Genomic DNA, 72089 nt, shown 5'->3' on the forward strand with positions numbered 1-72089 from the left:
GCTCCAGGGGAAATTGTAGCATGGCTGCCCCTGTGCTCTGACCCCAGCTTTCTAGCATCGCTGGGATATGCCAGGATAGAATCTCTCTGTGCAGCTTAATGTACAGTATAATATACCCTTACCTTGATCTGCAGAGAGTATATTTTTTTCTGTCCTTTTCATCATACAATCTTTTTTTGGATATTTAAAAGCATATAAAAAGCTTATAAATTATTATTCAAAAGCATATAAAATGGATGCAGCTGAATATTTGAAGCGATGAAAGAGTATTGTGATGGAGGGACAGCTGTGGGTTGCTCAAGTTGGAGATTTAGGATGTTTCCTTGCTTAAGACCTCTGACCAGAAGGTCTGGATATGTGGACAACAAAATGATTTGGTGGTCCGGTAAGAAAAAGATAAAAATACATGTGTTAATCTACTAGATGTCAGGATCCCCCTGCCACGCCTCCCTCGGCCACTAAGGGATTTCCCTGCCACGCCTCCCTCGGCCGCTGTCAGAGATTCACCCTGCTACGCCCCCCTCGGTAGCTGTCACGCTGCCTCGTTATCCCATGCCTGCCATGATCACCGACAGCTGTGGCTCGTTATGGATTAGACTATATAAACTCACGTTCTCGAGTCACAGGCTGTCAGTTCTTGAACGTCATGCTGGTGATTTCCCGTGGCTGCTTTCCCCGCTGGTTCTTTCTCTGAACTCCGTTCCCGTGAGAACTATTCTATTTCGTGGGAGTTTACTTTCGTTTTCGGACTCTAGTTTTGTTGAGGAGTTCTCGTTCCGAGCGGATACTTTTGGTTTGTGGACATTTGCTTGATTTGTATTTGTGTTTAGAAAATAAAAGGACAATGATTGAGTTATTTCCGCGGATTCGCCCAACCGCGATGCCAATCGCGATGGATCGGCAGCCGAACCCGGTTTTGGATTTCCACCGGAAGCTCAGTGCCGCTCCTTGCGGTTTGGAACCACAGCCGCCGGACCATGAGAGCGTGGCTGCGCCACGGCCCTCCGCGAGCACGAGAGGATTTCCGGCTCGTTTCTCCGGGAAACGAGACGAATTGGGCGGGTTCCTGCGGAGCATCGGCGAGTATGTGGAGGAAAATGTTTCCCAGTTTCCCTCTGAACGAGCCAAGATCGCCTTCTGTGTTTCCCTTCTGTCTGTTGACGCCCTCTCCAAAACCAGCAGATTATGAAGTGCCAAAGGGGGCAATTTTGGCTCACTCGCTGAATTCAGCAAGCTTCTTCTGGGGATGTGTGGGATGGAGGTGGCGGATCTCCATGACAGTCCCCTAAAGGATGAAAATGCTTCGTTCCAGGGTTCTTCAGAGCATGTGACTCCGTTCCAAGGTTCTTCAGAGCACGTGACTCTGTCTCAACGTCCTCCAAGGCAAGCAACTCTGGTTCAGGTTTTTCCAGGGTTTTCCCTGTCCCAAAGTTCTTCAGAGCACGTGACTCAGTCCCAGGGTTCTCCGGAGTTCCCGGCTCTGGTTCAGGATTCTCCACGGTGCTCGGCTGCAGTCCAAGGTGCTTCAGAGCGCGCAGCTCCGTTCCAGGATTCTCCCAGGTTCTCGGTTCCATCCCTGTGCATCCAAGAACGTGAGGCTCAGTTCCAGTCCATCCACGTGCACGCGGCTCTGCCCCTGGGTCTTTACAAGCGCGCTGCTGTGTTCCGGGGTTCTCGTGGATGCACCGCGCCATCTCCAAGCATCTGCGAGCGCACCAGGGCGTCTCAAAGTGGCCACGAGCTGGCCGTGCCGCCACAGAGCATCTACAAGCGCACTGCTCTGTTCCGAGGTTCCCGTGGGTGCGCCTTCCCGACACAGAGCCGCCACAGACCCTTCACGAGCGCCGAGCCGCCACAGACCCTTCACGAGCGTGCCGAGCCGCCACAGACCCTTTACGAGCGCGCCGAACCGCCACGGACCCTTCACGGGAGCGCCGCCACAGAGTTCCGCCGAGGGTGCCGCTCAGCCTCAGAGTTCCGCCGAGGGTGCCGCTCATCTTTAGAGTTCCGCCGAGGGTGCCGCTCAGCCTCAGAGTTCTGCAGAGGGGGCCGCTCAGCCTCAGAGTTCCGCCGGGGGTCAGCCTCTTTCCAGAGTCCCCAAGAGAGCTTAGCCCCGTTCCAGAGTCCCCAAGAGAGCTTAGCCCCGTTCCAGAGTCCCCAAGAGAGCTCAGCCCCGTTCCAGAGTCCCCAAGAAAGCTCAGCCCCGTTCCAGAGTCCCCAGGAGCACTCAGTCCCGTTTAAAGGCCGCGAGAAGGACGTTGTACTGCCGCCTGGCCGCGAAGAGGACGTCGTACCGCTGCCCGGCAGCGAAGAGGATGTCGTACCGCCGCCTGGCCGCGAAGAGGATGTCGTACCGCCGCCTGGCCGTGAAGAGGACATCGTACCGCCGCCTGGCCGTGAAGAGGACGTCGTACCGCTGCCTGGCCGCGAAGAGGACGTCGTACCGCCACCTGGTCGCAAAGAGGTCGTTGTACCGCCTCCTGGTCGGCAGAAGGACGTCCAACCGCCGCCCCCGAGCTCCACAGAAGGTGACATCTCGCCCCCAAGCTCCACAGAAGGCGAAGGCTCGCCCCTGAGCTCCACAGAAGGCGAAGGCTCGCCCCTGAGCTCCACAGAAGGTGAAGGCTCGCCCCCAAGTTCTCCTCAGTGCGAAGGCTCACCCCCCAGTTCTCCTCAGGGCGAAGGCTCACCTCCCGGCTCCCCGCACGGCGACGGCTCGCCTCCAGGCTCCCCGCACGCCGAAGGCTCGCCCCCAAGTCTCCCTCAGGGCGAAGGCTCGCCCCCAAGTTTCCCTCAGGGCGAAGGCTCGCCCCCAATTTCTCCTCAGGGCGAAGGTTTACCCCCAAGTTCTCCTCAGGGTGAAGGCTCGCCTCCCGGCTCCCCGCAGGGCGACAGCTTGCCTCCAGGCTCACCGCAGGGCGAAGGCTTGCCCCCATGTGCTCCTCAGGGTGAAGGCTCGCCCCCAAGTTCCCCCTCAGGGCGAAGGCTCGCCCCCAAGTTCCCCTTAGGGCGAAGGCTCACCCCCAAGTTCTCCTTAGGGCGAAGGCTCGCCCCCCAGTTCTCCTCAGGGCGAAGGCTCGCCCCCAAGTTTTCCTCAGGGCGAAGGCTCGCCCCCAAGTTCTCCTCAGGGCGAAGGCTCGCCCCCAAGTTCTCCTCAGGGTGAAGGCTCGCCTTCCGGTTTTTGAGGGCCATTGTCCCGTTCCTGATCCTGACCGAGGACGCCGCTTCGCCTTGTGCCCCTTCCGGTCTTCCCCTGTTCCGCGGCGATGCTCACGGGGCCTTCTTTGACCCTGGTTGGTTGGAGAGGCCTTCCTCAGAGTACCTTGGCCCGCCTGGCGTTATTGGGTTTTGAGGCGTCAGGTGCCGCCCCTGGGGTACTGTCAGGGATCCCCCTGCTACGCCTCCCTCAGCCACTGTCAGGGATTCCCCTGCCACGCCTCCCTCGGCCGCTGTCAGAGATTCCCCCTGCCACGCCCCCCTCGGTAGCTGTCATGCTGCCTCGTTATCCCGTGCCTGCCATGATCACCGACAGCTGTGGGTCGTTATGGATTAGACTATATGAACTCACGTTCTCGAGTCACAGGCTGTCGGTTCTTGAACGTCATGCTGGTGATTTCCCGTGGCTGCTTTCCCCGCTGGTTCTTTCTCTGAACTCCGTTCCCGTGAGGACTATTCTATGTCGTGGGAGTTTACTTTCGTTTTCGGACTCTAGTTTTGTTGAGGAGTTCTCGTCCCGAGCGGATACTTTTGGTTTGTGGACATTTGCTTGATTTGTATTTGTGTTTAGAAAATAAAAGGACAATGATTGAGTTATTTCCGCTTCCGCGTCATGGTCGTCAGCCTGACACTAGAATATTATAGAATAACATATAATGTAATGTATTTAGAATTGTTTGATGAACACCAAGCTGAAATTTTACTTACTTTTTTTTTTTTAGAACAAGAGGAAGAAGAAGAAGAAGAAGAAGAAGAAGAAGAAGAAGAAGAAGAAGAAAGAAGCAGCATCTATCTATTGCATACTTATTCAGAGAGCTTAGTTGTGTAACTCAATCAGCATAAGCATTTCCAGAAGTATAAACTAGTTTAATTTCAAATTAAAGAAGTAAAATTTTATTTATTTTTTAAAATTTTATAAGGGTATTTGTACAGTTTCTTGCTCCACCTTCTTTGCATTTCTCAATCAGGTATATCATTTGTGTGTGTGTGTGTGTGTGTGTGTGTGTGTGTGTGTGTGTGTGTGTGTGTGTGTGTGTGTGTGTGTGTGTAAACAAGTTAATTAAGTAGTCTTCGGTGGTTTTGCCTGTCTCTTTAAGAACTGATATAAATGTCTATATTTATAATAATATAATATGAACATATTATTTTTGTGGTTACCGCTATTAGGTGTAGGTGGGCATTACGTAGTATTGATGATAAAATAATGCACAAAATTCTTTAACTTGTTTAAAAGATAACCACTGGACTGAAGTATATTATAGGAATAAAAAAATTACTTGCTAGAGAATGTCATATATATATATATATATATATATATATATATATATATATATGCGCCAGTTATGTGCTTAATCAGTAGTTTGGAGATGCAGAGCAAGTGTGTGTGTGTGTGTGTGTGTGTGTGTGTGTGTGTGTGTGTGTGTGTGTGTGTGCGCGTGTGTGTGTGTGTGTGTGTGTGTGCGTGTGTGTGCGTGTGTGTGCGTGTGGTTTTGGAGTTTGAGTTTGCGGCTTCCATATTTGGAGGCCGCAGTGGTGGTGAAATCTGGAACTTGGTGAAAACTGGCTGTGATCTGACAGGTAAATATACTTATATTGTTCATAGGAATAATCCTCAAGGCTCTGTTTACTAAGAAACTGTTTTCAGTGCATGACCAGAATTGAGAAAAATGATCTACGGAATGTTGGTAGAGTTTACATTTTTTCACAATTGTTTAAACCCATACAGTAAAGATGTGGTGATAAAGTAAATCTGTAAAATCCTATATTATATAAATTCAACTTGTGGTTAGATATGACACCCCCACCCTCTATCGAGTTAAACACACTACTGGGGTACCAGCGATCCTGTTACTTTTGGAAAACCACTTGCTGCAGCTGAAGTTTCCCATGAACAGTCTATAGATCAATTCAGTTACTGTGGAGGATTAAACTCAAGAACCTTGCAGGGTGGATTTGGACTGTAATGAATATAATCTGCTGCAATGGTTCAGGACTACAGTTTCCATTAGCTGTTTTTGCACTCAAGTGTCCACTTGTTAACACCTCAACAGTGATGAACTGTAATGAATGGACATTCGGTGTCAGCCAGATGAGGATGGGTTCCCTTCTCAGTCTGGTTCCTCTAAGGGTTTCCTCCTCATACCATCTCATTCATGTTTTCCTTGCCAATGTTGCCACTATTTAAAAGTTATATTTATAATATGTTTAATTCTGTATAGCAATTTTGCGACAATGTCCACTGTTAAAAGTGCTATACAAATAAACTTTAATCAAATTTTACTGAATTACATTATTATGCATGTATCAAAAAGTATAAACTCGCATTGACTCTGCAAATATTGTTCAGTTTAAACCTCTGTTGTGTTGATGTTTAACTTTTCTCCCACACAGCTTAGACCTCAATATGTCTGATGGACATCTTGCTATGGATGGGCGCTCAAATGAAATAAATCTTGGAAGCTGCTGCTAACTGAACTTGTATTATTTGTGAAGATCATTTCCCTCTTGGATCACAACTCCAGCACTCTAGCACACATCGCATGGGTTGTCTGGAACAACCACCAATTACACGGATCTAAACAAAGTATTCTGCAGACAAAAAGAGAAGATTTTTACCATGTTATATTTCTTGGGTCTTGTGGTTTAGGCTTCAGATCCACACAACCCTATAAAAATAAAGTTCTAACTGAAGATGAGTAAATGAAACATTTTATAACTAATACAACCATTTAAATCTACGTTTCCGATCTACATATGAGCAATATATTTTATTAGTGTGTACATATAGGTGCCGGAATACTCCTGAACTACTTACTTATACTGTACCTACTCACTTTTTTTTTGCAACACCCTGGAATTATTTGTTCCCATTCCCTCTAACATTTCCGAATATTTGATATTGCACAGAAGAAATGACAATACTATTAGTTTCCTTGCCTTTACCAGCCATACCAGGGTATTTGTATGTGTCTTTCCATGATATAGATCATAAAAAATGTCTCACCACACAGTACAAAGAGACTTTATTTGTCACATACACATTATAGGCCAGTAAAAATGATTTCCTTTTTTATGTCCTTGCTTGTAAGGAATCCAGGGTATAAGAGTACAAGGAGATACAGTGCTCCTGGAGAAGACAGAGTGAGGGGTTTTGCTCAAGGGCCCAACATCAACAGCTCCTTAGTACTAGAGCTTGAACTCGCAACCTTCTAATCAGTAATCTGAACTTAACTGTTTAGCTACTACTCCCCATAAAAGCCTAATTCCCATGTGCTGTTTCAACTTCTGACAGAAAAACTGGACAAAATTGAGAAATCATTTATTCTTGGAGCCACAGGAAAAAAAATAAAAATCATTGAAGAATGAGATCTTTCATCTGTAATTAAAAATAGGAATACTCCTGAACTACTTACTCATAATGTACTTCCTCACTTTTTCACAACGCCCTGCAATCTTTCTTTGTTCCCATTTCCTCTAACATTTCCACTAGAGCTTAAAGCTTTATAATTTGGTTGAAATGTCTGAAACAAAAGCAAAACTTATGGGTCTGGTTTGGCTTGTTGTTTGAGGAGTGACCCTGGCATGTGGTTGTTTGAGCTAGAGCAGAGAGAGGTGAGGTGGGAAATGGAATTCATGTGCATTTATTAAACATTTGAAAGAAGAAATCCCAGTCCCAACAAAACTGAAGGCGGTATTAACCAGCAGTTGATCTCAACTGGTTTATGCAGAGAAATGGAACAAAGTCAGTGATTTTTATTTATTTATTTATTTATTTATTTATTTATTTATTTATTTATTTATTTATTTATTTATTTATTTATTTATTTATACAACATCCCACATTTGACCTACTGTGCACCAACGATTAAAGTACTTATTTTAATAAAATTGGGTTAAGAAAACAAACTTATCTTAAGGGATCATGGATAGAGGTATATTAAAATAATCAAATTTAGAACAGTAATAGACTAGGGGTTACTTTCTAATGCCTTATGGTAACACTATGGTATTATTTCTTAATAAACCAGTAACTATTCAATAGAAAATCTACTGTAATAACTACTTAGGAATTTGTGTGTTTGGCTTTATTATGTTCTTTCCAACCCCATAGTTAAAATAAAATCTAAACAGTTTTACTAATTCGGGATGTGCTTGTTTTTAGTCTATGGTCATGAGGTCCTCGGGACAGACGGTTCCAGATTTTATTTAAAAAAGGATGTCAAACTATAATAATCCAGCCCAGTGTTTGTGTCTTGACCCACCCAATCCAGACATCATCTGATATTATGTCTGAAATATTACTGCCTGTTGGACCTGACAAACGACCTAAATTCTGTATCTGGCACCAAGAATTTAAATGTTGTTTTCATAGGCTGTGGATCATACGACTTCCATCAGATACAGAAGGATATTATTGAGAAGGTTTAATAAGTAAACTGCATCCATCTTGGTGTATCGTAGTTTATGGTTAGTACTTACATAATTGCTTAACCATGCTAGGAGGCATCAGTCAACTTGTGCAGTCTGGGACAAGAAACCAGCCTGGACTCAGTTACAATAAAGCGAAGGAAAATTGACTACCTGCATGTCTTCCCTCACCACAACCATAAACCTCCTCCTTGGCCTTCCTCTTTACCTCCATCCTGGTGGCTCCATCCTTAGCATTCTTCTACCAATGTACCATATGTCCCTCCTCTACACATGACCAAACCATCTCAATCTCGCCTCCCTCACCTTGTCTCCTAAATGTCCTACATGCGCTGTCCCTCTAATAAACTCGTTTCTAATCCTGTCCATCCTCGTCACTCCTAACGAAAACCTCAAGATCTTCAGCTCCGTTATAAAGTACTTCCTTATATGAATTAATAGATGTTAAAAAACAATCATTGTGTCTGATAATTAAAAAAGGTACTAAAAGAAAAAATGGCAAGAAAATAAGTCAATACCCTCATGCACTGGTATCTTTGCAATAGTTAAAAAATCTGATATTGCACAAAAGGAATGACAATACTATTAGTTTCCTTGCCATCACCAGCCATACCTGGGTATGTATCGTGCCATAGCTCATAAAAGAGACTTTATACACATACACATACACAATATAGCCTAGTAAAAATAATTTCCTTTTGCATGTCCTTGCCTGTTAAAAATCTGAGGTATAAGAGTACAGGGTGATACAGTGCTCCTGAAGAAGACAGAGTGAGGGGCCTTGCTCAGGGGCCCAACACTGGCAGATTCTTAGTACTAGGGATTAAACTCACAACCTTCTAATCAGTAATCTGAATTTAACTGTTTAGCTACTACTCCCCATAAAATTCTAATTCCCATGTGCTGTTTCCACTTCTGATAGAATAACTGGACTTATCATTTATTCTTGGAGCCACAGGAAAGAAAAAAAATCAGTCAGATCTTTTATCTGTAATTATGCCAGTTCAGTTTCATACCTTCCAAGCCAGTTATTAATATGATGCTGTCATTAATCAGTATGATGTGGTCATAATTCTTCTACTAATGCCACTAGTATTTATAGTAAAACTGTAATAAGGTAGCAGTAAACTTGAATGAGCAGCTACTTAAGCATGTAACAGCTTGACCTTTAGTGGTTTCTTGTCTGAATCAATTCACCTCTTCATATCATCATTATGACATCACGGCTACAGAAACATCAATAATATACAGAAATGCAGTATATCTGAGCGCGGCATCACTTACAGGTCTCTCATGCAGTGAGAATGAATGCCATTACTAAAGCAAGAAACCCAATGAACACAATTCAACAAGTCTCCTTTCACTGCAGCCACAGCTGCACCACACACATACACCATCTGAAGCAGAAGCATCACCTCATATTAACCTAATAAAAATAACTCCGGGTTTTCAATGCATTTTTTTCTGTGCATTACAGCTTTCCTGAGAATTTGAAATTTAGGCAAAGAAAAGAAAGAAAATGCAAAAGAATAAATGGTCCTTTATAGAGCATAAAACATTTTTGGCTGATCTTTCATGTCCAGCTTTTCTTGAAAAGTCAATTTTGTAAATATCCTTGTAAGTGTATCTGCAACCAAATCAATTTCTTCTTTTCTCTCAGTCACTGCCGAATAAAAAAAAAAACAGCTATTACCAAATTTGATTTCAACAATCCTTGAGTAACTTGGATCTTATTCTTCTTTCAGTCCTCACTCTCCTCCACTTCTTCTTCACCTCCAAAAACCATCCTACAGACCACCATCTGATGCTGTCTAGCTACACTGTCCCCTGCCAACACCTTACAGTCTCCAATCTCCTTCAGGTTGCATCTCCTACATAGAACATAGTCCACCTGTGTGCATCTTCCTCCACTCTTATACGTCACCCTATGATCCTCCTTCTTCTTAAAATAAGTGTTCACCACTGCCTTTTCCATCCTTTTAGCAAAATCTACCACCACCTGCCCTTCCACATTCCTCTCCTTAAAACCATACCTACCCATTACCTCCTCATCACCTCTATTCCCTTCACCTACATGCCCATTAAAGTCTGCCCCAATCACTAATCGTTCATTCCTCGGTACACCATCTACCACTTCATCTAACTCACTCCAGAATTTTTCCTTCTCCTCCATCTCACAGCCAACTTGTGGAGCATAGGCACTGATGATATTTATCATCACCCCTTTAACTTCCAGCTTCATGTTCATCACCCTATCAGAAACTCTCTTCACCTCCACTACACTCTTACTGTACTCTTCCTTCAGAATCACCCCTACACCATTTCTCTTTCCATCCACACCATTAAAGAACAGTTTAAACCCACCTCCAATGTTCCTGGCCTTACTCCCTTTCCACTTGGTCTCCTGAACACACAACATCTCTACCTTTCTCCACTCCATCATATCAGCTCTCTCTCTCTCTTTACCAGTCATAAAGTCACAAAGTACCAACCCGAACCTCCACTCTCCTACACTTCTCCTTTTCCGGCCGTCTCTGTAAACGTCTTCCCCCTCTCCTTCTCCACCTTCGGCCAACAGTAACCCAATTTCCACCAGTACCCTGTTGGCTAACGATACCTGTGGCGGTCGTTGGTAACCCGGGCGTCGACCGATCCGTTATGAAATTCTCTTTCATGATCCACATATTTAATTTGCCACGTAATATGCTGTATGACCTTCCTAACGCAACCCTCCCCATTTATCCTGGCTTGGGACCGGCACTAAGAGTGCACTGGCTTGTGCAACCCTAATGGCTGGGTTAAGCTATTTTGCATTACACTAATATATACTAATTAGAAGTAGGTCACTCATGTGCCTGGAATGTAACTAAAGTTTCTATTGTGGCTTTTTATTATATTTGTCATTTGTAACTGGACATGGCATTTTAACCAGCAGGTTGTTTAGGCTGCAGCATTTGGGGCAGAATCAGGATGTAAATCTTCCAGTCATGTGTGTTGTCGTCTATTTTCATCTTATGCAGATGCTTAAGTTGAGATTTACTGTTCTAAGTTGTTAGATTTTTTTTTTTTTATATATATTAATAGGAAAGAGGATTTTAAACATCATCTACAACATTGTGACACTCTATGTGGTGTACATGTGATTCTGTATGTTTATATAGCAAAAAAAGAAAGATGGCAGTATTTTATTGCAAATTTTTTTACAAATATTTGTGATGTCATTTGGACTTTGTCCAAGTAAATCACTGACCACCACAAAGTATAAGGACTCTCAGGTGGTGCTTAGCACCACCAAGCTAACTCTGCTGGGCCCTTGAGACAGGCTCTTTACCCTCAAATGCTCAGTTGTAAGTCTATCTGGATAGCTGCATCTGGCAAATGCTATAATGTAAATGTTTTACCAACTCTGTGGATTTTCATTATCTGTGTGGTTTTCCATTTTGATTTTCACATTTTTTGGCCTTGTCTGGTTCGCATTGTTTGTTCGTTGTCTGACCATTGCCTGTTTTTTATCTTGCGTTAGGCTAATTTTTTTCGACAAATCTGCTGCCTGACAGAATCTTTTGCCATTACTGTAAAAGAACCACCAGCCGCGCTTAACACTCCCGCTCAGCCTCTCCCTCCTACTAATCACCTACACCTGTTTCCCCTGATCGAGAATCCTTCAAAAGATCCCCTTCACTCGCTGTCCGATCTACAGTATGCATACCTCAGATTACTTGGACTTCTCACGGATCCCGCGTTCCCTGCTGTTTCCCGTATTTCTTGCTACCCTTCTCAAGAACCTCACTTCAGCTAAGTGGACTATTTCCAGTACTCCCTTCACTGATATTTCTTTGTTTGCTCTGTTAAGATCAATAGGTGTGTGCTTGTGAAGATTGGTGTTTATTAAGCCACTGTAGGTGAGGTGAGAAGGCCTGGGGTGCAGTAAGCGTTCCAATTATATTAGATTAGGTTAGATTAGATTAGATTACTTTATATATAATTTAAAAAGTTATAATAATATATTTTGTTATATTTTTATACTATCAAGTTATAATAACTTTACTGTCATTGTACAAGTACAGAGCTAATGAAATGCAATTTATCCCGATCATCCAGTAGGCTTGAGTTCCGAGTGCTATAGAAGGCCAGGTATGATCTTCTACACCAACCCATGTAAACCATATGTTTATACATTTACTTCATTCGGCAGGCGCTCTTATCCAGAGCGACTTACACTTATTTCATCCATACAACCGAGCAGCTATGGGGTTAAGGGCCTTACTCAGGGGCCCATGAGTGCCAGCTTTGTGTGGGTGGAATTTGAACTTATGACCTTTAGATGCAAAGTCCAATGACTTTAACACTAAGCTATTACCTTTCCTCACCTTTTTAAAGCTGGCTTCATGCACAGGGACATTGTCATACTGGAACAGGGTCATGTGAAGTGAAGTGAAGTGAAGTGAAGTGAAGTGAAGTGAAGTGAAGTGAAGTGAAAATTGAATGCTACTGCATCCAAAGGCATCCTATCAAAGTGTGTGCCTTCAACTTTGTGGTAACAGTTTGGAGAAGGACCACATATAGCTGAAAAAGTCAGGTTTCCCAATACCTTTGACAATACTTAGACTTGTCTTAATGCACCAGGGGTGCACTCTTTCATTACTATTCATTTTCTTATAACAGTCTTCCTTATATAAGAGAAAAGGCACATTTCCTATACTGTAAATAGCAGGCAAATCTACTACAACTAATAGCATTCACAGACCAAAATCTGGATATAATATCTGGATGCTGAAAAATAAACCATGAAACGAGGAACACCAGAATGCCCATTCTGAACAAATAGTAAAATCAAAATATGCTAAAATTTTTTTAAATGTATTTGTTTATTAATGTTAATGTCAATGATAAAGTAAGCTGAAAACATCTCTCAAATGATAAAATGTCAAGACACACATACAAACAATATCACAAATTGTATTAATACAATTAAAAATGAACATGATACATACTTCAGTTGTTTGCCGTTATGTCTAGAATTCGGAATTCCGAAGTGGAGGAAAGTGGTCCAATATTTTGAGACGTATGACACACAACTCATGGGAAAATGACTGGGTGTGTATTTACCACCTCAGACAAAACAAAACTATGACACAGCTAAATGTTTGTTTTTCAGACTAGGAAAATCAAAACTGTAGGTTTGGTGATGCCAGTAAAGTATAGAAGGATCTCACTGCTCACTGCTGAAATCTTCTTCTCATTTTTCACGTGTATTTATACCCATTTATACTACCAATAAAATATACTAATAAACCTTTTTCCTTAAACAAACACTTTATAAACACTATATATATATATATATATATATATATATATATATATATATATATATATATATATATATATATATATATATATATATATATATATGCTTCTTCTGGGTGAAATTATACATAAACATAGTTTCCATTGCTATGCTGATGATACACAGTTGTATGTTTCAGCAAAGCAAGATGAGAGAAATCAGCTTAAAAATGTTGAGGAGTGTGTAAAGAACATTAGACAGTGGATGCTTGATAACTTTCTTCTGCTCAACTTGGATAAGACGGAAGTACTTTTTCTAGGACCATATGCAGCTAGAAGCAACCTTTTCCCGATTACGTAGCATCTCTGGATGGTGTTTCTGTCTCACTGTGTTCAGCAGTCAAAGACCTTGGTGTGATTATTAACCCGAGTCTTTCCTTTAAAGCTCATGTTATATGATAATAACATTACCAGGATCGCCTTCTTTCACCTTAGAAATTTTGCTCAAATTAGAAATATGATGTCATTACAGGATGCTCACCACAGTATCTGAGTGAAATTCTGTACCAGTATGACCCCCCACACCTACTTAGATCAAAAGAGGCAGGTTATTTGTTAGTACCTCAAATAATGAAGACTACAGCAGGGGGCAGATCTTTCTGTTATAAACCCCACAGTTATGAAACAGCCTTCCAATTAGTGTTCAGGACTCAGACACAGTCTTAGTGTTCAAGTTAAGGATAAAAAATATTTATTTAGTCAAGCTTTTTATCTGTATGTTTTTCTTAGTTAAAGGAGCAAATCTGAAGGAATCATGTATATAGAGTGTTCGTAAACTAGGATGTTTGTATGCTGTCGTCCCCTCACTCACACGTTCACTCAGGTTTGTTGACGGTGGTGTGGTGGGTCGCCTCTTATCCCAGAGATCCATCATGTCTGTGTTACCTTCTGGTTCTCCTTTTTAGTTATGCAGCCATAGCGAGTCTTGGCAAAATCCCCAACTGCACAGTGTAAGTAACTTTTATATAACGATAAGGATACTTAATGATCTATATCTTACTCTCCCTGTCACCCCTCTCTCGTTCTCTCTCTCTCTTGATCGAGTTAAACATGCTCCTGAGGTCCCAGTGACCACTGTTTCTGCCCCTCTCCCCTCCTCGGATCTGCCCGCTTCATCCAGCCTGCCTATGTATGGTGTTTTCTTCGACTGGAGTCCACTCTGTGCAGCTGGGGATGGTTTCTCATCAACGGCCTGGGGATCAATGAAATTACGGAGTAAGAACGGGAGCTTTGAGGATTTGGATTTGGACTGTAGTTAATGTCAACTGTCTGCTGACTGGTGACACAGGACTAGATTTTGCATCTGATCACCATCACTGCACCTCAACATTGTTTATCTGTAATAAATAGACATTTGGTGCAACCCAGATGAGGATGGGTTTCCTCTGGAGTCTGGTTTCTCTCAAGGTTTCTCTTGAGTTTCTCTTGAGTCAGAATTTCTCCACAATTGCCACCGGCTCGCTTATCAGGGACAAACTTACACATAAAGAACGTCTTATTAATTTTTATCACCGCTTTATCGGTGTAAAGCTGCTTTGAGACAATGTTTATTGTTAAACACGCTATACAAATAAAAATGTATTGAATTTAATGATTTACTATTTAAAACTCTATGTACATAAAATTTTTGTTTCACCTCATATATCAAATAAACTGCACATTCTTCAGTATAACCTGCTATCATCTTGTCGACACCTTGTCAAAGTCAAACTAAATTTGTATAGACTTACAAATGTAAAATAATCGCCTCAGGGCAACAAAAAGTATCCTGCGAAATTACGGGGCACAATTGAGGGTTTTTTTCCCCCCGATTTAGCAGCTGCAAGGACATCCTAAGAAAGCCACTTGTTTTAATTATGACTTTTTTATAAGTGTGGGCTATAAATGTCCCAGTAAACCATGCCACAGTTCCTGAAGGATCTAGTGTGTACTTCTGCGTGGCTCTAGCTAGAACTGGTTGGAGTTGGTTAGCCTTGGAGCTGTAAGTTAAATAAATGTGGGCATCTGATTTGAAGATGCTGGGTAACACTCTCACTTTCAATTCCAGAAGCCTCTGGGAATCTTGTAATTGGGAGAGTGTGTGATGTGATAAGCGATGCCAAAAAAAGGACTAGCGTTGTGTGTGTCTGCCACCTGTTGGGCTGCTGTACAATTAGCACTCGGTTTTGTTTTTGTTTTTTGTTAATGTGGGTCAAACAAATGGAATAAATTGAAGAATTCTAATAGCAAATGATGCAAAAAAGTATGTCATTGCAAACATGTCAATCAGTAAAAGATTGTTTAAATCTAAATCAGACTGTGTTGAATTTGTGGGAATCTGAATCAGACCGGAAACACCATCCGATTGGCTCCTGCAGGCTAATTGCTGCTGTCTCCTGATTGGTGGTTGACACTTTAAAAGGCATCTTGTCTCTTTGTGCCATTTATTCAGCATATTCAGTAAGAATATGCATATTTAATATTCATATTTATTTTTGGTGTTAAGAAGGTTTTGGAGATTGTCAGAACTATTGTTTGTTTGTTTGAACAGGGGTTGTTTTCACCCCCTTAAACCCCCTTAAACCTTTTGTTTGGCACTGTAAATAACCATGTAAATACTAAAATTGGGGTAATCTGACGCCATTTCTTTTGGAACTTTTTTTTTTTGGGCTAGTTGGGTAGGATAGTAAATTGTATATTCTTTTTTCTATGCCTTAATCATTATGGATCTGTTGTGTTTGAAGAGAACATCGTTTTACATTAGACAACAATAAAAATATATCTCTGATTTAACAGATATTTTTAAGTTTTTAACTGATTAGTTAGAAATCCCTGACTCGCAAGTGTCCTATTCTTTTTCTATTACGTATTTGTCCTTCTGCAATATAAAATACACAACTGATTCAGTTAGGATATGCAGCATAGGCTGTTCCTTATTAGTTGCATTGGATAAATCTTGGCTCATCTTCCAAAAAAAATTATTCCACATGCATTCATGTAAAAAATCGACACTGCATCCACATTTAAATGCATTCACAAAAAGAGTGTTTCCTTGCCTTTAGGGATTAAATGTTTGAAAAGCATCCACAACAGGCTGTATGTTTTTCATGTATAAAAGTAGCAGTTTTGTGTTTAACATAATGAGAAACAATGGTTAGAAAAACCAGAAGAGAAATACTCTCGCATTTTTATTAAAAGAACTCACTTGTATCTTAAAACATGTGTTGCGGTGGGGGACAGGGGTTCTGGCCAGGAAAAAGCAGAGGGTGTTTGTGTGTGTGTGTGTGTGTGTGTGTGTGTGTGTGTGTGTGTGTGTGTGTGTGTGTGTGTGTGTGTGTGTGTGTGTGTGTGTGTGTGTGTGTGAGCACACGTGCGCAGACTGTGTGTGCCTACACTGTGCATATGAATGCACTTTGCCTGTGTGTGTGTCTAAGTGTGTGTGTGTGTGTGTGTGTGTGTGGGAGAGACTAGGATGACCCTATATAGTCTGTTAGCCCAGAACTGGGACCTTTTCCCAACCGACCCTGGAAAAGCTGGACTTTACACTCCCTCGTTCCCTCTCTCTCTCTCTTTTCACTCTCCTCTCCATCTTTCTTTTTTCACTACTCTCCACAGCCAAAAAACCCTCTTTCCTCCTGTGCTCTGACCACTACACACACTCACACACACACACACACGTATACGCCTACATACGCACGGCCAGACCACCACCTGGCCACAACATAGTATATCAACACACACACACACACACACACACACACACACACACACACACACACACACACACACACACACACACACATGCTTCCATTGGGTTTGCTGCCCTGCAATAATTCAGTGACAATTTGATTGCTCTTGTGGCAACTACCAGCAGCTCTTCACATAGCAGAATGGAGGAAAATTGGGCTCTACTTTACTCCACACATGCTCATGTTTCTCCTTGTTGGTTTTCACATTTTAATAGCTGAGGCGATTGTTTCTATTGTAAAATCTTTTTTACAAATTTTTGTCAAAACAACCTTCAATGTAAAATATACAGTAATGCATTAATTAAGCAAAAATCTTTGCTATCCTGTTAAATATTTGTATAACTTCAATTTGCAACTTTTAACCTAAACCATATGCAAAAGTGTATTCCCATGTGTTGGTAGACAGCATTTATGAGAAAACTGTGCTTTCTGGAATGCTTGCTCTCCATGGATGAGAAAAACCCCGCAGTATGAGCTATGTCGAGGGCATTATGCTTCTTCATTGAAGTGCTGGTCAGCAATGGTTTCGTCCCAACCACAGTGATGATTAACCAGCCATGGTTCAGACTAGTCCCTCCATCTGCTCAAATGAGCTAAGGCTGCTTGCCTCATGTCCCCCGACATTGAGAAAAGACAGTCTCGGTTCAGTGGCCCCCGCTGGCAGGGATGTGGTCGCACATAAGCTTTCTAAACCTCCTTTACCATATGCATTTTCCAGTGCAGAACTTAACTTGGTAATGCGAGTTTGCATAGCATACACTATAATGATCACGCTCAGTATGCAAACAACAGGATTGTGGAACTTGTGGACATTTTTTGGCATTTATGCATGTCTTAAATTGACCAGTGAGAAAAAACAGAGACCTTTTATTATTTGTGCAGACAACCAAGCCAAGTTACATGGAAAGTTTGATTTAGTAATGATTTGAAACAAACCAACTAAATTATGGTCAAATTGTAAGCCTGTGTAATAATTAAATTACTCATTTTTACCAGGACACTAATAGTGTGTGGGGAATTTGCGGTTTGAGTAGTTTATTTCGACTATAGATTACTGAGGTCAGGATATATATATAATTATTGGAAAACAACTTAAACATAACATTTGTTTTATTGATACATGTATAATGAAACGAATACTAGTTTACTGGAGTGTACAATTAGTGAATGAACATTCATTATCTCTACTAGTGAGCAGTCTTCCTGTGGATGGAGTCCTCTTCATTTGGGGCTGGGAATGGTTCCACATGAATAGCGTAAAGATCTATTAAATTACTGAGCAACTCTGTAATTAATTAATGAATCAATCACTCTGTAATTAATATCAACAGTCTACTAAAATGGCTCAGGACCACAGTTGCATTTAATCGCCTTTCACTGAACAGCTCAACAATGATGGAACTGTAATGAGTGGATAAGGACGGATTTCATTTGAGTCTGTTTCCTTTTAAAGTTTCTTCCTCTTGCCATCTCAGGGAGTTTTTTCTTGCCACAGTCACCACTGGTTCACTCATTAAAGATAAACTTAAATTATAAGGAATGAACTTATTTGGTTTAGAGAATGTGGCATTATGTAAAAGACAGGAGGTGGAGCTGGAGGTAGCAGAGCTGAAGATGTCGAGGTTTTTGTTGGGAGTGATGACGATGGACAAGATTAGAAGTTAATTAGAGGGACAGAGCATGTAAGACGTTTTGGAGACAAGGTGAGGAAGGCGAGATTGAGATGGTTTGGACATGTGCAGAGGAGGGACATGGGGTATATCGGTTGGAGAATGCTGAGAATGGAGCTACCAGGAAGGAGGAAAAGAGGAAGACTAAGGAGGAGGTTTATGTATGTGTTGAAGGAAGACATGCAGGTAGTTGATTTGAAAGAGGCAGATGTAGAGGACAGGTATGGAGACGGATGATCCGCTGTGTCGACCCCTAATGGGAGAAGAAGAAGAAGAAGAAGAAGAAACATACATTCTTTTAGAACTGCTTTATCTCTGTGCAGCTGCTTTGGGATAATTGTCTATTGTTAAAATCGCTATACAAGTACAACTGTATTAAATTAAATTCATACAGTAGCATCATAGCATCATGGCAATAGCATGAGTCCACCCGCTTTTAAAAAACTAGCTTACACCAAACACTTTATGGCCACAAATCAGGCATAAACTTATGACCACCTAATATTGTGTTGGGCTCCCTTTTGATGCCAAAACAGTCGTGACCTGTCGGAAATTAACTTCTTCAGCAGTTTGAGCTACAGGAGCTCGTCTGTTGGATTGGACTATATGAACCAGCTTTAGCTGCCCACATGCATCAATTATCCTTAGTCACCTTTGACCCTGTCGCCGGTTCACCACTGTTGCTTCCTTGGACCACTTTTGATATATACTGACCACTGCAGACCGGGAACATCCCACAAGAGCTGCAGTTTGGTAGATGCTCTGACCCAGTCGTCTAGACATCACAAATTGGCACTTGTCAAACTCACTCACATCCTTACACTTGCCCATTTTTCCTGCTTCTAACATGTCAACTTTTAGGGCAAAATGTTCACTTGCTGCCTAAAATATCCCACCGACTAACAAGTGCCATGATGAAGAGATCATCATTGTTATTGACTTCACCAGTTCTAATGTTATAATGTAATAATGTTATGTTTGTTTATTACTCCCAGTGTCTCAGTCTAATTCCCCAAAACAGATTCAGAAAAAACCTACATGAATTAATAATTGTTCCTGACCAGGATAAAAGTTGATTGATTGATTAATTGATTGATTAATTGGTTGATTAATGATTGGTTGATGTGTGAATGAATGAGAATTAATACAACACAATGACAAACATGAAAAGGAATTAACAGAGCCACGTCTCTATTTGTGTAAAAATAACTTGTGGACATATTGAGTAAAACCTTAAACAAATTTGTGAAAAAATGACTGATTTAGCTGTGAAGAATGAGGACATCAATACATTCAAGCAACAAGTAAAGAATTTAAGGTTGCTTATGTTTCGTAGATAATCTATAACATTACTGACTATCACAGACTATCAGAAGTCACATATCACATTTGTTTGCTTTCATTTTATCTGAACAATCCAATATATAAATTGTTGATAAAAACGGATTCCCAACTCATCTTTTTACTTCTCAAACAATTTCAAATCCAGCCCGTGTGGACTCTACTGATACGGTTTATGACATGCTGTTTAAATATGGTTATGTTACACTGCTTCGTGAATGTTTTATAGACAGTCTAAACTACATTATCAAAATAAAGGTTTAGCTATTATTATTATACTCTGTATTAGATTGTGGCATGCAAACATTTCGACAATTTTTAGAGTGCATAATTAAGGCTCAAAAATAGAAATCTACGTGAAAAATAGGTGCTGTCCATTTAAAACCAGAATTCAGAGACATAGATGTGAACGTTGATGATGTTCCGATAAGAGATGACTCCATTTGTGACGTAATTCATGGCGAGCTTCAGAACCGTTTTCAAAGGGCCAACCAGGGGCTTCACCTGTCTGACAACACCTGAGAAGAAATGTAAAATCAATAAAGGTAAATTCTTTGCAAATCAGTACCACAGTTTCATTACAGGTGATGTTTGGGGTATAATATTGGGGTATAATGTATTATTGCCCCGTTTAATAAGAAGACCTTTATGAGTGGATTTCCTTTTAAATATTATAACATTCATTTATTTATTATGTGTAACTGTTAAGTATATTATTGATGAATAATATAACAATGAATGAATGAATGAATGAATGAATGAATGGCTGAATAATGGAACGAATAAATAAATGAATAAATTTAATAGGGTGTGAATGTGAATAGTTTATGAAGACATTACATGAATCAGTTATCATATTATCATATCATTCGTAAGGTGGGGAGCGTCTGTATATATCTTTTGTCTAGTTTTTGCCATCTGGCAAATGAACACATAATCATATTGAAACAAACCCCAACCCCAATTTTTCCTCTTATTTTTCAAATACTATACAAGAAATTAGAACTTCAGGGGAAATTAAAGTTGCTCAGTAATCCTAAGATTTGCCACATTTGCAAAACCCCTTACAAAAAATAACTAAAATATTACGCATAGCATATCACTGCCAAGCTTGTTCTTTCTCTAAATTTGAGTACTACATGTACTATGAAAGAGTATATTCATTGCATTTGTATTACTTTATTGATATTATTAGATTGAGACAAAGTCTTTCTACCATATAGGTGGTCTACAGACACATCATCTTTAACCTTTTAGACCTAATTTATGCAAGACTTCTTCCCATCACCGGCTAAGTTAACTAACACAGCGTTTTGCCTGCAAAAGGTGAAATGAATGCTAAGATAAACCCTTCTGGATCTGATTCCCTTCTTACAAAATTCAAATAAAATGTGACAAGAAACATTGGCTGTGGATTTCTGACAACTTGGTATAGTTTACTAAAGTAACAGCAATTCCATGTCACGACATTCCATCTTTGGAACATCATCTTGCTGATACAGTTACTTAGTGCAATGTTTCAGTGTACAATAGACCATCATTTGAGCAGATTCCATACATTAAGGCCTCTATAAACCAAGCTTCATGACCTGAGCGTTTACAGAACAGACTACAGAGTTCTAGGTTTGCAGAGATGCACTAATTAGTGGTGAAATCACAAGTGGAAACTTAAAGTGGGGCAATAATCTAAAGGAGGCCTTCGGGGTGTCACCTCTGCATCTATTTAACTTAAGCATTCATTCCATTTACTATTCCCATGATAAATCTCCACTCCTTTTTAGAGCCACCAGGGAGTTACTATAAAGTGTTTACCACTATGATAAGAAGTACTTTCTGGGGAATTGATGTGAAATCTTGAGAAGTCTGGTTCTTATCTGGACCTGGGCTTTATATTTCTTTGCTCATTGTGCTGTAGTTGAGACCTCCATTGTCAAGTCTAAGACAAGAGTTTTAGGCTAAGTCAAGTTTAAGACCAAATAAAAATGAGACAGGGCCAGTATTATAACTAAAAATTAAAAACCAGTAGCTGCACATATCAGATTCAAAACACGGATGCTTGCCTACAAGCATCAGTGGACCAGCACCATCTTACCTCAGAGACCTCATCACACCTCACACTGCACCACATTGTCTAAGATCCTTCAGCACTACTCGACTGGTACCACCTTCTTTCAGAATGAGTGGTAAGTATACTTTAAGCCTCTTCTCTATTCTGGCACCGGTTGAAGACCTACCTCTTCCGGAAACACTCAAATTAAGCACTTTCCAAGTTTGCTTTGTAGAATTCAAGAATTATATTTATATTAAGTTTGTAATCTAGCGTACCAGTGTTGATTTATTAAATGCTAGAGACTCAAAGCACTTTTGTACGTCGCTCTGGACAAGGGCGTCTGCTAAATGCAAATGTAAATGTAAATGTAAAAAAACAAAACTTATGGTGATAGAGTTTGGTGATATCGTTGTTGGTCAATATATGCTGTACATAAGATTGTACAGCTTGTTTTACAATATTGTCAAACTTAGAAAGTACATAATACTTACAACAGAAAAGTTATGATATAATTAATTATATCTACGTATATTTAATACAATTATTATATTTATAAATAACTGAAAACAAAACTTATCATACATTTCCCTGATCAGAATCAATTGCCATAAATCATTTAAAAGTTTAAACGTTAATTAAATACAGTCTGAGTAGGACAGGAGGTTCACTGACCAGCTGGTTATTCATACAATCTGTTTCTGTTTATGGCAATATTGTAATAAGTTCCTGAGCAGATAAATGGCCCGCAAAGGAACATACTTCTTTGCTTATTCAAGTATTTCTTTTACAACAGCTGAATACTTCCTCTCAGCTGGAGGTAGGATATGGGCTGCAAATGCAAACACATGTCTAATACTGTCTAAGTTATACATGTACACCATTAAGTCTTGAGTATATGTAGAATAACTGGGCAGCTGGGGATCAGAAATAGCTCTAGCAACTAGTCTTATGTATCTAGACGCCTAATTTAGGCATCATTACCAGTTAGGATGTCACAATTGGGTAGGGGCTACTTGAAGAAGACAGACTCCATACTGGTAAACTCTCTCCAGATGTCCCGGAAGCATAGCAATGGGGGGTATACAGGCATGGCCTCGGAGTCCAGTCCAAGAGGAGCTGGGTAAATAAAGGAAAACCGGAGAGAACAGTGCAAAATCTCTCTAGTCACAAACAGGTTGTGCTCTGTAAAACTTCCTCCATATTTGCTTCACCACTTCAGGGTGGAGCCTCTATTCCCCAGGCCTTGGCTCTTGCCTCAAAAGGGCATCTGCTACCTGGTTTAGGCACCCTGGGATGTATACTGCCCACAGTGAGCAGCATCCTTTGGGCCTACAGGATGACCCCTCATGTCTGGGAGGAAATGCTTTAGCACTAGAAGCATGGCCAGCATCTCCAGGCAGTTGATGTGCCTCAAGAGAGGCCCTTTCCATAGACCTTGGGTGGAGTGGCCACCCAGCCCATGAGGGAGGCATCTGTCATTAATGTTATGTGACGACAAGGAGCTTCCAACATGGGGCCCTGTGACAGGAACCATGGTTTCTTTCACATGTCTAAAGCCTGAAGGTTTGCCGCATGACTTTGATCATGCGGCACGGGTTGCACCTCCTTGGAAAACCCTCCCGTTCTGAGCCACCACTGCAGGGGTCTCATGTGCAGAAGGGCAAACAGATATCACATTGGACGTAGTTGCCATCAAATCGAGCAGTCTTTGAAATTGCTTTACAGTGAGTGACTGGCCTTCTCTTACTCTCTTGACAGCCGTGAGGATTGACTCGATTCAAGCAGGAGACAAGTTCACCTGCATTGTGGTTGAATCCCATACTATGCCTAGATAGGTGGTCCTCTGTACTGGAGAAAGCACACTTTTATTGGCTTTTATTCTTAAGCCCAACGTCTTCATGTGGGCGAGAACAACATCTAAATGCAAAGTCAAACAATCGTCGATCTAATACAGTATGCGGTTTAGAGGAGCAAGAGCTGCATGTGCAAGAAAAACCTGATATTGTTAAGCTTCGCCCACAAAAGCAATTCTCAGGAACTTCCTGTGTGGAGGAAAATGGGTATATGGAAGTATGCGTCCCTCAGATCTATCGGAACGAACTAGTCCTTGGACCTGATTTAAGACATGACTTGTTAATTCCGTAAGCATATTAAACCTAAGCTTCATGAGTGAGATCTAAAATGGGACGCAGCCCCCCATCCTTTTTGGGAACTATGAAGTACCAGCTGTAGAACCCGAACTCTCTGTCAGGGGAAGGGACCACCTCGATGGCCACCTTTCTTATTAGAGTGTTTACTTCTTGTTGCATGACCAGAGTGGGAAACACCCTGTTGAACCGAGGTGGAAGAGACCTGAACCGAATCTTGTAGCCTCTATCTACGGTGTGCAGGGCCTATGGAGACACATTTGGCAGGATTTTCCAGGCTGCCAGATAGGCTACTAAGGGAATCAGTCTCTCGAGAATGTCCTATGGCATGCCTAGAGCAGCTAGAGAGCTAGAGTGTTCTAGAGGCCTCCTGGGATGCCGCGGGCCACCCAACACCGCTACGTTCCCAGGCAAAAGCTGAGGGCGGCACTCACTGGAGACCGCTGTGCCCTGAAACACCAAGAGTGGCAGCATTAACCAAACAATCTCCTGAGGGCACTGAGGAGAAGCGGGCACAGTGTATTAAGGTGTATGCCACCCCTCCCCAGCGGGGCCCCTCAGAGGTCCTGTATGGTCAGGAATTATTAACGATGTTATTAAAGATGATGGTCCTCAGATCCGTCACTTCCTAGACATAGAGTCCTTAGCGGGGGAGTGCAAGTGGCGACACTCTGTCTCTGGACCTCACAATGTAAACTCGCACCTGGCTAGGGTTGCGTCCACCTAGCAAACCAATGAAAGGGTTGGGGAATTAATCGCTTGAACGCCACCGACTGCTTTTTGGTCTACTGGAATCTGCAGGCCAGTTGGCACAACATCGAACGTCCAAGAGAAAAGCTCTGTCCCTGTCAATAAAATCAGAAACTGTTAAACACAAGTCCACAAGTCTCATTTTCTGAGAAGGGGGATTAGGACCGTGGACCGCTTCCTCTCCACGGGGCAGAAGAAACTGCCAAAGAGCGGGCTTCTGATCCCTGAAAAAAAGGCACTGGATCTAGCAAGTCCCTCTACCTGATCCATCTGCAAGCCCCACAAAGCTAACCACCACTCTGCCTTGGCAGAAGCAGGACTAGAACCGCGAGGAATGCTGGCAAGAGCTCCCACCTCAAAGAGCGCTCTCCGGGTGTGGAGCATACGCAAAGACTTGCGTACACAATGCAGGCAGTCAGCTCCCTCGAGAGCCGACCGAGCATGCTCCGCCCCTGACACGCGACACCCCCATGATTAAACGGGGGCAAGGAGTAAGAAACAGACTAAAGTATTGCATACATTTTACCATTACCTTCTTACCTTTTTGGCTTGCCATAGCGAAACCTAGCGAGACACACAGAACGCTTTCTGGAAAACAGAAGCTAGCAGGGTCTCCACTGCATGTGCTTTTGTAGCCAGCTTTTAAGCACCATCATAGCACAGAAACTGCTCTAGTTAAAATCACTAATGACCTGTTTTTAGCTTCAGACCAAGGCAACATCTATCTGTTAGTTCTGCTAAATCTTAGTGCTGCATTCGACACTATAGATCATGTTCTCCTACATTGCTTACAAAATTACATCGGCATTCAGGGACAGGCATTAAGCTGGTTTAAATCCTACCTGTCTGATCGTTACCATTTCGTAGATTTAAATAGAGAACTATCCAGGTTAATGCAAGTAAATGATGGGGTGCCACAAGGTTCAGTTCTAGAGCCCCTGCTTTTTACAATAAACATGTTTCCCTTGAGAAATATTATTAGAAGGCATGTGATTAACTCCACTGTTATGCTGATGATACCCAACTATATATCTCATCGAAACCAGACGATACAGGTCAATTGGCTTGATGAGGCTGTTCAGCTCATAGATTATCTGGTGCTGTATTGTCTAGCAGGCAGCCCCTTCCTTACACATTAAACTTTCTTTTTGAGTGTGTCAAACAATTAAAAGATTGGATGACTCATAACTCTCTATTATTAAATCTTGATAGGACTAAGATTTTGCTCGGCCTAAAAATCAGTACACAGAAGCTCCAGCATTTCAACCAACATTTAGATGGATTTTCTGTGACTACTAGTTCAACAGTAAAAGACCTGGGAGTTATTTTAGACAGCAACTTGTCTTTTAAAATTCATATCATATATATTACAAAAACAGCCTTTTTTCACCTTAGAAATATTGCTAAGCTAAGAAACATGTTATCTATATCTGATGCAGAAAAGATCGTCCATGCATTCATGATATCCAGACTGGACTATTGTAATGCATTACTAGTTGTCCTGCATCATCAATAAACAAGCTACAGTCCAGAATGCAGCAGCCAAAGTTCTCACAAGGTCGAGAAAATATGATAATTGAACCCTAATCTTATCATCCCTACACTGGTTACCTGTTAAGTTTCGAATCGACTACAAACAACTACTTCTTACCTACAAAACACTAAATGGTTTGGCTTCTATTTAACTTTATAGTCTTCTAACACGCTATAATCTGTCACGCTCCTTCAGATCTCAAAACTCCGGACTTCTAGTAGTTCCTAGAATAGCAAAGTCCACTAAAGGTGGTGGAACATTCTCACATTTAGCTCCTAAAATTTTTAGTTTTCCTGACAGTGTTCGGGGCTCAGACACACTCTCCCAGGTCAAGTGCAGATTAAAGACATATCTTTTTAGCAAGGCCTACACATAACACACATAACATAATAACCATCTGCTTCAGTACATCTGATCACATGCACATTATCAACTTGTGCCTGTTAATATCATGAACAGGAGCTACGCTAATTCCTCTCCACTGCTTCTCTCTCTCTACCCATCCCGAGGCATCCTGAGGTTGCTCCAGCTCCCGTCACGTCCGACCTCTTGAAGATTGTGGACCTTTAAAGAAGTAGATGCCGACCCCACAAACATCCTAAACCATCTAGAGAAGTACAAGCGCCATTTGGATTCCACTTCATGTGGAGTTTTGACATTGGATCTCTTTGAGTGTTTAAAGGCTCTGGCATGGAGAATCTGGTGTTGGATTTATGATGATCGCAAATGTTGAGCTATTTATGAATTGCTCAGTAGCTCCTGGTTCCATAAACTCAAATATCTGTGTGAAAAGCGCTATAGAAATAAACTTGACTTGACTTTTGTAGCTTTCTGGTCGCTACTTGACCCCGCCGGTGACGCCACATGCTTCCCAGATTACACAAGTGGTTCAGAATGTGGTCACGCAGAGGCGTTCCCAAAGCATTGTTGACGTAGCTCAAGTTCCTGAAAGGGAACAAAAAGATTGAGACTAGTTTTTGTAGCACACCCACAGATGGTAGCACAAGGCTGCATGCACAGTCACAGGAAGCAACAACCTTGTAAAGTCAATGTGCCAAAAGACATCATCCTTTGTACATCAGAAGCTATACAACTGATGCTATTCTGACCATGCTGCTCTCCCCACACGTGAGTTTTTTTGCCGGAAACAACTTGATCTCACTTCCACACCCATCCTACTCGCCAGATTTGGCTCCTGCGGACTTCGTCATCTTCCCGAAGATGAAGATCCAGCTTAAACATTGCCTTTGACACCATTGCACAGATCTAGTGGCAAAAACAAGTGGCAAAAACACTGGGAGAGCTGTGCTGTGAAGGTGATAATGTGTAAGGAAGGGGGGGTCCCTGGTGGTCTAGTGGTTAGGATGCTGTGCTCTCACCGCTGCAGCCCGGGTTCGATCCCCGGTCGAGGGGAACCAACCCCAGCCACTCTCAGTGCTGGTCCCAAGCCCGGATAAATGGGGAGGGTTGTGTTAGAAAGGGTATCCAGTGTAAAACATGTGCCAAATTAAATATGTGGATGATCCGCTGTAGCAACCCCTAATGGGAGAAGCCGAAAGAAAGTTTAATGTGTAAGGAAGCGGCTGTCTGCTAGACAATACAGCACCAGATAATCTATGAGCTGAACAGCCTTATCCAGAGTAGCCAGCTATTTGTCCCCAGAGCAATATGATAAAATGATCCTGCACCATTTGATCAATTACCCTACCACCCCTCACAGATAAACACAGTCAAAAGGCTTGATGAGCCTTTGCTACGCAAGCCCATGCTACAAAACCCAAAAGGCTTCTAGATCATTCTCTAATAGCATGCTACTTTCCAGCTGACCATTAGCTATAATGATAGAAGGATAGAATATTGATAGACAGGATAGAAGATAGGGAAAACACTGGAAGTGTCACCTAGCTTGTGCTATAGTCAGAATATTGTAAAACTTTGCCATAGGTATGCTGCAACCAAACGTTGTACTTTATACAGTATGTCTTTTTTTTTTCCTATTAAACATGTGTTGCTTTATTTATTTTATCAATACATTCTCATAAGTATGTAAAAGGTAGCATGGGGTTAAATTGAATACTTTTTGAATGGCTTTTAATGTCACTTGAAATTTAAGTCCAAGTTTACAATTTACAATTATATACCAAATTATATTTTAAGATAGAAAAGAGCATAATAGGAGACTAGAAGATATCAGTACCGCTGTACCGCTTTTTAGCAGCAAGAATAACAAGCCATGTGTAATGTGCAAAGACAATTTTTTATTTAATTTTGTATTTTTACTGCTGTTCAGCTAAACCTCAAAAACGGAATAAGTCCTACAGAGAAGCTGCGAAGCAAATAAAGATTGAACAGCCCATATTCTAGAATTTAGAGGTACATTACAAGAAAAGCAAGTGCACCACTATAAAATATAGATATCTTATGTGGATCTTGTAGTTTAAGTCAAATGCAATCATTTAAACATGTGAAATTCAAAGTAGCTACGATACTTGATGCTTTTCATGAAAATTGTGGTATTGAAATAGATTTATCATCTTAAATGCACCATCATAAGACTGCATACATGAAAATGTATTGTTGCTTATCGAGTTAACTGCATAAAATCAACAAATCTCATGACCAAATCTTTCCCCTACCAGCTAGTAGATTCACGATACGTGGACAAGGTAGCTTGTACTAACAAATCATTTGGAAAAGTATCGAGACACATTATGCCAGAAAAAAATCAGTTAAGACCCACATATAGGTTTCAAAAAGAATGTTGCTTGATGAAAACCTCAACAATAAATCAAACTGTGAGACTGAAAACATAATGTACATGCTTAATGTTCTGAAATGACCTCTTAGTGCTGGCAGAAAAGTCAGTTCTTAAGTGATTCTCTGCTCTACCATGCATCAATAACATGGTCACATTTCATTTTTCATTATTTCTCCACCACTAAATGGTAAAAGCATTATGGTCCATGTCCATGTGTTCATGCTAGAGCCTCATTAGCGAGAACGAGTAGTTCGACTTTGAGGGTTAAGGATGAATTATCATTGTAAAGAGAACATGATGTGCTCTGATTTTGAAATAGGTCCAAACAGGTTTGAGGGCAAAATGTCTAAAATGATTTGTCTTCGAAATAGCTTGCTTTATGCTTTAAATATATTTTAATATATTTTTTAATAGACATACAAAAAAAAAAAATGAAGCTCCCCAAAGTCCCTAAACTACAGCCACCCGGCCGAATACGGCCCGCCCTACGGCCCTCTGAACAATGCCAGAAACACATCTAGAAAATTTTCATTTAAATATATGTTTTACATATATCATGTCTGTATTTGATAATGAAAGTTGGCTTTTAAACTTAACTTTCCATTAGTTATTAATAGAGGCCTTAATACTGATAGTCAGCAAAAATTCATACTGATAGTTTTTCCGGCTTTCTGTCCGCTGTCATTACGGTAGCGGCCTCTAGAGGTGATTTACTGACCCCACGTGCTGATTGTTTTTACTGCACGGAGCCCGCTGTACTATTATAATTATTTTAAATGCATTATTTACATAATTATATTAATTAATGAATATATACATATTTTTTCCTTTAGCAAATGTTCATGTTTTTTTTGTTTTTTTTTTATAAAAAGAATAAAGTGTAAAATAAAGTTATTTTGCATGTAATAACATTTTACTATTTCACATGGAGTGTTATGTTTGATATTTTATCCAGTAACATTCGCTTGATTAATCGGAAAAGTACAATTAAATTAGCTATCTGTGTCTGTAAATTATTGGTTATTAACATAACCTAATTATTTGTTTAATTCACACACCAGCCCTATGCTTAAGTAAGTAAATGTTTTAATTTTAATAGCAGTGATCATGAAAAAAACATTTATTATGGACGTAATTATCCTCTTTTAATAGGCGATATATCTCCTGAAAAGTAAAGCTTTTAAGTCAATTTTTCTGTGCGCTGCAGAACAAAATAATAAACCAATCTAGCATTAGGAGGCATAATAAATACATTTCAAATCATCATAAAATTTACACAGGGATACTGGTAGTCACTCCGGCCCGTTACAAACCGACCCGGCCCCCCGTTAAAGAAAGGAAAAACGTCCCTGTTCTGGTCAACATGGTGCTGGCATCAAATGATATTGAGATGTCGTGCTTATAGCAATATTTAACATCTCTTTATGCTCAAATGATGACACGAGTTGAGTCACATATTGATATTATGCATAATTATGAGGTTTTTACCAACATTAAGACCAATTAACTCAAATTCCAGATGTTCTATCTTTTTTAAAACAGCTTTTTCATCTCAATCCATAGAAGCAATGAAAAAGTCAATAAAAAAAAACAAATCAAATCAGGTGAATTGCAGTAAACATTTATCAATCCTGATGTCTATAAAGGATTCTCTAGTGAAGGTTTACATGTAAACAGTACAATTTATGGTTTTATGGTTACACCAGCTTGGGAAAGAAGCATATGACATCGCATCTGTAATGAGCAGGTTCAACACTAGGAACAAATGCAAAGTATGAGTTGCCTGAACCACAGAATTGGATAATCACATGCTAGCCAACAAGTGATCCACTAAAAGGAATTGGAAATAGACCAAATAGCAATGCTCAGTCTACAATGGAAAGCCCAGTAAGCTTTTCCCCAATGGGCCACCAAAGAGGGCACAAAATGCCTGGCTAGGCATGCTCTGGGCAGTCTTATACAAACACCCTCCAGCATCTTTAATATAAGAAAGTCTTTTTTCTGACCGGTTTCATCTAGAATATGCCTCGCATGGTCTAATTTCTTTTTTTAAGTTTAAACTACACATGCTCTACTGATTAGGATGAAAGCATGAATGGAAAATAAATTTTGTCAGTGAGCTGATACTCTAGTTTTTAGGGAGTCCCTTTCTCATGTTGCTGTATAACCCAGTGGTCCCCAAAGACCGGTCTGTGGGTCAATCGGTCAAAACAGAAAGAATACATAACTTACATTATTTCCGTTTTATTTATTATCTGATTCTAAACATTGTTTTATTTTGGAAAATTGCCGGATTCTCTCCACCACATCTGTCTATGACTCACTCCTGATGCATGTCATGATGCCTCGGTCACATGTCTTACCTACACCCGCTACCTTCTTAAAGGGGCTGCTCCGGCTGCTAACACAATACATTACCCAAAAGAATTAAACCCCCAAGCTAGAAAATGAACAAAAAACAACAGAGTGGTTTATTATTATATTTAGAAAATACCAGTTTTTATGCCAGTTGTATCATTTTATTTTGTTCACCTGTCCGTGAAAATATCCCTTAATTAAGAAGATAAATTAATCCCTGAAATTAATCCGAAAAGTTTGGGGACCACTTGTATAACCCATAATCCTAATACCCAATTTCTGTCAATTATAAAAAACTTTTTTTTTTCATACATAAACCTGTAAAATCCGTCTGAACGGATGCCGAACGGATTATCCTGTGACATGGATGTCCTGGCTCCCTGAGTGATGTTATTCAGTGTATAATACAACATTCAGTGTGTAAAACACCCTGAAGATCCATGAAGTTACTGAGAACTTTGGGGATGGATTTGGACTGTAATTAATATCAACCATCTACTACAATGTCTCAGAACCACAGGTTGTATGAACAGCTTGGCATTTAGCACTCATCACTGAACCCCTCAACACTAATAGAACGGTAATTCATGGACATTCTGTGACACCCACATGAGGACGGAGTCCCTTTTAAGTCTGGTTCCTCTTAAGTTTTTTTTCCTCATGCCATCTCAGAGAGTTTTATCTGTTCTGCAGTCACCACTGGTTTACTCATTAGGAAAAAACGTACAACTTATAGGCACTAAACTTATACTTACACTCTACTTGCACTTATACTTTTATACAGTGCGTCATTCTTTAAAGACTTCAGTTTTTAGCAGGGTCTTTCTTAGCCTTGGTTATCATGTGAACACATTTTTGGAATATGCAAAAACAAATCTGCTTTTCTTAGTGAGTTTCCACTAGAAGTCAGCGAAAGACAAACTGGCTATTTGTATGGCATTAACAACAACATTTTTCTTTACAAATTCTTAGGTTTTAAATCTCAAACAATGTCTTGATCATATCTTGTGACAGGTATGAACTTTTGTGAATTCTTTAAATTGCTCTTAAAGGTTGTTGTTTCTTTCAGTTCTGTGTTATTGTGATGATTTCAGGGTAGCAGTCAAAGATAGACGAAAGGATCATATTTTCAAACTCACACACACTCATACTCACACACACGTGCACACACCGTCCATTCAGAAAGCCTAACACGGTTCCATTAAATTCCATTGGTTTGTGTGAAGGACAGGAGCCACTGCCAGTGGCACATACCTAAACACAGACAACCTGTCTATTGAGTCACTTCCCACCATGATGCCATTCCGATACAAGTTAGTTCATTATTTAAAGCCGAATCATACCACAGGTGCATAATCCCTATCCAATGTTCTGAATTATTTTCCAAATCACATTTTTCCAATTGTTTTATTAATCAACCCTTGTTGTTAGTCCGAATCTGTATCTCTTTAAATGAAAAGGCAACTCCTTAAATTTTTTCAACAAGCGTTCTTTCCGTTGTTGGCAGTCGGAGGAATCCGAAATGCGCGGTTTTCTTTAGGCTTGAATTTTGGCTTTGCTTATGTCATTAGTGGATCGAGTCCAAATGAGCATATGTGCAGAAAGATCTGATGTAACAGTACTTTAGAAGATAATATGAAAGAGGGGACTGTTGCACAAAGGTGTGCATGGAAAATCTCGCACATCTCTACTACCTGCATCAGACAAACACAGGGTTATTCCAGTCTCGTTTAATACGGAAAACATTTTACTCATACAGGACGTACTGTAGCTTACAGGGTGTAACGTACTGACTGCTGAGAAACCGAATGGCCAGTAAAGGTGTTACAAACAGACATGACTGAAGGCATCATGTTTGCATTATTTCATCTCTCAACTTAAAAAGAGGCTTTGATTCCGATGCCTCAGCAAGATGTAGTTTTGCAGTTTGTTCTACTTTGTTCATGTCAGCAGGGTTTTCACTCAAGCGTGAGCCATGAGAAACTTTCCACACTTCAGACAGTGACAGATGCGAATGAAAAAAGTGGATGCTCTTTTTTTTTCCGTTGAAGTCGCTTGGCAAAAGAAAGCATCGCGCCAAAATTAAAAGTGTATGTCATGTCATATCTAGTTTTGAATTACGACAGTGTTTTAGTGTGACTTAAAAAAAAAAATCTATGATTTTAAGTCTTAATATTTTGGAAAAAAAAAAGTCAAAATATGTTGAGAATGAAGGCAAAGCAATATGAGATTAAAGTGGTAATATTTTGAGACAAATCACAGAATTGCGAAAAACATTTCGCTGTTTTGCATAAAAATGGGTGTGGAGGATTCGCCTAAATTCTACTTTAAGTTAGGATTTAGCAATAAGGTCGTAATATTTTGAGAAAAATGTCATATTTATGAGAATAAATTCGTAGCAGTACGAGAATAAGGTCAAAGTTACGAGAATAAAGTTGAAATTATGAGAATAAAATCGCAGCAATATAAGAATAAAGTCCATATGCCCCAACGCATTGAGACATCGGCGTCAGAAACATCAGGTCAATTTCTTTTATTACCATCCTTATAGTCTCTTAAGGAAAAAACATATCCACTTTTCGAAAGGCACGCAGTAACCATCGATATCCTTTTACTCGACCCACTGGCCGTCATTTCGGACTGCACAAATGAAGCAGTTTCCGATGTCTGTCGGATTGTTTTCATCGGAAAAAAATATGTTTCCCGCAGAACCGCTGCAGTGTCCGATTTTACGACTTATAATTCAGTGGAGTGAAACGTTTCTCGCAATTCTGTGATGTTTCATAAAATATTACTACTTTAAACTCATATTGCGACCAATTTATTCTCAAAATATTTTCACTTTGTTTTTATAATATTTACTTTCTTCTCAAAATATTTCGACCTTATTCTTTTATTGCTCCACATTATTCTCGAAATTTCAACTTTATTCTCGAAATATTTTGACTTATTTCGTAAAGTGCTACGACTTAATTCTCGTAATTTCGACCTTATTCTTAAAATATTTTGACTTTATTATCGTAATTACGACTTTATTCTCAAAATATTTCGACTTTATTCTTATACTGCTACGACTTAATTCCCGTAATTTCGACTTTATTCTTAAAATATTTGGACTTTATTATCGTAATTCTGACTTTATTCTTAAAATATTTCGACTTCATTATTGTATTGCTATGACTTTATTCTTATAATCTTCGATCGTTTCATATCTTTAACATGTCACCAAAACACCATCGTACTGAATAGACATTTCCAAACGGAAAATCCTAATTGATTCTAATGGATCACTAAAGAAACAAAAACTCTTAGAAAACCGAAGAGAATAATTTCTCTGTGTAAAAGGATAAGTAAAAGGATATGGGATGCACGATTATTGAGGCAAAATGGCCTAAAAGCATTTTTGTGAGCAAATTCGTTCCATATGCTTCCCCCCCCCCCACCCCATCATTTCCTTATTGTCAGCATAGTCACATAGACTTGTGATGCCTCTGTCTTTATCTACTTTGCCACTGTAGGTCCTTGTCATTAAATTCCTTTGCATTAAATGGTGAAACTTAAATGGTATGTGGGAAAAATATTCGCAATAAAGGCAGATGAGGTTTTTATATCGTGGCCAAATCTGTGGCTCACACGCCAAACCAGACACTACAGAGGACTGGAGGGAACAGCATGTAACAATGAGCAACTGCATGAATCACACATCATGACATGATATTAGCATTCCACAGAACCATGGCTGCCTGCTGTTTGAATGACTTGTGCAATGTTTGTTGTTTTCTTTTTTTGGACTCTCCCAACAGGATTTAGCTGAGAAACAAGACATTCACCTTCTGGTTTGGGACATTTAAATATGTTGGTTGGATAGTTGAAAAGGGCAAATCTGTTATTACTGGTTAAAAAAACCCTAACAAATGTACCTAGAGGTAAATGGGTTATGTTTTCCTTTTGTGCAATCTTCACCCAACAGTTTCTGGGTCAAATATTCCCCCATATAATAGTGTTAATGTCTCCCCCTCGACACACACCATTTTGTTAACCTTCCTATCACCCAGTTTACGCAGATTTTACAACAATAACCGTTTTGTCCCTGAAAACCATTTTGGGATCTTTCAAAACAGACATGAATAAACAAAGCTTGCAGAGTCAAGTGAAGTCAGCTTGGCCACAAGAGAAAAAAAAAGTGCCTCATTCATCTAAAAGGATGAACACAACATGAACAGCTTTTTCTCTAAAGGGGCCATGTAAAGGCTGAAGTGACCACAAAAGATGCAAGAGACTCTTAAGGCCTATCATCAAGTGAACCAGTGCTGGAAGAGTGGTGTCACGATCACCTAAGTGGAATAAGCATCTAAATGCTGTTTCCAGGCCTCTCGATCTTCTTGTCTCTCTCTTTCTCTCTCTTTTTCTCCCACACAGAGACACATATGCAATTGGTTTGTTTAGTTTTTTTTTTTTTTTTTAAAGCAGGAGAATTTTTTTTTTGTGATGCAAAATTAGGTCAGAAAACCACTTGAGACAAATTAAATTTCCAGAGAACTGGGCCCCAGGGTTCAGTCTGTGATCATTGGGCATTGTTAAACAGATGCCAGAGTGCCACTTACCCACAATCATGCCATGCTCGAAACGTTTAATGATGTCAAACGAGTTCTGGATGTTTCCGCTTTGAATGTCATAGACGATCTCTGGGGAATCCATATGTGGATAGTGGGATGAGGTTATGGATCTCAGGAAAACGATTTCTGGCAAGAGAAAATAATAATAATTAAAAAGTCCTTGTGTCAGAGCATAATCTTTTTTAACATAATTTCACATAAAAGTGTTTGAAATAACTTACCTTCTGGTTTAGTGAATTCTCTAAACGTCGGCAGAGAGATGACCGTGTGTGAGATAGAGTGAACAGGATCCAACGCACAGGTGATATCATTGGGTTGGCAGGATTTTAAACAGCGCATAATGTCCGAGCGATCGATCCTTGGTCTGCTGTAAAGACAAAGAGTGTTAAAAGGCTGTTTAAAGGCTCTGTCATGGAGAAGCTAATGCTGGATCTGTGATGATCACAAATGTTAAGCTCATAAAACTAGGATACTACTAACCATATAGACTGTATAAGACTGCAGAAAGAACATTACTTATAATCTTATACTCCAGTACTCATGTTAGTTCTCACTCTCCAGTGTTCTGTATTGTTGAAAGATTTATGATCAAACTCTTGATGTCACCCAAATGAGGATGGGTTCCCCTTTTGAGTCTGGTTCCTCTCAAGGTTTCCTCCTCATAACATCTAAGGGAGTTTTTCCTTGTCACAGTCACAATGGCTGCTCATCAGGGATAAACACACACCATTCACCTTAACTGTTGATTTCTGTTAAGCTGCTTTGAGACAATGTCTGTTGTGAAAAGCGCTATACAAATAAACTTGACTTGACTTGACAAAGAGATTGTCTTTTAAAGCGATGCTTAAACCAAGTTTGGAACTATTGTTTGTGGCAATCAGGAAGGAATACTGTTGCTTTAAATTGATGATCAAATGAATATCGATGGGATGCCTTCCATGAACATCACACCACAAATCCCGATGCCCAGCAGGCAAGTGAAATGTCTACTATCCAAATATTATCAAAACAAATACAATGGGCATTTCTTAAAATGGAACTCGCATTTCAGCCAATCGTTTTTTCGGAGTTGGGATAGAATAAAAATAGAATCAGAAAAGAAGCCAAAAATCACACCAGAAAAGAAACATGGTGGTCAAGTTTCCTGTTCGCAACTTGTTGAATTTCTCCTGTTTCTCCAGGATGAAGCTCCGACACAAAACCTAAAGCCTGTTGGTAAAAACATTTGGGTTTTGTGAAGCAGATTTAACTTTATATCCAATAGTATCCGTGTAGAATTTATGGGGAAGTGAGTTGAGTCTTTGGAGACTCCGACTAGACGACTCTCAAGTTTCAGCAAGGCTGTGCAATGAATTAATTTTGTTTGTGTCACAGGATAATCAGAAGCAGATTTGGTCATAAGAAGAGTTTTGATTTAGGACCATTTTCCCAATGACCCATTTTTCCAAGTTACCCGTTTGGCTCATTAAGCAATTCGGAGGAAATTTCTTTATTATTGCATTTTCTATGTAACCATGTTTTAAACATGTGTATAGTGAGAAGGTTTTATTTATGTGTGAGGCGTCAAACCGGGACTTTTAAATGTATAAAATAAAAAACTAATTTCAAAGAGTGGAAACTGCATTTATTTTTAGACATTCTTCCCTGCTACATTTAGAAACTTATGCCAGCGTTTAACCAATGTCTAGAAAGACTCAGCATAGACAGATTTGTCAAAACGCCTGAACCATCCTAGGACAGTCAGCTTTACTTCGTCATCAGGGAAGCACAATGGGATCGTCACTGACATACGTATGGCCATCTTTAAAACGTTTACACCATTCAAATGTCTTCCTTCCATCACCATCACCTTCAGCTTCCTCAGCAAGGCAGTTGTCAGCTTGGCATTGTGTTTGGGGTTGTTATTATTTTGGAAAACTGCGGTTTGGCCCAGTTTCTGAAGGGAGGCATCATGTTCTGCTTCATAATGTCACAGAACATGTTGAAATCCATGTGTCCCTCAATGAACCGCAGCTCCACAGTACCAGCAGCACTCATGCAGCCACAGACCATAATGCTACCACCACCATGCTTGACTGTAGGCAAGACATAATTTCCTTGGTCCTCCCCACCAGGGCATCACCGCACATGCTGAACACCATCTGAGCCAATCAGGTTTATCTGAGTCTCATCATACCACAGGTCATAGTTTCAGTAATTCATGCTCTTGCACAGGTTGTCTTCAGTAAACTGTTTGCTGGCTTTCTTGTGATCCAGCTTCAGAAGAGGCTCCTTCTGGGACGACGGCCATGTAAACCGACAAGAGGACCTTGCGCTTCTGCAACCGCTAAAGCAATGCTGCAACACTCATGTGTCTGTTTCTGCACCTGACGCAGGTCTGTTCCCAGTGGAACCCATCTTGTAAAACCTCTGTATGACCCTGGCCACTGTACCGTAACTCAGTTTCAGGGTGTTACTGATCTTCTTTTAGCCTCGGCGTCTTCGTGGAGAGCAGCAATTGTCATTCTTAAATCTTTAGACAGTCTTTGCCATGAGGTGCCATGTTGAACAACCAGTGGTCTTTATGAGACAAGTGTACTCAAAGAACCAAATTGTAACTGCTTTAATACAAGATATACAAATTTGTATGGTCCTGTCAAGCAGACAAAAACATGAACATGATGAAAAGGGCATTTTTTGCCCGGTTAAACGACGTACAGCTGGTTTTACTTGATGTGTACTCACTTTGTTGCCAAAGATTTTGACAATAATGGTTGCATGCTTCTTTTCAGAGGACAGTAAATCCGTTCTGCTATCCAAACTGCACATTGACTACTCTAAAATATATCCAAAATTCATTTTCTATTGTATTATTCCTTGAGAAGATATACTAAAACAGTTGAAATGTGAGGGGTGTACTGACTTTTGTGAAATACTGTGTGTGTATATATATATATACATATATATATATATATATATATATATATATATATATATATATATATATATATATAAAACCCAGCCATTAGGGTTGCACAAGCCAGTGCACTCTTAGTGCCGGTCCCAAGCCCGGATAAAGGGGAGGGTTGCGTTAGGAAGAGCATCCAGCATAAAACATGTGCCAAATCAAAAATGCTGATCACGAAAGAGAATTTCATACCGGATCGGTCGAGGCCCGGGTTACCAACGACCGCCACAGATATCGTTAGCCAACTGGGTACCGGTGGAAATTTGGCTACTGTTGGCCAAATAAGGAGAAGGAGAGGAGGAAGACGACTACAGAGACAGCAACAAAATGAGAAGTGGAGGAGAGTGGAGGTTAGGGTTGTTTTTATATGGATGTGGTGAGAGAAGACATGCAGGTAGTTGAGTTCAAAGAGGCAGATGTACAGGACAAGGGGGGTATGGAGACGGATGATCCACTGTGGCAACCCCTAATGGAAGAAGCCAAAAGAAGAAGAAGAAGAAGAAGAGGAAGAAAATATATATCTATATATATAGGTGGTGTCAAAATGTTTAGAGACTAATGGTTTTAACTGGTGCTATTCTCACCACATGCGTTATCACATTTGCGATTTCATCAAGGATAGAACAAAGATTAAACGTAAAATTCTGCATGAAACGTGGGAAATCTGCCACAAAGGCATTTAAAACAACATATGTTTGACAAACGGTGATGCTGGAATTAGTCATTCGAGGTGTTCTGAGTGGCATCCGTGCTTCAAGAGCGTAAGAACATCACTGGAAGACGACGAGAGATCAGGAAGACCTTTAACGAGCTCAACCCTCTGAAGAGTTCTTACAAACATCTGGTAAAAATCGATTTCAATAGCACCTTTAGAATTATATTTACTAAGAAATATGGTGACGTGTTTAATACTTATTTTAACCACTCTATAAATATATATATATATATATATATATATATATATATATATATATATATATATATATATATATATATATATATATATATATCAGTGCTGTCAATCGATTCAAATATATATATATATATATATATATATATATATATATATATATATATATATATATATATATATATATATATATATATATATATATATATATATATATGGTTTAATACCAGCTAATCTAATGTTTGAGTATGATTACGAGAAAAATACTTTCTCAGTTGATTTGATTTAAGAACAATAGTAAGACAATTATGGCCTCCAACTGAAACACAAAAGAATGCGCAGCGGTGTCAGGGCTGAGATTAGTTAACCGTCCATCGATGTGTTCTTTCATCGGGATGCAGAAGCTGCAGCGAAACCTCAAGGCCTGGATCGGGTTACAAGCGTTCTTTCATGCTGAGAGGGGAGAAGCCCCTGACAGAAAAAGTCAAGCCACCACCGAGCATTGACTTGTAATTAGCAATTAGCGGGTGGGTCCACGTTTTGCTTAGATCCAAGCCAAAACCACAAAATGTTCTCCTCACCCATAATAACTCGCCTTGTGCATGGCACGCACAGAAGACAACTCGTGCAACTCGTGGCAACAGTAACGATTGACCATAGACTGGATTTACAAGGACATAAAGACCCAAACTGAACTCTTACTTTTAAGTTAACAGCTTGGATAACATCAAAGCTGGACATGAGTCTAATTATGCCTCATAATCATACAGGAGGTGGTCTGAAGATACACTTGGAAGGAAATTATCTTTCTTTAATATGTCAAGAACCTAGAACCCTAACCCTATGGTCAAACACAAGTTCCTTTTTTCTCTGATAATTGTTATTTATAGTCAGCATGTTGATAAAGCCCCAACACAAACTCTGAATCCCATCATTCTTGGTGCACAGTGGTGATGCTTCTGCACCACAAATTGTGCAGACCACCATCCAGAGCCCAGTCCCATAACTCAGTGTCAGAAACTAAGTAGCACACATCCACGCTTGTTTTTTTTTTTATCAGTATTTTAAGAACATGCTCTGCCTGAGCGGCTGAACATCCTCTTGCGGTAGGCGAACCCCGTTCTCAAATGTAACTGTATGTTAACTGAATTTACAGTATTAAAAATACTGCAATATTCAAAAGAGAAATGTGAATCAGACGGCTATAAAAAAAAACAAAAGGAGCTATTCCAGGAACACTTGTGTGAATGTCTTTGAAACAAATTAAAGTAGGAAAACATATCAATTACATTTTTTTTTTCAATTTTATTGTGCTAAAAGAAAACAGACACATTGCTCTTATGAATGGATGACACCAGATAGCTTTGGTTTCTCCAAAAGCTCCATCTAGTGGCTTCAAATTATAAACACAGCAAAAAAATTATTAAAATTGGACAACATTGGCCACATTAGAAACACTCGCCAGACCAAGACATTCTCATCTGTTCAAAAAACTCTCTAATGTTCCCCCTAATGCACGTGTGGGGATACGACTGGTTGCCAAATAATTCGTAAAATTGGGGAGATTTCTATTATTCTCATGTTTTATTCTTAAAAGAAATAAAGGAAAAGCACCTAAACTAAAGGATCAAGATTCCAAACATGACATAAAGGTACTAAAAGTACACAATAAACATTACAAATGTTCCAAGTATTTCATACAGCCATATGAAACTGATATTATTTGAGAATATTATTCAAGTAAGCCCAATCTCATTCATTTCTCCTCACCAATTCTCATCAATTCTCATACAGTATTTTCGATGTATCTGATCCTGAGAAGAATTATATAATAGGGTTGAAACCTAGACTAATTCATTTACCTAATAACAATACCATCGAATGTTTACTTGCGAATTATACCAATCATCTATTCATACACTATGGATCTTTCAACACATGAGTAAGTGTTTCATTTCTAATTAAAATCAATGCAAATTTCTAAGGATTACTAATCAGTTTATCGTCATGTAAAAAGACTGAATTGCTAAGATCTTCATCAGTTACAAACACCCGAATTTTGGAGAGGTATGTGCTCATTCTCATCCAACGCCACATTGTCATTTTCACAGAAATTTCAAAGTCCTGCGGCACAGCAATCGGCTTCTGGACAATAATGACCGCTCCGTTATCTATGTACTTTGTCTCAAAGTAGCCTGCCTGGTTTCCATCCACTATGTCCACCTGCAAGTTGTCCCCACCCTCCATGTTGGAAGGGGCCATTCGGAAGATGTTGGTGGGTACGGGGATGTTGGTGGGAAAAGTGAGGTGGTAGTAGGTTATTCTCACAGGCAAGGCCAGGCATTCTCTATTCTCAGAGCAAGGCAAGCGTTCACAGCGACTGCAAAATGGGACAGAGAGAGAGAGAGATGGAGAGGAGGGAGATGAAAGAGGAAAATGTTAGGGTGATGCAGTGCTGGACATGCAGCGAAGGTAAGTAACGGCACACTTTTTGGTGGAAACAGAGCCATACTAATAAAACCTGATTTTCATAAAAACGTTTTAATCGATGTATATTTATATATACTGTAGTGAAACTAAAACGCATTTATCTGGGATAGTATACATTTTTCATCTCCATACTTTTCCAGACTAAAAAAAAAAAGATTTTCCGTAAAGATTTTGAAGACCATATTTACCATCTGAAATAATAATTTTAAATTCCAACTATAACATTCGTTACGTTACATTCTTGCTGATGTATGTCAGACTCAGAATCTCTGAGGTTTTCCATGTGTTTAGTCGCACAGTCGGGGGGCGCTGTACTTTCTTGGCAACTACTGCCACACAGCGTGGCAACCGGTCACAGTTGTGCAGACCCAGAGTCGGCGCCTAACTCATCGAAAAAACACCTTTTAGCCATGTCCACGCTAATACACTTTTATTTGAAAACGCTTAATTTTTTCTCTGTTTTGGCATTTTGTCCACATTAATAATAGGTAGATTGGATAATTTTTTTGACTTGGTTCTTTGAATCTTTAAAATGAACGAATCTTTTTTGATTCATTCAGTTCATTTCGTACCTTTGGTCGGAAATAAAAACAAATTTTGCCCCCCATCACTTTGACTATAGTTCCACATATACATATATGAATATATGTATATATATATATACACAGTACAGGTAGTCGTCGACTTACAACTTATGCAACTTACGACCATTCGACTTTACGACCACAATTGCTAGCCGCGGCGTACGTAATTTTTTTACCAGCTTCCGGCATAATTTCACAGTACTGTACATATAGCCATATGTACATATAGCACATATAGCCTACTATGACATATAGTCCACTTATGACCAAATCGTGTTACGACTGTCGTACGCCGTGGCTACGACAGTGCGTACCAGCTTCCATCATCATTTCACAGTACTGTACATATAGCCTACTTTACTCGTCGAGAACTACCTGTATAACTACTTATCATCTATGGGAGTCACGTGGCAATAAAATGAACGACTCTAGAAAAGTGTAGAGAAGTGAACTAATTAGATTAAAGACTTATGAAAAACAAACAAATTGTTAATAAATGACACATCAATAGTCCACACTGAAAACGTCGCTTTTTGAAAACTCTCTCCAAAGCGAAACTATTTGAAATCGCTGTTTTCGGGGTCACAGTGTGGACTGTGAAAACAGAGGCTTTTTCCGAAAACCATGGCACATTTTATGTCATTGCTACTACGTAGTAGTACTACGTTTACTACTAAAGCGGCGGAAAGTAAATAAGCGGCAGGTGGAAATGATGCAGTACAGGGATGTAAGTGTTTTCAGACGTTTCAGTGTGGATGAGCAACTTTTGGGAAAGTTGGACACGGAGCATTTTTATACAAAAACTAATCCAGACCTGGAAATCACTCAAATCAAATTCCATACTTTATCATACTTTTCCAAAAAGTGTAAGAACCCCGTTCCCTGTTCTATAGAGCTTTCAAAAACACAAAACCTTCTACTTTCCAGCATCTATCTTTTAAATCTTGAAAAAAAAATACAGGCTACATTTGGCAAACAGGATTTAAGCAATTATTACTATATTGCATGCAGTGTTTCAGTGACAAAGATGCCCACAGAACTTTGCACTTTGGCCACCCATCTTACACATTTGTGATTTTCCTGACTTTTGCTCACGTGCAGTCGTCTGATGTCAAATCATAATCAACTTATTGTGCGTATATTTTGATAGAAATCGACTATTGTGTACTTACTTCTCACTTGAGCGCCTGTAGTTGTTAGGACAATCGAAATTCAGGCATCTGAATCCTCCTTGAATATTAAAGCAGCTCTCTGTCTCGGAGCAAGTGTGCGACCCGGTCACACACTCGTCGATGTCTAGGCATGAGATGAGAGGCAACAGACAATATTGTCAAGGTTGTAAGCAGAGTTGTTCACGATTGACTTTTATGGTTGTCCATGTTACATTTCAGGACACTGGAGTTGTGCGCTGAACGATGATAATAAAGTTGATTTGATTTGTTGTGATTTGATTTGGTTCGATTTAAATCTAGGGCAGTGGTGGTCCAGTGATTAAGGCTCTGGGTTACTGATCATAAGGTTGTTGTGCATGCCACTGTTGGGCCCTTAAGCAAGGCATTTAAACCCTTGGTGCTCTAGGGGGCAGCACACCATGGCTGACCCTGTCCCCTATTCCAGAAAACCTGGGTTTTAAAAGTGGTAGCTTAGTGGTTAAGGCTCTGGGTTATTGATCAGAAGGTTGAGGGTTTAAGCCTATTGCCAGGGTGCCACTATTGCGACCCTTGAGCAAGGCCCCTAAACCTCAGTGGTCCAGAAGTGCTGTATCATGGCTCACCCTGCACTCTAAACCCTCAGCATCCTAATTTCGCTATGCTATGTGAAGAAAGAATTTCACTGTACTGTGAAGAATTACATGTGACAAGCATAAAGTACCTTTCTTTTCTTTCCTTATTGTCTGGGCTAAGTACAGTCTCATAAAATTAGAGTTAAATTGACATTTATGACATTTGGCACACGCTCTTATCCTGAGCGACGAACTACAGTCTTATTTTTCTACAACTGTGCAGTTGAGGGTTAAGTGCCTTGCTCAAAGGCCCAGAAGTGGCAGCTTAGCGGTGCAGAGAATTTAACTCAAGACCTCCTAATCAAAAGTCCATCATCTTAACCACCAAGCTACCCCTTCCTTAAATGTGGTTTACAATTTGAAAAAAGACTTCAAAAAGACAATTTATAATTAATTTTTTTACCCTGACAGCTCCGTCCATTGGGGGCAAGTGTGTAACCCTGAACGGGGCACGTGCAGTGGAAGCTGCCTGGTGTGTTGTGGCAGCGGTAGGAACAGATGTGCCCTCCAGTGGGCAAAGCACACTCATCAATATCTGAGAAAAGAGAACGCATTACGTTTGAACATTGTGTATAATAAATATAGATAAAAAAACCGAACCTTCTGTTTTCTATCCACTACCTACCTTCACATGTAACTCCATCCACATCACTCAGCTGGTAGCCACGGCGACAGTAGCACTGGTAGGAGCCGTAAACGTTAGCGCACTCTTGACTGCAGGGATTGGTCTCACACTCATTGAGATCTAAATGTTAGTCAGCCAGGAAGAGAGTAAGTACAGTCACCATTTTTTGAATCAGTACAAACCCTCACAATTGGATTCGTTTGTAATAAATGTGTTTACAAAGCGGCATGATCATTTTCTCCAGTTCAGCTGAAACTGTTAAACTATTACACTGATAAAATTGATAATATCTATGTCTTTCCTTTATAACAGTGAATTTATCAAACATCATTTGTAATGCTCTAACTGCTGTCTTACCTTCGCAGTTCCTCTCGTCACTGGCTAACTTGAAGCCTGTGGTGCAGCTGCACTTGTAGGACCCCAGAATGTTGTCACATTTATGTGCACACAGACGACCAGGATAGTGCCGGCATTCGTTAACGTCTGAATTTAGAGTAAAATGAGATTAGACATGGTAATCTTTTAGAATCATATATAAACAATGAAGGGCCAGAAACTAAAGGATCCTTTATGTGTTGATAAAATGACACTAGCAGAAGATGAATGCCTCAGAAAAGATGTATATAAAGTCTCAGAACAACCAGTGTCCCAACTACCTAACACACACACACACACACACACACACACACACACACATATATACCACATGTCCAAACGATTGTGGACGCCCGACCATCATACCCATATGTGATATTTAAACATATTTTTCCAGCTTTTTTCAACCTATTTTTGCGTTTTGCTGTGTAGACATGGATGGAGGGTTTTTATTTGGATGGATGGATGGATGGATGGATGGATGGATGGATGGATGGATGGATGGATGGATGGATGGATGGATGGATGGATGGATGGATAAGTGGATGGTTGTATATGATTCTTGGCACTCCACTCTTCTGTGTAGGAATGGACAGACTGATGTTGGGATGGATCGGTGGGTTTAGGGATGGAAGGGTGGGCTGGTGGGAGGGTGGGTAAATGGATGGATGGATGGATGGATGGATGGATGGATGGATGGATGGATGGATGGATGGATGGATGGAGACATCGATGGGTGGGTGTAGCAACAGATGTGTGTTTGGGTTAGGATGAGTGGGAAGATGGATGAGTCGGGTAATTGGTTGGATGGATGGATGGATGGATGGATGGATGGATGGATGGATGGATATGATTCTTGGCACTCCACTCTTCTGTGTAGGAATAGACAGACTGATGTTGGGATGGATTGGTGGGTTTAGGGATGGATAAGTGGATGGAAGGGTGGGCTGGTGGGTGGGTGGGTAAATGGATGGATGGATGGATGGATGGATGGATGGATGGATGGATGGATGGATGGATGGATGGATGGATGGATGGATGGATGGATGGAGACATCAATTAGTGGGTGTAGCGACAGATGTGTGTTTGGGTTAGGATGAGTGGATAGATAGATGAGTCGGTTGATTTGTTGGATGGATGGATGGATGGATGGATGGATGGATGGATGGATGGATGGATGGATGGATGGATGAATGGATGGATGGATGGATGGATGGATGGATGGATGGATGGATGGATGGATGGATATGATTTTTGCACTCTACGATTCTGTGGATGAATAGACAGACTGATGTTGGGATGGATGAGTAAGGATGACTGTATGGATAAGTGGGTATTTGGTTGAATAGATAAAGTTGGATTTCAGTTTTGACTTTGGCAAATCATGTGTTCTTGGAGTTCTCTTTGCGCAGTGGGCATTGTTATACTGAAACATGTTTTGGCTTCATTGTTCCTGTAGAAGAAATTTATAATGCAGCTGAATACAACGTCATCTGATTCAATTGTGGGCCTTCAACTTTGTGGCTAAAGTTTGGAAAAGAACCACATACAGACTTCAGGTGCCAGGAAACTCAATTAGTGTTGCTTTGGAATGGAGCCAGAGATGATTTAAAATTGAATTTGTTGTTTCAACAGAATGACCAAAATGAATTAAGTTAGTTCATCCAACACTTTTTTGGCAATGTAAGTACTGAAAAAGGAATCTGAATGGAAATGTTATTGATAATATTTAAGAGTACACTTACCCTCACAGGATTTGCTGACACTATTAAAGTTATAACCAGACTTGCATTCGCAGCGGTAAGAGCCCACAACATTGACGCAGCTGTGACCACCACACACATCATCCAGAGAATTACATTCATCAATATCTGCACGGAATATAAACAATCTTACTTGAATGTGCAGTTTGTGTTTGGATAACACAGACAGACAGACAGACAGACAGACAGACAGACAGACAGACAGACAGACAGACAGACAGACAGACAGACAGACAGACAGACAGACAGACAGAGAGATAGATAGATAGATAGATAGATAGATAGATAGATAGATAGATAGATAGATAGATAGATAGATAGATAGATAGATAGATAGATAGATAGATAGATAGATAGATAGATAATTAAGATAAAACAGATTGATCTTACCTACACAGCGTGTACCCTCAGTATTTAAGTGGTAGCCACGGCCACAGTTCATTGTGTTCCTGTGACATGTGTATGAGCCGAGAGTGTTCAAACACGTCTGACCAGCTGGACATGGAGCTGCCACACTCAGACACTCATTAATATCTGAGGCACAACAAGGAATACATATAAGAAACATCATTTTGACAATTGTGGTTAAGAATTTGTCAACATGGAACATGTTTGAATCTCATTCTAGCTAGCGTGATTTAGCATAACTTAATCGCACATTTGTATTTGTTCTCAATATACCTTAAATTAATAAAAAAAATGATTACTCTAATCAACATAAGCATTGACAAATATTGATGCTTTATGCAAATGTTTATTATGTGTGAAACCAAACTTAACATAGAGTATAAAAACTAAATATCCTTGTAAATGTTTCAAAGTCATTATGGTGTTTTAAATAGAAGATTTTTTGGTGGAGCTTTTTATTTATATATTCAATTTTGTCTCTTTTATATGTATTTATTTATATTTTGAATAGAAATTGTCAAACAGAAATGCATTCATGTCGCAAAATTAGTGGCGTTTGAATTAATGAGCACTAATAAGCTATTAATGTGTTATTATTGACAGCCCCAATATATATATATATATATATATATATATATATATATATATATATATATATATATATATATATTGCAAAATGTGTTGTATTCACATGAATAGTATCTAAAAAATTTACATTCTCTCATTCAAACTCTTTTAGAATGAGTGTACTGCAGTTGCTAATCACCAATGCAGCTGCCCAGAGCATCCTGCGTGAATCCCACGTTGCATTTCACCTTGGGTCTGCAACGGAACGACCCCGGCGTGTTCTGGCACTCAAACTCCACAGGACAGTTATGAGTTCCTGTCTCACATTCATCAATATCTAAAAAAACACAAAAAGATCAAAGTGGTTCAAAGCATTTTTCTAGTCATTCTTTCTCTGGAAGATGCATAAAAAAAAAAAAAAAAGCTTGTTTTAACTTTCAAATCACTTTTCTTTAATCAACCTGAACACAAATCCAACAAGATGTAGCTTCTGACTGTTTGCTTAATCACCATTGCAGCTGTTATTGTCGGTGAGCTCATAGCCTGTGCCACAGCTGACCTCCCTCTGGCAGCGGTACGAGCCGCGGGTGTTAATACAGCGTTCACCAGGACGGCAGTGATGAGAGCCCATCAAACACTCGTTTATGTCTGCGAACAGGAAGAATGCGAGAGGTTGTATGTGAGTGGGTCGGGATATGAGAAGAGAAAGACGAGGACAGGTCAAGATCTGTGAAGATAAAAAAACTTTCATGTATTTTTTTCATATTCAAAATAACCTTAAGGCTGCGGCAGGCAGTCAGGGCCAGTAAAGCCTTATCTGCTGGCCTAAACACTATCAGAACCACTGACCAACTTTTACAACCTAAATTCTAATATTTGTTCCATGTAATTGTATTAATTTATTCCCAACCGTTTATTCTCTTCATTTCGTAGTGTTTTTCTTGGCTGCACTGCTTCCAGTGGATGTTAGATTGTTTGTCCAATCAGATTTCATCCATGTCAATCTAATCTGCCCAGAGCCTTCAAAGTCTGTACTGCTGGCCTTTTTTACCATAGTCTCTTTAAGAAATAGCTCTGTTTCTTTAACCAATCAGATTTCATATTCGCCTCACAGGGCAGTTAGCTGGCCCAGAATAGCGTCACCATTTTTCTGTCCTCTGATTGGTCGGTCAGAGGGAAACTGTTACAGCCAAGTTCGACTGGCAAAACATGTGTGTAGCTCTGCACACATTAATACATCTGAGTTAGACTTTTTATTATGCCTACAGAGGAATAGAAATTGATATGGTCTCGGACATACTTAAAAATCAATTTTCAAGAAAAGCTAGACATCATGAGGTGGTCGGTCAACCCCGAAGCTAGCTAGCGTGTCTCAGCCTGGGAAAGAGTTTGTTCACCACTTCCAGACCAGTGAATACGAGCAGTACCACTGGATTACAGCCTCTGAGGAGCAGTGCAAATTATGAGTCTGTATCTCTGGTGAGTAGGTTGTATTCTATTTACATTTTAATGTTTTTGTCATGTTATTAGATTAATATTGATTCTGAAGTGTAGGTGGCACAGTTGTGGTTGTAGTGTAGAGGTTTGGAGTCTTAACTGGGTTTCTTGCTTTAGTAAAATAGTATTCACCCTCCATATGTGAAAATGTCTCTCTCTCTGTAATGCCACGCCTTGTTATATTGCGTTTTTGTAAAGTATTGATGGTTTCTATAATTGCAACGTGATAGTGGTGGTATTAAGAGGTGGATTAAGTCGGGTAAGTCCCCACTGAAGGCCCAGGTATCAAACGCATGCCTTTAAGTATACATTATATAGACATAAGTTTGTGGACATGTGACAATTGCACACCATCTATCCCCTTAACTAAAGCCAGCTACATGAAGATATGCTGGATTGGAGTGGAAGATCTCCTGCTATAAAGCCCTGATCTCAACCCTATTGAACACCTTTGGGGATGAACTGGAACATCAGACCATTTCACCTCACCTACATCAGTACCTGACTTCACCAACAGCCTTTTGGCTGAATGAATACTCCATAACTACGCTCTGAAATCTTGTGCAACATCTTCCCAGAATAATTGAGATTATTATTAGAGCAAATGAGGATTAAATACGCACATATGCATTTTACGGTCAGGTACAAACTTTTGTCCATTCAACATGTAAATCCAATAAATGTGTGTATGATATTAAGGTAAGAAATCTTTTAAATTTTTTCTACCTTCACAGTTTTTCCCATCGGGTTTGAGCTTATAGCCTGTAAAGCAGGTGCATGTGCTGTTTTCAATACAGCTTTGAGCACAGTTCCCAGGTCCAACTGCAACACACACACACACACACAAACACACACACACACACACACACACACACACACACAAACACACACACACACACACACACACACACACACTCAATGTTAATATTTAATATAGTAAGAGCAAAATAATTGTGATAGAAGAGTATCTGCAAGAGTGAGCGGGAAAGTTTGAAGGATGGTGGTGAGACCTGCTGTGTTATATGGTTTAGTGACAGTGGCACTGACAAGAAGACAGGAGGTGGAGCTTTGATTTTCATTGGGAGTGACGACGATGGACAGGATTAGAAACAAGTTTATTAGAGGGAGATTGAGATGGTTTGGACATGTGCAGAGGACGGACATGGGGTATATCGGTAGGAGAATGTTAAGGATGGAGACACCAGGAAGGAGGAAAAGAAGAAGACCAAGGAGAAGGTTTATGGATGTGTTGAGGAAGGACATGCAGGTAGTTCATTTAAAGGAAGCAGATGTAGAGGACAGAGTGTCATGTAGACAGCGGAACCCTAATGAAAGCACCGGAAAGAAGAAGAAGAATAGCATCATGACTGTTCCAGAGAGTTTTAGACATACTGTACCTTTGCATTGTTCACTCTGGGTTGATTGCTGATCACCAATTCCACTGACTTCTAGATATATAAGTACACAGATCAACATGAACATACCTTTGAATATGCTAAACAGGGAGATCTCCCAGAGTGAAACATTGTTTTAATTTAAAAAATTCATAATAAACCTCATGTATAGTGCATACTGATGCCAGCCCACTAGAGGGTAGCAGAATCCTTACAGATAGAGCGCAGGTTAGTGTGGAAGTGAAGCTGCATCTCTACAAATCAGACCATCACCAATTTTTGGATTATCTATCAACTAAGGCTACTTTTAAGGACATTTACAAAATGTATTGCATTTTTATTACTTATTTTAAATGGCTAACTAGAGCAGATATTTCAGACTTTAGGTCACAATGCTGCAAAAACAATGAAGTAAAAGTGGACCATCAAATGTTCTGAATTTACAGCATTGGGCAGACGGTGTAATCCAGAGCAATTTATAATTATTCCTTATTTATACACCTGAGCAGTTGAGAGTTAAGAGCCTTGCACAAATGCCAAGGAGGAGAAGCTTAAATGGGCATGGATTTGAACTCAGAACCTTCTGATCAAGACTTGACCAATGAGTTAGCACTTAGCTTATTCTATATGCTCTATAAAATGCAGATTCTATCAATTCTATAATACTCTATCTATCTATCTATCTATCTATCTATCTATCTATCTATCTATCTATCTATCTATCTATCTATCTATCTATACTGTATTTTACGAAATTGTAGCTAATTGGTTAATGCATTGTATTTTGGTTTAAAAGGTCATGAATTTAAAACCCACGAGTAAAGCCCTTAACCACATAGCTGCTCAGGTGTGTGAATGAGATAAATATAAATCGCTCTGGATAAGGGCCTCTGCCAAATGCCATAAATGTAAGTGTGTGAGTGCAGTGCAGTGCAGTCTATGCTAACCTGAAGAGTTGTCTTTACTCTCTGGTGAATTACAGCAGGACTGAAACACAGAGCCACACTGGGAGCTGAGATTTAAGTCACAAGTCAGACCCTGCTTCTGAGCCTCCCGACCGAGTAAACAGCACTCGCAACACACCTGCGGAAAAGAGCACGCGATGAGCTTTAAAAATGCCGGGTAGAACTCGCCGGGGGATTTTTTTTGTCTGGTGATATTGCCCCAGGTTTTGTGCCAATATTCAATATTCAAATATTCATCTTCTTCTTCTTCTTCTTCTTCCTTCGGCTTCTCCCATTAGGGGTCGCCACAGCGGATCATCCTTCTCCATACCCCCTGTCGTCTACATCTGCCTCACCAACCACCCAACCACCCGCATTCTTCCCTCACCACATCCATAAACCTCCTCTTTAGCCTTCCTCTTTTCCTCTCTCCTGGTGGCTCCATCCTCAGAATTCTCCTACCCGATATATCCCATGTCCCTCCTCTGCACATGTCCAAACCATCTCAATCTCGCCTCCCTAACCAAAACATTGTTCAGCTTTCATGCAACATTTGCTTTCATCCCACAGGCCTTAACCGAGTTTGATTTTTGGCCCTTTTGCATTAAAACTTCTGGGCACCTCTGCTGTAGGACGTTCACATCGGAGCTGTGTTTAGCCTTTTTGGTGCCTTAGGAGAGATTCCTAATGACCCCCCAATGACTCTCCCCTCCCTCTCTAATAACCTGGAAAAGCCACTTTTTTAAGATCTAAAACACAAACTGAAACAGATTCCGCAGTCAGTCATCGCTATGAAAATAAAATGTCAGGGTTAAGCAAAGGACAACTGCAATAAAAAGCACTCATCTTTCACTACCAGCTGAGTCCATTAAAAACACACCCTGTAATAGTAGAATGTTAGTTATTAATCACTTAATGTCTTAACACATTACTCCTGACAGGAGTTTATTGGCCTGGTGACAACTGTTGAAAGCAGGCTGACAGATTTAAATAAATATTCTGAAAACCCGGCACCTGCTGAACATTTAATGGCCTTCAGGCATGCGTTTTTTTCCCCACCAATTGTCAAGTACAAAATTGGAGGATTAAAAAAATAGAATGATGCATTCCAATTTGACAAAGCTACTCATGCTTCTGTCTGAGAAAGTCTGAGAAAGAAGACACATGGAAAAAAAAAATCTCATTTAGTACCTTAGCTGTCTTAGTCTCACAGGTGTTTCCAGATAGCAGATCATCACAGCTGCCCAGTTTGGCCATAGTGATACCATTGTTACAAGTGATATCCTCCAGCACTGATGCACAACACTGTTCTTGGGCTATTCTGTAGAAATAATGTTAATATAAAAAAATATATAATATCACTATAATATGATTATAAAATCTAATAAAATATTTATATATTAAAAAAACAGATGCTGTTTATGTGGTGATGTAAAAATGTGTGCTAGGGACGTGATAGCTTTGTGTTTAAGGCATTGGACTTTGGATCTGAAAGTCATGAGTTAAAATCCCAGCCACACCAAGTTGCCACTCCTGGGCCCCTAAACAAGGCCCTTAACCTTCAACTGCTCAATTGTATAAATGAGATAAATGTCATAAATATGGCTCTCGATAAGGGCTACTGCCGAATGATGTAAATGTAAGAATTGTGCTGCTTCATTATGAGCCAGCAAACGCCTTTAATTATTCACTCCTTTCAGTATACCTTTTGAAAGTGCTGTTTGAAAAAGTGGAACCGTTTAAATTTCCAGCATTTGGCAGATGCCCTTATCCAGAGTGACTGACAATTATATCATTAATATCATCACTTCTACAATACCCTACAATACACTTTCAAACAATGGATCATTTGATATAACTGTGCATTTTCTTTGAGTTGGCCCAGGAATGGTGAGCATGCACCATTTAAATTATAGCATTAATCTATAATTATAGAATTAATTATATTATTTAAAGTAATTTTATATATTAAAGGTCACCCGGTTAATTAGCAGTTATAAACGATTGCTGGACCTATCGGCAATCAAAAAAAATCCATACAGATATTTTTTCCAGGTTCCAGTCCGATGTCATTACGTGAGCGACCTCTAGAGGCGACTCACTGACAACATGATGATTGGTTTTACAAATAAGACTGCACGCTGCACAGAGAGCGCTATTTTATATTTATCATTTATTAATAATATAATTATATTTGTTAATTAATATGTTCATATTGATTTCATTTAGCATATTTTCATGTTTTATGTTAAATAAAGTAAAATAAAGTTCAGTAGTATTTTATATGAGTGTTTTTTTGCTTTTATTTCCGGTATCCAATTTAAAAACATTATTAATTATTATTATAATTATTAATTAAAGATGCATAAATTAATCAGTTGACTAATCAGTTATCAGCAAGTTATATATATATATATATATATATGCACACACACACACACACACACACACACACACACACACACACTAATTTACACTTATTACAGTGTAAAAAAAAAAAAAGAAAAGTGTAATTGTCTTACATCATTTGCACTTCCCCCATCATTCACTGTTATAGTGCCTTTTAAGGACACAGACACTTTCCTGGATGTTTTATTTATTTATTTATTTTTTTTTATGTCTGAAATAATCCGCAGATTCCTGCCTGTTATTGCTCCCTGTGTTTCTCCATCACTTCTCAATTTTTTCACCTCAGTGGAATTTCCTGAATTTGGAAATACCCCCTTAACCACCCCCAAACCCAAAACCCCATCTCCCTTCTCACACTCTCAAATTTGAACAAATTCTTGATTCACTAGGTTGCCAAAACAAACGCATTTGCCTTCTGAAAGGCCAGACAGAGTAACCCTTTTGGTTTGGAAACGAGCTGAATATTTGGCAGAACGTCTCCTAGTTGCACTGCTGTTCGTCTTGCTGCCGATCCCACGATACATCTAGAGTTCAGAAGAAGAAGCCTTCGACAAGAATCACCGAAGACTGCTTTTATGATTATGCAATTCCCAGAAGGCTACATAATGAAATGCAATAAATGGATTCATTGCCGTAATTGTATTTCCATTTAGTTTCCCAAATATTACTGCGCAAGCATTGCTCAACAGATGATGAATGTAGAACAACCTATGAGGATGGATTTTAATTTATTTTTTCAAACCACCGGACATGCAGCACTGCCAAATCCTACTGAGTGCTTACAGCACAGGACCAGTATGTGGTTTACTATGTAAAGTGACTAAGCAGAGATCTGGGAGAAAGACAGCGACATTGTCCTGGCTATCAATACACATGATCATATACTCTCAAATATAACACTGCATTAAGAACCTCTATTTTAATAGAAATGATTAGCCATGGTATAGACATGCATGCTATTGTCTAAAAAGAGAACAAAACCCATTCGAACCTGCAGGTGGTAGATTCAGAAATGAGAGGGATGCGTGTGCAGTCCTGGGATTCTGTTGCTTTCTCTTTACCATCCTTACAGCAGTCATCCAGCGAGATTCGATCTGTGGTCTCTGTGGAACAGACAGGTACTCAGCTTTAAGTTATGCAAACAAAAAGCAGATTTTCTTTGGACCACTGTAGATCCACTGGACCGGATTTGCCACGACTTGCCCGGTATAAAGGATTTCAGAAGTATTACATATCATATAATCTGTGGTTCTTGTGCTAGATGATCGGGGCACGGTGAATTGTGTCTAGGTGGCTGATTTCCATGTGAAACTCAGGGACCAAATGCTTAAATATATAGGCTGAATCTAAGTAAATAATGCTATCTTCACTCTGCAGAATGACCCTTGGGTTTGTGCATGATGTCTTGTGTTGCAGGACAGTCTTAACTCACCTAATGTCAACTTGGGTTGTTATGAAGCATTTTTCTCATATTGTTTTTATTAGTTTGGAATGTGTCTAAAAGATTTCACAAATGATTTTCCCTCAATGTGCAACTAATTCATTCCCCAGTCCCTAATGTTTCCAAATATTTTCTTATTAGTTTTGTGGCTGTGCTTCTGTGTCAGTTAGTATATTGTGACTTATTCTTGTCTATTTATATCTCCAATCCCTCACATGCTGTTAAACGTAAAAATAAATTAAAGACGTATTGATTGTGTGGGCGGTCAACAATGCACTGTCCGTTCTGCTACATTAAAGATTAAAATATCTAAACAAGGTCTGGTCTTGTCATTTGGACAAATATATTCATTTCCCTGCGGTTTCCTTGATCAGCCAAACACCAAATACCTTTGGCATTCGAGTCATTTGGCCTCGCTTTTATTCTGGCTTTAGCAGGCAGCTCATTGCCAAGCTGGTTTTATGCACGATGATCCTTTTAAATAGAGAACGAATGCAACTTGTTTTTTTTTCCCAGGTTAGCTCAACGAAATATTTGCACAACACGGTTGAGGTACAAACAAGTCCTAGCTTTTCCAGAACTTTGGTTAATCCTTTCTTCATAGAATTAGTACGTTCTTTTGGTTTGCCAGTGTATTTTAAGTATCCATTGTGTATTTTAAGCCTCCAAAAACTGGCAGGTCACCCAGAAAAAACAATTTAGAGTACTCAAAAAAAAAGCAGATATCGAGAGAAAGGGATTGCTCAATACAGAAGATATACAAAGGACAATTCTGGCTGCTGCAAAACAATAGAGTAACTGAGTGAGCTTGTTCTTTCCTTCAGCTGATAAAAGTATTAAAACCCCACTTTCTACTAAGCCTTCGTTACTCAGCCTGTCAAAAACCGATTCCTCTTTACCTCTTACAACAATTCACACTTGCGTTCAGTTACAAAGTTGTAAAAAAAAATGTATATATATATATATATATATATATATATATATATATATATATATATATATATATATATATATATCTGTTGTTTTGTCAGTCTGGGCATTTCACCAAGCTACAACGGCTCTCGTAGAACTCCCTAATGCATTGTCGTCTTCTCTTAAACCCTGGATCACGTCTTGGAACACACTGGCACTTTAACACGGAACACAAAAACACACAGCAGGCTTAATGAGTCTTGCTCCACAAGAGCCCAGGACTCTGTATGGGTTCTCCGAATGATCAAAGAACACATGATATAGAAGGGATAGACCTAGATAAAGCGGTACATGATAGGGGTGCTAGATAAAGCCTCCTGTGTTTCGTTTACAGCATTGATTAAGACCTGACGTAAAACTGCATGCGCCTGATGAATTGAAGTCCGTCACCCATTCGTGTGAGGACAGATGATGTCCTTGAATAGGAAAGTCCCAAATATTATTGTTCATTTCTAAACAAAAACATTGATGACGAAAGAATGGACGTCTCACTTTCAAAGCCTGATGATTCACATTGATGTTTAGACTCAAGTAGATTAGATCAAAGGTTGAAATCAGATTGGCTCCTGTGTCTCAATTTTGGCATCTTTAAGTTTCCAATATCTCTTTTTTTTTCAGGTTTTAAACATCAGAATGATATATAGTGTGTATAGTTTCAGACATGATCGGTAGCCAGTGCGGATTTTTGGTACTAAACCTATAATAAACAAATAGATAAATCACTGTTGGGGTTTTAAGCGGCGAAAAAGTTCCAGCATTGTGCAATTACGAGGCTCATGTAGAGGTTTCCAGACCTCTCTAATTTAAAATGTAATGCTATCCATTAATTATATTAACCAGCTGGGAGAGGAAACTCTTGTCTTTTAAAATCTTTTTAGGGAACACATGCGTGATAGTACGGTTACAGTTCTATTTGGGTTACAGATGACTAAAAGATGATATGGTTTAATATTAAGGTAAAGATCATATCAATATAAATAAGAACATGAACATGTTCATTTTTCAGTGCTCGGTATTGATTTGGGTGCTTTAAAAAAAAAAAGTGCTGAGTAATGTGTTTTAAAAAAATCATATATTTTAATCTAAAACTAGAAGAAGTTTTGAGGGCAAGTGCAAATGCATGCGCAAAAATAAAGCAAAAAAAAGGGGTCGCTCCAAACAGGAATATTGTTTATTATTTTATTTCTGGTTACATTAGATGTAATATGAGCCGAATTCACTCCAAACAAAGGTGACTTACCTTGACTGCGGGTCACACAGCACAAAGAGACGAGGATGAGCAGCAGGAGTGCCATTCTGACGCGCAATTTCTTTCCTTTTTTTTTTGTAAAGTCTCCCAAGGTTCTCAAGATACCTGAAGTCGTTTTCAGACGGAGTAGAAAGGGACCTGCATGTGGGGGTGTTAGATCTAAGAAAAGACTGCTGGTTACAAAAAAGAAAAGAAAAAAAAATAGTCCGTCCAATTAGTGCGTCTGTGAGGGGGCGGGTGAACCTCCCCAAGGCGCGCACAGTGTTTGGTCAAGTCTCAGTGGCGCATGAGATTTGACGCTGACTGCTCTCCAAACTTAGGACAGAAGGTCATGCCAGGTTACGCAAGAAGCTACCACATACTGTCGACATACTGTCTATTAAAGGTGTTTACATGGACAAAAGAGCATGCGCGTCAGCAATTCATTCATGTCTGTCCTGTAAGAGTACCTGCCCTGAAGAGCCTGGAGTGGAAATATAAGCGCAAACAGCTGGAATGGGAATTTTTTTTGGAAGGGGGGCGCTTACGTGAAACATCTGGATCGGTTTGCTGGGTGAGCTGTATGCTGCGGTTTCGTCCAAGACGCTGCAATATGAGCCCCCCCCCCCCCCCCCCCCCCCCCCCCACCCACACCCACACACACATTCAGCCACCCAAACACACACACACCAAAAAAAAAATGCGCAGAATTAAAAACTGAAGAATGGTTGCACTTTGAAATATTTATGGTGCTCCAGAGCGCAGACGGGACTTAACTTGGCTCGCGTCATTACGCACGCACGCATTGCGGCGATATTTCAAGCAGCCGACACTCGGCCCACTGGAGACACGAGTTGGTTTTATAGGGTCCTTCCAGTCACTCGCAGACACTTCCGAGAACTTTTGGCTCCGTGGAACCAAATGGCTGCACTTTCACTCTTTGCTGGGCGAGCTCATGACGCTCAAAGGCGCACATCAAATCTGGGTCGAAAAGCTTGTTTCCTTTCTCACACGACTAATTTCCTGAAATTAGAAAATTCTGAGGAAAGGGAAGGAATGGGGGAGAAAAGAATAATGGTCAGGCAGCTCAGGCCTTCAGTGCCAGTCGACGCTGTCTGTAGTTTTAATCATGTCTAGATCCAGAGAGGTAAACCACCCTAATCATAGCCACATGTGCGCTCCAAAAAGAAGCCAGTCTGGAAGGTCACAACGTGTGTGTGTGTGTGTGTGTGTGTGTGTGTGTGTGTGTGTGTGTGTGTGTGTGTAAGAGAGAAAGATGTGATGCAACCAGCACACTCCTGGGCACTTACTCACTTTTTATCCTTTCTAATAAATCATCAATAGTAAAAAAAAAAAAAAGAGCTAGAATTAAAATAAAAAATTGAACTAACAAAAAAAAACATTTATTTAGGCTCTTCTTGCATGCAAAGATCAACTGATAATAATGATTGAAATGCAAAAATTCCACACGTCCGGATTCCCAACATTCTACAACATTGAGTTTTCTTTCTGGGGGATAAAACCGTCCAAAAGTTCAAACATCTAAAGAAAGCAAAGAAAACATCACCTACCAGATTACTTTATCTATTTCTTTATTTCTTGCTCAATATTTGATCAAGGATATATTAATATAACCTTTAAAAGCTTTATATTTTGCCATTTATGTCATTTTTACAGTTAGACGCTGTAGAACGTATACAATATAATAATACGGAATATTTTCATCCCGTTAAACTTTTTTAATGGCAGTAAAGGGAGTCAAGCACTTTTGTTTTGTTTGTCATTTATTCCAATATACATATCTATGTTTACCACTGTTAAGCATAACAGCTTCTGTCCATATAAATTTGGGAACTAGGAAGATCAGTTGCTGAAGTTTTGGCAGAGGAATATTGTTCCATATGTGTCTGATACAGGATTCTAGCTGCTCAACAGTTCTGGGTGTCCTTTGTTGTATTTTTCGTTTCATGATGCGGAAAATGTTTTCGAATGGTAAAAGGTCTAGACTGTAGGCAGGCCAGTTCAGCACCCGGACTCTTCTACTTTGAAGTCATGATACTGTAATATATGCAATATATCAAATATGCAAGACCTCCCGTAATGAAATCATTTGTTACCTGTATATAAGCATTGAGATTTGATGCCCATTTCACAGGAAATAATGCACTCTCATCCAACATAGATGTGTTTTTTTGACCTGAGCTCTGATAACACATCGGATGGTCCCTCTCCTCTTTAGACAAGAGGACGTGGTATCCATGGTTTCCAAAAAGAAATTATTTGGATTTGTCTGACCACAGAACAGTTTTCCACTTTGCCTCAGTACATTTTAAATTGAACTTTGGCCCAAAGAGGATGGCGGCAGTTCTGGATCACGTTTACGCGTGCCTTCTTCCTTGCATTTGTGGATGACATGGCAAACTGTGTTTACAATGATTTCCTCAGGTGTTAATGAGCGCATATAGTGATTTCCATTACAGAATTATGACTGTTTTAAATGCAGTGCATCTTTCTGACCTGCTGTCAATTAGCCTTATTAGTTGCAAAATATTCAATTTTAATAAAACTTACTTTCTCAAGACTTTTTTGCTGTTTTGGGACAACTTTTTTGAGACGTGTTGCAGCCAGCAAATTCTGTTAAAACATTTGATATGTTTTTATGTTCTATTAGGAATAAAATATGTGTTTATGAGATTTGCAAATCATCGTATTCCTGTTTTATTTACATTTTACCCAATGTACCAACCTTTTTGGTTGTATATCCCATTTCTGAACTCTAATAATAAAAGTAATACAAACTTTTAGGGGAAAATGTTTATTTTTCCGTTACGTTTGCCGTCTTCTGACTAAAAATGTTGTACGTGTGAGGTAAAGGCTGCTCGCAGACAACACTTCTCTTACAAGGCTGTTAAAAGTCTCATAAAATGACCGGTAATCAAGAGCAGACTTCAAGTGTAGCTTTCCGACTTGATATCTAACTTTTTAGAACCTGGAATTTATGCATCTGACTCTCAGTCTGAATGTTCTACATGCTTTCTCTTTCTTACTTTTTCACTCTCCTCTCCCTATCCCCTTTTCTATAGGGCTTTAACAAGAAACAGCAGAAAGCAATCTTACCGCTGTCAGGCAAAGGAAATTACCGGTGCAGAGGGCATTTTAAATGACCATAATCTTCCAGAGGGCACTGATTTTCTTTTGAACTCAAAGGAGCTCCATCCTGTCACGAGCGTGTTACTCAGCAGTGGGCCACTAACGACGAGCATCCTTTCCTAGTGGCCCCTAATAAGGGCCTTTACCCACCGATGCCTGAATTAAAGCCTCGTAGACGTACAGTACACAACTGTCTCATGTTTCCTACTCTTTATTATTAAAGAGTTTATTTAAAAAAGAAATCATATCATTGTGTAATTAGTATGATGGTCAAACTGCATCTACAATGAAAATCTGGGTTGTTTTCTTTGTAGATTAATCTGTATTTTGTAGATTATAAAAAATGACAAATAATTAAATCATTTAAATAATAGCCACATGTAATACTGAAATACTATTGATGCATAGGTATGGCATAGATATTATGATCATATAAGTTGTTGAAATGTCACAACATACCAAAAGTATAGTACAAGCATTAAACTATTTGGACACAATGTCTTTAAATGATTAAAAAGTTAAATTATTATTGACCATTTTTTTTCTTATTATTTAATTACAGTAGATCTTCAGCTATACACAGTGCTTGTCAAAAGTTTAGACAATTATTTTGGGACACATGCATGTTCGTTTTGTTTCGTTTCAAACTAGGTAATTTAATGGTATTGAAGCTTTACTTTGACCAAATAAAATCTATAAATTTACAGCTGTTAAACTTTATTTCTATTAAAAAATCCTCCTTTAGCATGAATAACAGGTTTACACACTGCTGTTTCTCCAAGCATTCAGCTAAAACACTTTGCCTTGTAAAACTCACTAAGCGTGGTCTTCAGTTATCCAGTTCATCCCAGAATAGTTCAATAGGACTTAAGTGCTGTGACTGGGCAGGTTATTCCATGATAGAGAACACTCCAGCTGATTGTTTGCTTTCTAAATAATGCTAACGGAGCTTAGACGTACGCTTCGGGTAATTGCGTTGGAGTATTGTGACGTTGGTTCCAATGAGCCGCAGTCCAGACGGAATTGCATGGTGTTGAAGTATGGAATGGTAGAAATGTTGGTTGAGAAGTCCTTTCACTTTCCGGGAAATAAGTCTCCAAATTCCCTGAAAACCATTAAGCTTCCACCTCCATGTTTCACTGTCTGCTCTTCTGTTAGAGATTAAAATGTCACATTTGGACTCCACAGACCTTTCTTCCAGTCAGTTACTATCCAACTCTTGTTTGTTTTTGCCTTTTACCTGTTGTATCTAAATAAAAAGATCATGCATGTGTCTCAAAAACAATTTTCCAAACTTTTCACAGGCACTGCATGCACTGCATCTTGATATATAAAATCATAATATCCAGTATAATTTAATATATACAATTATTTAATGGTAAAGGTTTTGTTATATATATATATATATATATATATATATATATATATATATATATATATATATATATATATATATATATATATAAAAACAAATCCTAAAATTATAGATAACATTAGTTGACATTAGTAGAGTCATAATTTCAGACTTTAGTTTTGACACCAGATAAAATCTTCTAATGCTCATTCAATCCATCTCCTGTGTTTCCTAGGTGAGTAAATATCCCTGGCTGTCAAAGACAAGACCCATTTGGTAATAATTAAACTAGGACAGCACCATGATCCATCTCTTTCTGTCTGCTCTTACGTATATTATGATTTCTTAAAATCAGTCACTTATTCATTTATAAATTATGTTACTCCAATGATGGTGGTAGTGGAAAAGTCCAAAAATGGCTAAATATTTAGCTTTTAATCATCATAACAAACAATTGGTCAGAAAAACAAGCAAGAAATTAATAAATAAATAAAGTAATGGATTCGTTAACAGTTTTTCACTTTGATTTCTTCTCACATTTAAGTCTTGTGTGGAAACCACGTCTAAAACTACACTCTCTAGTTATTTTATAGTTTTATATATTGTTATAGCTATATTAAAGACCAGAAGTATATATGATTTTTTTCCTCTAAATGTAGCAATGCAGACAAAGACTAATTTTTATGTCTCATCGTCCTCACAGTCTAAAACGCAGTACCTACCTCATAGCTTTAACTGCAGAGTTACTCCTGCCAAAATCACAGACACTTCCTGTATTTGGCAGGAGTAACACTGCAGTTAAGGCTTTGAGGTAGTAAATCCAACATTGCAAGTTCACATCCCAGGACTGCCAGACAATTGTTCTCGAATCAGACGACTATTCCTCAACTGCATATATATTATTTTGTAAATCAATTGGGATAAAAATAAATCACTTTGAATCGAAAATGAAAATACGTTTGCTCAATAGTGAGTCCAATATCACTAAAGCTTAAAAAATTTAATTTTATAAAGGACTATATTCTAATCCATATTAAAAGATACAGCAGAGAACAGAGATTTTCCGAATAATTAAATACATATTAGGAATCTACAGATTTGAGCAAATCTGGGCTGTTTCTCTCAGCAACACAGAGGTGCTTTAAGGGGATTTTATTCTATAAAATACAGTATGTGCCATGTTTAGGGTAAGAGATAAGGTATAGAAAGCCTCAGAATCAGTGGTGGATAAAGTACACAAACCATGTTCAGGAGTTAAAGTAGAGATACACTCGGTATAATATTATTCCAGTACAGTGCTCTCTTTAAACTTTCACTTAAGTAAAAGTACAAAAGTATTTGCATTTAAATGAATGTAAGTATCCAAAGTACTATGATTTGTTATGACTATAATCATAACCCTTTATAACCCTTTATCATTTCTGGCACAAGACTCTTTGCTTAATCAACTGAATTTATGTCTTATTTATAATGTCTGTTATAAACTTATTTATTAAGTCTCTAATGTTTTTCTCAATGCATTAATAGAATGCATCTATCAATAGAAAGATATTAATGAGTTAAACACTGATCGATATCTATTCAAATTATCATGAGCCCATCATTTTTTTCAAATTCGTAAGAAAACCGTGCAAATAAGGCCACGGGTGTTTTGGCAAATTCAAGTCAGGAGTTTCTTCAATCTTTTATTTCTTTCTAAATATTCAGTTTGACTTTGAAATGTAGTGAAAGTCGCCCCAAACGGAAATACTTACAGATACAGATACGCAAAAAGTACAGTAACGAATTACATTACCTTACATTTTATATATCAGTTTCTAGACCATCAAATAATTTTCTGCATTTTCCTCTCAATAAATAAATACATATAGGGCTTTGTTCCAAATGAAATGTGTTTAAATCGAAAGACTGACGTATTGCAGAGATTGTTTGACTCGGACTTTAAAATGTGAAGCATAAGCTACAACAGCTTGTTTGAATCAGTATACTGCCAATGAGCTCATGTACTCGTTTGTTCTTAAATCCAAACACCAGAATGTTCTACATTGTTCCTTATCCACAGTAAAACAAAAAGTCTGCACAATCCAGACCAAAACACGTCAGACTGAGACTCAAGCAACCCTAAGAGCCTTTACAACTGGGAGGAAGCCTAGACTAAACAACTTCATCAAGTACATGTCAAGATGTCAGCACACACTCCTCTTTGCTAATGCACATGGCCCACTACGTTTACACTGTACTTTCTTCAGTTTTTGCAAGTGTCTAGTTACTGACCTTCACAATCTTAGATGCATTGTGCCCAAGATTTGGATGGTTTGCAGGTCTATTTGGGACAGATCCATTTGCTGTCAGTCCCTGCTATAAATCCCATCTGGTTCTTCCTCCAAAACACACATTTCCTCACCTGTGACAAGACTCCTGGGGAGATATATGCAGCTCATATGGAGGGTTGTAAACCTCCTGGGGGAAAAGGATCCCAGGATACAAAACAAGTGATTAAAAGCATGAGGCATGAATGGACACGCATGGGGTTACCTTTTCCATTTGTAGCAGAAGCTGGTTCAAAACACAGGATGAGATGTGAGAAGGAGAAAGATTTTTCAAGCTGATCTGTCCAGCTGTAGTGTTTTCCACCAAATGGCCAAAGATAAGATTTTTTTGTGTTTTTCTTTACCATGTACCATGTTGTGACACTGTAATGTTGAAATGGTGAATTATCAATGAGGGGCAGGCAGTCCTGCTGGAAAATCTGGTTTTAACCAGATTGGATTGAGGACTGTTCACGTTGACCAGCTGGCCTTGTATATTTAGAGCTGGTTGAAGTGGTATTTCAACTTGGGGATGTGAGCTTTAAGATATATAGCTATAAAGAGTAAAGCTGAAGCATTGTTTTACTTGTTACAAGAACATAACAGCAATTCTTACTTTTCATATTCCAGTAATGTTGGGAAACTCAGGTCAGAGTGCAGAGTCAGCCATGGTACAGCACTGAGCACAAAGAGTCAAGGGTCTTTTGCAGGAGCTCAAAAGGGGCAGATTGGCAATACTGGGGCTTGAACCACCAATCTGCTGATCAGCAACCCAGTGCTTTAACCAGTGAGCTACCACCACTTTCAAAGCTGGTGAAAGCATGATTAAACAATTTAAGGGAGTTAGATAATGCATAGCTTAACTGGTGGACCAGCATTGTGATGCTAAAAGCAGGGCTGAAATAATGGAACAGCTTAATATAGATTAATCATTTAAAGAAGAATGAAGTAGACGTTCCTGAAAAAGTAAAACTTTATACTTTCGAATTGACTTGAGTATCAAAAGTAAAAGCACTGATCTCTGAGAACTACAGATGTTCCTTAAATTACGATGTCGAATTAAGATCTTACAGTACGATGACGATATCGATATAAATGTTGTTTATCTATATTTACATTTTTATGCACCATTTAAATTTTCTTATAATACATTGGGTTGCTAGCGGGATGTACGCATCTCCCGCCTTCAGTTCTCTCGTTGTTGATTTTTTTTTCATGTTTTTTTTTTTCTATGGTGGGAATTTTAAAGCTCAATTTTAGCTATTGTCTCTCTCCTTTTTATCGTCATTGCTTAACGTTGAAACAGAGCGTGTCCAGCTCCGCCCTCCACTCACAAACCGCCGCTTATGCACTATTATTCACTGTTGTCACGCTGATTAAACACATTCAGATGCAAAAACAGGTTTGAACACTTTAATGAATGAATCAAGGCAGATAAATAAAAAACACAAGGCAGCATCAATGAGTCAATATTAAAAAGGGCAAAGAGCAAGGCATGGCGCACCAGACATATAAGAACAAACACTGAAAAATTCTTTACACTGTGACTGAATTTAGAATCTCTTTTTATAGTCTGTGTGTCTGTGAGTATGTAATTTATACCAGTTGTGACCAATCCGTAGACCAGCTCCTATGAGCATTGTGTATTGTGGGTAGTGTAGTCCCTGACTAGTGTGAATGAGCACAACTGAGTCAAAGGACAGAGGTGCCAGGATTGGCACAGAGGTCATGGTTGTAAAACCTGGTAAAGGTGAGTGGGGTGGACCACCCCGCAGCGTCACAGAGATCTTGGAGGGAAACTCCAGAGGACCTAGTCTTAGAGGCTGCCACACTCGGGGTCGAGTGAGCTCTGAACCCGAATGGATCGAGGAGACCAGAGGACCCGTAAATAAACGCGATAGTGTCAATAACCAACCTGCTGAACGTCTGCTTATGAGCAGTAAGGCCTCTCCTCTGAGGGCCGTAGCAGATGAAAGTTGTTCCGACTTTCTCAAGGGACTCGTACGGTGGACGTAACAGTCCAGCTCTCGGACCTGGCACAGCCGGTTCAACCTCTCCTGGTCTGGGGTCAGGAATGGAGGAGGGTTGAATGCCTAGAGCCTGACAGGTGGTGGGATGAGAGAGGGCATCTTGGGGATGTAACCCACTCTAAAGTGCAGGAAGGCACTGGTCATGCCTAGAGTAAACTCCAGGAAAGAGAAGGCCACAGAGAGGGCCTGTAAATCACCTACTCTCCTTAGAGAGCAGATGACCAGCAAGAAAGCGGTCTTGATGGACAAGTGCCTTCATAGTCTCGGCCAAGGCTCAAAGGGGGCTCGGATAGAGCCTCCAACATTATGGCCAGGTCCCAACCAGACACTCTGGGACGCAGCGGAGGCTTCAGCCTCCAGGTGCCACAGAGAAAATGCGTCAGGAATGGGTCTCTGCCCAGTGAATGCCCGGACACTGGGGCGTGATACTCCGAAACAGCGGACGTGTAGACTTTAATGGTGGACAGAGCCAACCCTTTTGCGAACTGCTCCTGCAGAAACTCCAGCACTAAACCAACCAGACAGTTAATTGGGTCCTGTCGGTGCCGAGTGCACCATGCAGTGAACAGATGCCATCTCGTGGCATACGACCTCCTTAGGGAGGGAGCTCTGGTGGAGAGACACTCCACCAGAGGCATCAAGACGTAGCCTCGGCCACGGTTATTCCACAGCATCCAGTCCAAACGGGGCTGGTGGATATAGGGAGAACCATAGGGCTTTAGCCGAAATCTCCAAAAATGCTTAACCACCTGGGGATGGAGGCGCCACTCCCCGGGCTTGGACCCCTGTCTCGACAGGGTGTCTGCTGCCTCATTGAAGTGGCCCGGGATATAAGCTGCTCTGAAGGAGAGGAGCATCCCCTGGGCCCACAGGAGGATCTGGAGCACCAGCCTGTATGTTGGTGCGAACGCAGACCCCCTTGGAGGTTGATATACGAGACCACCAAGGTGTTGCCCGAGGAGGAAGTGCTTCAAAGCCAGAAGCACGGCCAGCATTTCAAGGCACTTGATGTGCCACCTCAGATGGACACTGTCCTTTTCGTCCTATACCTTGTGCAGAGCGGCCACTCACGATCGCTCCCCCATCCCGTGAAAGACGCATCTGTCGTAAGCACAATGCAATGACCGGGAACTCCCAACACCAGGCCTTGGAGTAGGAACGAAGGATCTTTTAATGCATCTAAGGCACGTAGACATCGCTGTGTGAGCTTGATCATGTGGAGGAGATTTCCCCTCCGTCCCTGAAGTGGCTGGAAAGAAACGGGCACAGAGAAACCGGTGCTACACGCCTCTCGGTCATTCCCTTTACAGGTCAGGTCAGGACCTTTTTGGCCAAAGCCCTCTTCCTGAGAATCTCAGGAACCTCAGACCTGTCACCTCACGGGGCTTTGAAACAGGGTGCACAGGGGGAGAGCACAACATGACGCTCTGTCTCTGCACTGCCCCATGAGAGCAGCATGGGAAATACCGTTGGAACACAGCAGATTGTCTCTTGGACTCCTGGACTTCTGTCGACTACCGAATCAACGGCATCGCCGAACAGGGCCGAAGGAGAGAGTGGGGCGTTCAGCAGCACAACCTTGTCCCTTTCTGGTATTTCAGACAGGGTAAGCCAGAGATGTCTCTCAATGGCTATTAGGGCGGCCATAGACCGGCCGATGGCTCGGCTTGGTATACCTGCAGTACCGACATGGTGTGCAAACATCCATCGGCCTGCCCTGCTGAGGCGTAAGCCTTACCCACCAGCGCTTAGGTAGTGCACAGGGGCTTGGTGGGCAATGTCGGGGGTTTTAGGAAAGATGCCACAGCCGGGGAGAGATAGCATGCGTCTCTCCAACCCGTGGTATGACACTATAGCCATAATCCATAAACCCAGAGACGTTGGAATAAACCACGGTCTTGGGCCTGAAGGGGCGGGACGAGAAAGGCCGCGACCAGGACCTGGACACCTAGGTGTGCAGGTCAGGGCAAAATGGTTGCGCGCTCTTGTAATGGGGGGAAGACATCGCCGAGAGGTGTGCCCCCGAAGCCGAAGGAGGACAAGCCTATCTTCAAACCTTCTGCGAGAGCGCTGCTCTGAGTCAGCAAGAGCAGGATCGGAACCACGGGGAGTGGGGGCGCTCCTCAAAGAGTGCCCACCAGGAGCGGAGCAGCCGCATAGGCATGCGAGTGCAGTGAAATCGCATGCTCCACTTCCAAACAAGCCACACACAAGCTGTGTGTATCCCTTCCCGAAATTAAACGAGGATACTCCAGAAAGAAGCAAGCAAGGCCAACCATTTTGTCTTTATGCTTTCAAAGGATCAACTTAAGTTAAATTAAACTTAATAAAACTCAGTTTACCCCTTTTGTTTTGACCTCCTGACTCTTTATAATGAAACCAGACACTTTATTATTTTGCAAGTAAAATCAGTCAAATCTGGTGATCTCTAAATGACATTTACTTTGGATTATTGATGACCAGTTAAAAGTGATTTCTCAGTGGTTACTGTGTTAACCTTTAGTTTTAGAAAGTCATTAAACCAAATCACTATACTTTTATTATTTAGAAAGTGATTAATACAAAATAATCAATATTTTCTATTTAGATATTTGATTTCTCCTCGCTAAACTGTTTCTCGAGCGTGTTCTCTCAGTACCACTGCTGCTAAGTGAATATGACGTATCGCATGGCTACAGAGACCGAGACATGTCCTGAAAGTCACATAGAATACAGATTAAGATGGCTATTAATTTGTCTAACATCCAGCAGCTCCGTGACATTATTATGGAGGAGTGGAAGAGAATCCAAGCAACAACCTGTGCAGCTGTGGTGAATTTCATGCCCAGGAGGATTAAGGCAGTGCTACATAAAAATAGTGCTCACACAAAATATGGACAATTTGGACACAGATTTGACATGTTCCTGTCTTGTTGCCAGTTATTTATAAAATGGCTGTATGTTGAGTTATTTTCAGATTAGAGTAAATCTGTACTGCTATAAAGCTGCATATTAACTATTCTAAAATATATCCAAGTTTCATTTCTATAGTATTGTGCTTTCAAAGGATATACTGAAATGGTTGCTGAAATGTGAGGGATGCACTTACTTTTGTGAGATACTGAATACAGTACAAATTTTGTATGAAATAAGAATATGTCACTTTTCATGTGAATTGTGTTTCTCCGTGGCCAATGATTTGTTGTCAAGCCCATAAACAAAAATCTATATTCTGCCATTTTTTGTAATTTTTTTGGATCAACAGCACTCACCATGCTTTGAACCATTCCACATGGTGACAGATACATGGCAGATCTGCATGAATTATTTTATATTACTAAATAATTAACCCAGGGCAGTATTTTGCATTGCTGCATGGTGCTTGTGTAATTATAGTATTGCAACCTTGTCGGTGTGCCTGTTTGTGTTTTGTGGTACAGGTAAGTTAAAGTTCAACCCAAAGTTAGCTTGCAAACCTCGATGTACTTTAAACTCACTAAGGACCACTTTCCGACTTGTGTTATGCTCGTGTCTGGAACTGAAGTAAAAATGACTGTGTATTATATAATATTATTGTTTTTATTTGATATTATTTATAAGACCTACTTTAACATCTTTTAAACCACCATTTAGCTCTGTAATAACATGCTTAGGGCTATAATTAACAGTAAGCTTTGGTCAGATTGTTATGTCTGTGATTTTAATAAAAGGAGACAGTCTTCTTCAGATGTGGCCAAGTCTTGGCTTGGCTGGTACAGTCTTGGCTGGTACAGCACAGCTTTTAGGTCACAACAAAACCAAAAATGTGCTTCATTTATTTTACATTGATTTATGAAAATGCAATTCCACATGTGAAAATAAGTGGAAGAAAAACAGTTCTAAATGTAGCAATAATGTCTTTATATGCTTTATGTTTAATTCCTGATCAATCTTTTATTGGACTTTATTGGGAAGGTTTCATGCTTGCAAACCCTTTGCTTCCTGTGTTGCTTTCTACTTCCTGATTTTCACACTTGCCTGTATTTTCATGTCAGTATTATCTGTTTAATGTTGTCTGGCAGTGATATGACTAGCAATGGGCATATCGATCCTGAAGTAGTAATACTTTTGATACTGGTGCTCAATTCTTATATTAAATGTATCAATCCATACAGAAATAATAAAAAAATGAGTGTGATATTGCATTGTAAATATTTAACTTCTGCCTCCTTTTAACGTATGAACAAACCTGCATTCTGTCGGTCAGTATATCATGTGTGCTCTATGAGCAAATTCAAGGAATAAACAGGCTCAATGAAAAACTTCGTCCTTTACAAATACCTATAAAGTGAGACAAAAATTTGTGTAGTTTTTGTCTGAATAAATTTTTTTTTTTTTAAATCAATGATTGTTTTAATGGTTATAAACTTTCTTTTCGGCTTCTCCCGTTAGGGGTCGCCACAGCGGATCCTCCGCACGTTTGATTTGGCACATGTTTTACACTGGATGCCCTTCCTAACGCAACCCTCCCCAATTTATCCGGGCTTGGGACCGGCACTAAGAGTGGCTGGGGATGGCTCCCTGACCGGGAATCGAACCCGGGTCGCAGCGGTGGGAGCGCTGCATCTTAACCACTAGACCACCAGGGGATTGTTTTAATGGTTATAAATGCAACAAAAGAGAAATCCAGTCTGTTGAAATGTATTTAATATTAATAATGATGGCTTTCAAAACTCCTCATATTGGTATCATTACAATTTAATTTAATTTATCTTTATTTGTATAGCGCTTTTAACAATGAACATTGTCTCAAAGCAGCTTTACACAGATAATGTGGTGATAAAAAAATTATTATGTTCTTTATAAGTAAGTTTGTCCGGTGGCGACTGCAGCAAGGAAAAACTCCCCGAGATGGCATAAAGAAGAAACCTTGAGAGGAACCAGACTCAAGAGGGAACCCATCCTCATCTGGTATCATACCCACATCGACAATACTATTTAAAAGTACT

General features: G+C 39.8%; 1 protein-coding gene across 3 annotated transcripts; it reads right to left on the bottom strand.

Moving 5' to 3' along the window:
- Positions 1-19554: 19554 nt before the first annotated feature.
- On the bottom strand, positions 19555-58864 carry fbln1 (fibulin 1). Of its 3 annotated transcripts, none has more exons than XM_083546315.1 (17): positions 58292-58774; positions 55630-55741; positions 53421-53550; positions 52233-52368; positions 51289-51339; positions 50618-50713; positions 48905-49042; positions 48594-48731; positions 47810-47953; positions 47402-47527; positions 45639-45764; positions 45282-45401; positions 45060-45191; positions 44046-44169; positions 36164-36309; positions 35931-36068; positions 19555-20247 (listed from the first exon to the last, which is right to left on the bottom strand). In XM_083546315.1, the coding sequence occupies exons 1-17, from the start codon at positions 58344-58346 to the stop codon at positions 20108-20110; spliced, it is 2052 nt and encodes a 683-aa protein (XP_083402441.1). In that variant the 5' UTR covers positions 58347-58774; the 3' UTR covers positions 19555-20107. The 3 variants fall into 3 exon arrangements, with proteins under 3 accessions (XP_083402441.1, XP_083402442.1, XP_083402443.1); XM_083546316.1 differs by having other exon boundaries at positions 51289-51336; positions 58292-58773; XM_083546317.1 differs by lacking the exons at positions 19555-20247; positions 35931-36068; positions 36164-36309 and adding an exon at positions 41365-42179 and having other exon boundaries at positions 58292-58864.
- Positions 58865-72089: the final 13225 nt, after the last annotated feature.

Source organism: Silurus aristotelis (assembly GCF_946808225.1).
Source record: "Silurus aristotelis genome assembly, chromosome: 7".
Taxonomy (NCBI): domain Eukaryota; kingdom Metazoa; phylum Chordata; class Actinopteri; order Siluriformes; family Siluridae; genus Silurus; species Silurus aristotelis.

Bases quoted from the DNA above. Each gene is read 5' to 3' on its own strand.
- fbln1 (XM_083546315.1), bottom strand. From the start codon at position 58,346: ATGGCACTCCTGCTGCTCATCCTCGTCTCTTTGTGCTGTGTGACCCGC. The intron at 53,551-55,629 runs GTTCGAATGGGT...TTATTTCTACAG, and splicing joins TCTGAATCTACCACCTGCAG to AATAGCCCAAGAACAGTGTT. The intron at 45,402-45,638 runs GTAAGACAGCAG...ACTAACATTTAG, and splicing joins TGACGAGAGGAACTGCGAAG to ATCTCAATGAGTGTGAGACC.